Genomic DNA, 72089 nt, shown 5'->3' with positions numbered 1-72089 from the left:
TCTTAATTAGCCAAGAATGAGTGTTAAATCTATACCTACTTACTATAGGTAATTATATTAGTAATTTGTCTTCTTTAGAAAATATTAAAGGGCATGCAACTCATTAGTACCGGGACGCAAGGGACTAAAAGCAAACCTTTTATGTCTCAAACGTTTTGCTAAGTTACTTTGTTTTACTCAATTATGGCACCCAAATTTAAAACGAAGTGTCTGCGTTCAAAGAAGTATTTCTTCAAGAAAAATAAACGAATGTGATCAGGCGGCCAAATTTAATTCGTCTCTAACGCAAAATTGAATATTCTTACCGCTTACAGTTGAAATACTCAGACTTTAGTATTACAAATAAAAAATTATAATATATCCTTTTTGCTTCCATTAATGGTAGTAGGTATTACGATTAAATTAAAATTTCGATTGAAAACATTACACCTTACTTAAATGACATTTTACGATTCACATTATTTTTAGTAAATACCTAAGTAATTGCAGCTTTTGAAAGTACAGTCAAGAACTTGTTTATTATATACAAAGTTCGTTGGAAAATATAACAGTCAGTGCTAAAGGCCTTATTAAAATACAATTTATTAAACAAGTTCAAAAGAAGCCGAGATGGCCCTGTGGTAAGAACACGTGAATCTTAACCGATGATCGTGGGTTCAAACCCGGGCAAGCACCACTGAATTTTCATGTGCTTAATTTGTGATTATAATTCATCTCGTGCTTTACGGTGAAGGAAAACATCGTGAGGAAACCTGCATGTGTCTAATTTCACTGAAGTTCTGCCACATGTGAATTCTACCAACCCGCATTGGAGCAGCGTGGTGGAATAAGCTCCAAACCTTCTCCTCAAAAAGAGGAGAGGAGGCCTTTAGCCCAGCAGTGGGACATTCACAGGCTGTTACGGTACGGAAACAAGTTCATAAAACACAAAACAAAAAGCATGTCGGTTTGTGTGGAAACAAGCAATTGAGGTCATAGGGTTTTAAGGAACTAAGGCTTACAAGCAAACAACACGCGTGGGTAGAAATATACATGAGACACTATATTCAAGTTGTGTGTAGGTAGTCGTTTACTGAGGAGTATGTACGAGTGGGTGTAATAGGTATAGGCGATGCATAACTGCGTACCTTAATGAATGAAATTTAATTTAATTAATTACCTATTTGTATGTATAAATTGTATAGTAAAATCTCAAAATCTTTGCGATAACCACTTAGGCACTTTTACATTTATTAATTTTTCATAAAAGATGAGCTATTATGTATTAGAAATGTAGATAATTCTAGTTTATTGATAAAAAATAATTTACTTAGTACCAACAATTACAAACTAAAACTGATTAAAAATCAAACTCAATTTATGAAACGGTAAATTGACAAGGTTTTTACACAAAATCTACGTATGTATCCCCTTTTTTTCTTTACTAAACACAAATCACAACGTCTTGACTGTTCAGCGTGGACAAATATCTATTAAATCGATCATTGATATTACTTGTATAATTAAGTAGGTCTAGAACTCGCTTAATTTCTGTAATGCACAGATACCATGTAATTGCAATATTCATTCCGGGAATACTTAATGTTATTAATTATTTATTTGCTAAGAGAGAAGTACATTTATGTTCGTATTATGTACCTAACACATTTGACAATGAAAGTCCATTACATTCAACTAAATTTTTAATATGCAAATGTCATAAAAGTTAAAAGTTATTTAAAATATGTTATGTAGTAATGTCATATTGAGAATAAAAAAAAATTACAATCGATTCAAGTGCTTATGTGAAGCGATCAAATTCAATTATGTAATTGAATGAATTTTTTTTTCACAATTATAATTTTATAATATAATCTTTATTGAATGGATTAAAATTCATGAATTCTGAATTCGTATCGTCAATAGGATAATAACCACGAGTATCTCGTTAACTATATTAATAGTTAAACCTACCTAATTCTTAGCTCCATATAAAATTGATATAAATGGACCAATCTAATACAAAAAAGTTATTCCAATAGAATTGGTAATCAATAAAATAACTGTATAGACATTACAAAACAATATAACACATGTTAGTTCTGAATATCTTAGATTTATTTTGCATATCGTTCTGTAAACTTAATCATCTTACTAATGAGTGTTTATGTAACAAAGATATGATATATGCATATTAAGTACTGATTTAACTAAACTACAATATATCTTATAATTTTTAGTCTACTTAAACTATATACTTATATAATAAAGCATAAAATGTCTACCGGTGGTAGAGCTTTGTGCAAGCTCGTCTGGGTAGGTACCACCCACTCATCAGATATTCTGCCGCAAAACAGCAGTACTTGGTATTTTTATGTTACAATGCTAATGTCTATGGGCTTTGGTGACCACTTACCATCAGGTGGCCCATATGTTCGTCCGCCTTGCTATTCTATAAAAAAATTCACTATTAATGTCAACGTTTGAACAAATCATAGATAGGTAAAATTAACGTATAGAATATCTTAATTAAATTGTAACTGAACGATAAGTTTTTTGTGAATTTACCCTCGCTTGTACTCGCATAAAATAAAAGCTGTTTTTTTTATTTTTTGTTGAAAATTTAAATGATGTTCATTTAATTTCGAGAGATCATTAAGTGTATAATGCATGCATTAATGGGAATATTTTGAACTTCGAATCGATATCTTCTTTTTTTGTATTTACTTATCGATGCTTACAGATTATTTTAAATTTAAATGTAATCAAACTTTTTCTTAAATAATTCTGATCACTGATTGAGCCACCGCAAAGACTGGAACGGTGATGTAGGTAAAATTTTTAATTAGAATGCAGGTGTTCGCTTTTCTTTAAATGCTTGCTTAAATGTATGTAATAAAATAAATGTATACTAAATTAATATACATACTTATAATTAAATATATTATTATTGATAAGGTAATAAGTTCGCTCAAATTCTTTAGCCTTTTACTAATAGGTACCAATTCATAAAATACGCATACGCAGCTGTTTTTATTTTTGGCAATTAAGTAAACTTAATAGTCTAACGAAAAAGTATACCTACCTACATTTCAAAAGATTATTTTCATATGAAACTAAAATTTAATATGAAACCAATGACTTTTAAGTTTCATAGGTATGAAAAATTAGCCAAGCACACACCTTGCTTATTATTTTAATTAGCTCTTTTTATGAAAGCATTACAGCCATGATCCTATTGACTTTAGCTATAATGAACATTTTTATTACTTATTTATTTACAAAGAGCGAACTGTAATAAATTATATTACAGGACTATATATAAGTTAAGTTCTTCATAAAAATACAAACAAACTCACACGCTCTTAAACATATGCTTCTAAATAAGAGAGAATCAAACTATAATCAACGTCAGTGTGTTTAACATATTGTCATTATTTGGCCTTTATAAAACTCTGTTAATGTTAATAAACGTAGGCACCTATGTAGGTATTTTATTTATATTTCGCACCAACTTACTCTTGAAAAGATGGTTTTCATTATATTATATATCTTGAGTAATATCCGGATGCGTGTAGATGTTTATAGGTATAAAATAACTTACACACTCACACACTATTTTTCACAAGCATTTTTCAAATTCTGTGGAATTTTTAGCAGTCACGTTAATAAAAGTTTGTTAATTAATTGCTTAATAATATTTCTTCTAACGATCACAAGCCACTGGTGTTACAGCGAGAAACAAAATGAAATTGCTTAAGTTCAGAAGTGAAGGCATTGACAAAGCAAAGTTGATTTGCATGAAAATGATAACCCTCCCTCGTCGACAAACAAAAACAACTCGGGAACGACTTTCGAAAGACTTCTGGCTATTTAATTAACATATTCGTTAAGCAAACATTGTACCAAAATACGATTTAGGCTTGCGAGTAAGCACCTACTATCCATGTACCAGTAGGTACATGGTATTTTATCAATTTGTTACAAAAGTACCTAATAAACCGGGTCTATAGAATAGCAACTATAAAATATGATTCGCTTATAGCTTATAGACACTAATGTATCTTAGTATTGAAATAAAATATAATATTTCTCTTATTCTGATATGGATTTGGGTTGTATCGAAGGAATTCTTCCATCCTTTATTATGTAAATTGAGTATAGACCTGACGCGTTCGACGGAAATTCAATTGTTAATAATAATCCAATAAATATTGTGTGACAGACTAATATATGAAAATATATGTATCGATGTATCCTTTATTTATGGATATTTGTATGTATTTTGGTTGCATTTTTATTTGTAAGGATTAAGGAATGAGTTAAGTTTAAAAATATTTTAATGATAGAAAAGTTACATCTTGCATTTGTTGCCTAATAAAAATGATTTTGAATTTGCTTTTTAAATAATTAGATGGTATTTTTAAAACGTTAATGCAAATGATTTCATTAAATTGATCTGAAAATCATTTAATTAAATTGATTAAACAAACCAATTAAAACAAGTTTACTTATTTTATTAATATATGATAATATCTACGTTTATTTGTTTTAAATATTCGAAAGCGTGCGCTCTCTGCCGCCTTTAGATGAAAAATGCAAATTAGGCGATAAAGAAAGAGACTCCTACTATTGCGCCCTAAACAAAATTATCAATGACTCTTTCCGTCAACTGCTTTCAAACTTTATTGTTATGATAATTTTTAGAAAGTTTCGTCAACAAAAACTCCATAGTTATGTGTTCATGCAAATATAAATAAAATAAGATTAAAATACAAAAGTCATTGTTTGAAAATATTTTATGTATTTAAAAAAAGTTTATAATTATTCTCATCAACAATTAAAATGCATGCAAATTTCACATTACACGAACTTGTAGCTTATATAGACACCAAAATCAATGCATTATATGGGATAAATTTTGTATTTAGAATTGTAGCTCTATAAAGTACGGTTAGGTTAATGCATTGAAAATCAAATAGTTTAGGTCTGAAAACAAGCTTTACATTAGGTCGATAAAATAATATAAGTATTAATTTATCCATTTTTCATTCAAAAACATCTATAAAACAAATTAATGCAGCAAAACTAAAGCTCAATAAACATCGACGAAAATCAAGTAAGCCAAACAAGGTCTGTTCATTTGCTGCTAAAAACGATTAGTTGCATGTACATATATGTATCTACTACCACTATACTACGAAGAGATTATCACATAAGAACCGGTTATCATGCGTCCTTAGCAGTCGAGTTCAGTACAACGTAACCACGCATGGTGTTATGACGCATTTCTGCTAGACGCCGCAACACGAACACGAACACTAATTTTCATAAGCCACAAATGTTAATCTTAATGACAGGCTACTCACGTGATGAGCTCCGCAACATGTGGGCAAATATTATCACCGGCATTGTCAATGTCACTCGGCACGCCAACCACGCGAATCCTTCCGTCTTGCCACTATCACTCGCGTATCTACGCTCGCGAATGCGAACTGATTTTTTTCTCGCGTAACGGCCCATTAAACTTGTAGATTTCTGTCTCACTCCTCGACACGAAGATATGGCGGGGAGAGACAAAGAAAGTTGCGGTTTATAGGTTGTTGATAGAATTGGTATCCGCTCCGTATCGTACCGCCGCCGTGTTGCATATTTTTACGTGCTATATCCTTGTAATGACGTACGGATCTATCACGATGTTTTACGCTAATCGTGTTCGATCATTTATTTAAAAAAGGAATAAAATAAACAATAAATTATAATTACGTTATTATACAAGAGAATAAATAGCTAAACTTCCATTGTTTATAATTTTAATATTAAAAAGGATACGAAGCGAAAAAAAAAATAACATTAACTTATTTCCACGATATTATTTTTACAGTAAAAACAACGGAATAAAAATCGAAAAATACGTACTTACAAGAACATAGCACACGGTATTATAACGCCGAAAGATGTTTAGGGAATATAGGCGTCGCCCAGAGCGCAGCCGTACATCTTACTTTATATCGTCTCCACCAGCATTGGAGAGCAGAACATCAAACGGTGTTATGGCCCCCGGACGTGCTGGCCGCCGCCGTCTGAAGGGGACGGAGTTATATGAAAAAAAGGGAGGGATATTTTTGCACCAACTTTATTGTTCACTACACAAACAAATATTTGAATTGAATATTCGCAGAACATATACATTCACAAGTTAATACTTAAACTTTTTGGTCTTCAATAAATGGCAATATTATTGTTATTGAAAACGATTATCAAAAGCATTAGTCCAAGAAAACGAATATTAATGTTTTTTTAATGTTGGCTGTTTTCGAATTTGATCATAAAAACGTTGTTAGGTGCTAAAAGCACAATAATTATCTTAAACAATGTTTAAAAATAATATTTCGCATCGTTACCGATAAAAAGAATAAATATTTTGAAAATTTCAACTAAACGTTATAATTTTTTCCTACTTTCTATAAATATTTAAATACATACCTAACCTTATGCCAAACAGGTTAATCTGATCATCCGAAAATATAATTTCTAAATCTTACGTGATTGAACTCATCTTGACTTATCTGACGAGGCACTTTATTTACATTCAGGCAAATTGAATCCTTGGTTCGCAGCCAACACATCTAGGGTAGGGCGGGGTCGCGCCAGATTCGATTTGCCTAATAGCAGGAGTGAGCCGGGGAGGCACTCAATTACGTAGAGAGCTGAGAACCGAGGTGTCCCATAACACTCAGTACATAATTACATTATCTGATAAACGGTTGGAACGCCGCGCTTTACCACGCTTACATTTTTTATGTTTGTATTTACTTTACCAATAAACCGTATATTTTCTTTACCAATAAATGATTTTCGGGCAATGATTAGTTAGACAATGATCTGTCTTCTTCTTTTGAATGTCAAATCGATGATGTCAGAAAGAGAGGTCAGTATTTAACTAAACACCCGCTAAACAACGTTTATATAAGTAACCTCGTTTATTTTTACATTAATTAAGTACATATTAAACTAAAAACATTAACTTAACAAAAAAAAACTACAACATATAAATCTGATCAAATAAGATATGCAAATTACTTATGAATGTAATTTTAGAATATACTTTGGTCCATGGTAGTCTAATTTCACGAATGGAGTCAGGACAGGGAGCTAGTACATTTTAAGTAAATATATACATTCTGTCTTATATATGTATGTATCAACTTAATCGTTAAAAATCCAAGCAAGTAAAACACATTTGTATATATATGTATGTTTTGATTCTAGTTAATTATTTTTGTTTATAACGAAATGTTAGCAATTACCGTTTGAAGGAAATGACTTACATTCATATTTACCCTTCTAATTAACCGTAAAGCTTGTGTTAGGAGTGAAGATGACAGTCACCCCCCTTGGGTGTGATCAGGATCGAACCTGCGACTTTACATCGCTTGGCGGCTCATAAGCCATTGCGCTACTAACGCTTTTAGGTAATATGTACGGTATATTAAAATAGGTACCTAAAAGTCCCTTAAAACTCCAAACGTCCTCCTAAACAACTTATTTCATTACAGTTTATTAATAAAAGTTACAATGTTGCATTTAATATCACTGTTTATCATACGAATATGATGTAGAGGTAGAAGCTTAATTTGTTTTTTTTTTCTTGTATTTACTTATTTATATACGTATTCATATAATTTTGTTGTCTGTTTTTGAAATGTAAATAATTGTCGGTCTGCATAATGCACCCTGCATTTTAAGTGCAGTAAAATAAAAAATATATGAGAAATTTTTAGATCTCCAAAATCTTTATAGAAATTTCCAATAAACCTATAAAAATAATCCGATCAAATCCGAGATGGCCTAGTGGTTAGAACGCGTGAATCTTAACCGATGATCGTGGGTTCAAACCCGGGCAAGCACCACTGAATTTTCATGTGCTTAATTTGTGTTTATAATTCATCTCGTGCTTGACGGTGAAGGAAAACATCGTCAGGAAACCTGCATGTGTCTAATTTCATTGAAATTCTGCCACATGTGTATTCTACCAACCCGCATTGGAGCAGCGTGGTGGAATAAGCTCCAAATCTTCTGAAAAACGGAGAAGAGGCCTAAGCCCAGCAGTGGAACATTAGCAGGCTGTTACTATAAAAATAATAATAATAATATCTATAGACTAACCAACTTTTTACATCAAAAAATACAAAGTAGCATTTCTTATTAAAAGAAATGAAATATTTATGATAAGTGTTTTCTGCTTATACCGAAATAGATCCCTTATCGATTGTATTATATCTTGCTATTTGAATAATATCATGAGATAATTTTATTATTTAAGCCGTATGAAATCGGAACATTTTGCTAGAATAAACAAAAAGAGATACATATATTCGTATCTAAAATACCGTCAATATTTGTAACAAGCTCAGCTAGTGTTGTGCGTGTAGAGTTCAACCAATCGACGTCGGACGTTTTGACCGTAAATATGTCCAGTCGATTGTGATCCGAGGCATTTAAACGTTTCCTGTCTCAGTCACTCGTAAGTCCAAACAGTGCTGGATAACAGATAGGTCTTTTATTGATGGCCGGTGATATAAAGTTGTCTCGGTCGTTTCATTTAAATGCTAATTGGTGAGGAGGCGGCCTGCTCTACAATAACCGGTACGATACGAACGCATAGGTACATTTGTTATTTATTTGTTGAGAATAGTACCTTGTGTTCTCCAAAAGAAATAGGTATATCCAAAATTTAATATAAATATTTTAAATTCTATTATATTTTTTTAAATTCCGAGAAGGCTGGAGTATGTTTCCATTTTCTGAGCTTTTTGATTTTCGCTTCAAAGCTCGCAACCACTTACGTTATGTAATTATATATCCATGTATTACGTTTTTGTTGATTACAAATTTTGCTTAAATTCTCTAAATTCAGTCATAGTCGTAGACTTGACCTCACCGAGCATAAGAGTATTTTCAAATTACCAATTGGAATAGGTATCTTATGCAAATAAATAAGAACATAGTAAGACAGTAAGGCAGAGTTGAATACAAATCTTAAATTTTATTAAGTGTTTATTTAATTTCATTCGTTAGTGAGTCAAATTTTGAATATGAATTTTAACCATCAATCCAAACGATTGCGCTAAAATTTTCATATCTTCTAACACATACATATTTTATAGCAATTGAGAATACAATCAATATACACATAATATTATACAAACTTTTTCCTCGGCTTAGAATGAAAGCTTTTTAATTTATTTTAATTATTGTTAAGTTATTTTATTTTAATTTATGATATGAAGAATAATTCACCGGGAGCTGGTTCACTGCTGGCTATCTAATAATGGGCTCTAAAAATGCTATTAAAAAGTATTATATCGGTTTCTTTTTTTTCTCTCTCTTGCCTTTTCATTGCATTTAAATGTTTATTAAGAAACTTTCAACAAGTGCTTCCATAAATTCTTATATCAACATGATAACAGATTACTAATAGTAGCTCACACTCAACTCCCTAACTAAGATATTCTGTATCACGGGTCCAAAAGATATACGCCGTTTTATACATTTTATTTCACTTCACCTACCTATTCACTTACTGTGTGAGTCAAATCTTGCGACTGAATTTTAAGCCAGTTCTACCGAATAGATTAAATGGTTTGTTGAGTTAGTATACCTACTAAATATCTTTCGGCTTAAAACATGACTTCAATAAAAGTTTTAAAGCATTGGTTTTTAAGAATGATCGATTAATTGCTGTTCGTCATAAGCTAGAAATCTAGAATAAAATTTGCGTCTATTTGAACTAAATATCAGCCGATTGAGACATTCATTTTGCGTCAATCGATCGTCAAAATATTAATGTTTTTCATTAAAATATTTTATTCCTAGGTTCGAAGTTCGTTATTGCTAGTTCGTCTTTGAAATAAAAGTATAAATTTTAACTTTATGCCATTATAAACATGCCATTAAAACAATTTTTAAAATTTAATAATTAATATATTCAGTAATTAATTTTATACTTAATATTAAATTAAAAAAATTACTTAGGTATATATTATAAATTGTAGATAGTTACCTACTTCTACTATCTAAAAACAGCCTTTTCTGACGCATTCATTATTACATACTAAAATAATTTGAATAATAATTATACGAACAATAAAATTACTAAATAATAAATAGGTATGTTTGTTGACTCAGCAAAACTAGTTTTTTATTAAAGTTCACATAAAATTAAGTACAGTAAGTTACAACGATAAGTAGGTATTTTCAAAAAATGTTAAAAAACACTTCGCTAACCTATAGATAAATTAATTTATAATGTATAAATTACAATGTATAATTATAATAAATTAATATGTGCAACTGACTGTTAATAACTGATAAGAATAATGATAAAAATAAGAACTGAATGACTGAATATAATACTGACAGTATAGACATGTTTATTTTCCTTTTTAATCTATCCTATCCTATCGTATCGTATAAGTGAATTTGTTATAATAAATAAGCAACTTTTGTCATATTAGAGTCAATTTAGTCACCTAAGTCTTTTACAACAATTTAATTACAATTTATAAAATCAGTAAAAATCCATTTTCCCTACGAAACGTAAAGCTATGTATACCGATAGATGGCGTTCAACTACAAGTTTTAAGTAATATTCAGTCTTAAAATAAGTAAAAAAGATATTTTAATGCGTAATATAAAATATATAAAGTAATAATCCCGTACGTCAATAATTTGTGACTTTAGAAATTTTAAGTCCCTTCACACTTGATAATAATTTGGGCTGATAAATGTGCCTCACAGAGGGCGTTACATGCAATAAACATACATGGAAGGAAAACGTTTTGAAAAAGATATAGGTATGTAAGTATACATGAGAAAAATTATCAGCAATAAGACCAAATTAAATACAGCATAAAAATAATACTGTATCCTGATAGCTTTAATAAAATATTTGGGTAGGCAGGTACCTACTTGAACAAATAGTTGTTTTGGTAGATATTTTAATTAGATACCTTCATAATACATTGAATAGATATTTAATATTTCGAACAGATATTACTTTATTGTAAAACGGGTATTCCATTATATCAAAATAAGTGTTAATCTTGTTGCATATAGGTATGTATGTATTTTTATGTTACTGTATTTACCTAAAACTTACGTTCCATATAAAAGTCAAATAAATATATTAGAGTAGAATAAATAAAGTGTATAGGTTACGATTTACTGGATAATGTGCGCTTATTGTATTTTATTTTATAAATTCTTTAGGATATCTTTATTAAGTTAAAGCTTTATCCTACCTGAAATGTCTTGTATAGTTTAGTTCTAAAATGAAGGGTACCTACGAGGGCCATAGCTTAAGCTCCACAACTTTAAATCCACAGTAAATACTTACGTAGCGCTGGCCTAAGGTATCATTAAAAAGCATTTATCTGTTGCAAGGGTTTGTAGGTATACCTGACTTCTTATCATTATTATTTCAATCAGAAAAGTAAAAAAAGAGACCAGAGGCCAAGAGGCAATCGATAATAGCTTTCTCAGTCTGTGAGCTACGAATTGTTAGCTTAGCTTGCTTGTTAGGTTATGGAGGGGTAAAAATAAATGATTTTGAAATATAATATTTCATATAGTATAGTAGTGGGCAAAAACATAAGTGCTGAACTCCCTCGTCATGACTGAAGTGACATCAAACACCAACGCAGAATTCAGGCCCAGGATAAAAGGCTTTGTTTTTCGGTGCGCGAGGTGCTGAGACAGAAATATCTCAGAAAAATGATAATAACGGATGAGGATTTCATTGTTTCAATTTAATATTTTTAATGTATTTTGATATTTTATAAAAAAATAATTCACTATTTGGCTTAGTATTTTATAGTTACTATAACTTTTCTATATCGATATATTTAATGTCATACTTAATTATTCAATGCATATGCATTTCAGTGCATATGCACTGAAAACGTATATTTACATAATTTTAACTTTCTATGTTTTTCTGTTTTAATTGAAACATGTTGTAGAAATATTTATTCCATACTTATGTCTATAGAGACATAAGTATTAAATAAATATTAAAAAAATTGCTAATACTGAAACAGGTTTTACTTTGTAATAATCAGCTTAAAGGTAAGCAAATAAGATGGTAATGATAAAGGATGGTATTAAAAACAAGCGCAGTCATTATTTATATTGAAATACAAAAATTTTCAAATTGCAATCAAAAATTGATTAATGTGAGAAATTTAAGAAAAAGTATTAAAATTGATTTTATATAAAAAAATATATTTATTTATTTTCGTCAAACTATATTTCCTCTTAGTTATATTTCCTTTATTTATTAAGGTAACACAATTTTAAGGATATAAGCAGATATATTATAGGAATGAAAAAAAGGATTATACTGTTTGTTTCCAATAAAATTTATCTAGTAGTAAAATTTGTGGTTTAAAGAAAATAATCCGAGACACGACGAAATATTTAATTCTTTTCCCTTTCATACAATCTTTTCTAAATTCGTCATAAAACTGTCGAGAGCACATTCATTTAATTATACATTATTACTTAACAAAACCCCACACAGCGGTGAGACTTGAACTACATTAATTTATCTGTACAATGATAATTACGAGACCTTTAATTATTACAATATTATATAGTTTATAGGAGAACTCCTAGATGCGATCTACTGTAATTAAATAATTTTTACATAACAAATATCTGAAAAGCAACTTTATATATATATTAAGGACTTTCGACGTTTGAAAAATGAAGCGTATATTTTTATTAAAAAAGTATTTATTCTTTTTTATTTGTATTACCAGTTAATTAACAAACATATTTTTGTAAAGGTTGCTTTTCAGACAATTTTACAATGTATCTATGTAATAGTAGAAAATGGCATGACAAAAAAGAACATTTCAAACATTGATATTATGAAGGAATATTTTTGCATGATGATAATAATCCATTTGGATTATCGGTTAAGACATGGCCACATACTTTAACAATGTAAAAACGATTTGATAAAAAATTGCGTCATATATTTTGTATCAAAACAATTAATATTCAGCAATCATTCTTTAAGCTATCTCATAAACAATTAAAATAGGCACGCTTAAGGATAAGTTGTCATAAGCCTTTAATAGTGTATTGTCTCCTTGACAAGACCAGTGATAGAGCGATTCGATTAATACTCATGTGGCCACACCCTTATCATCGATCACGTATAGAGATATCTAAGATGCCTTGCACTTATGCAGAAATTCGGTTACCTAGACGAGGTCGCCATTTTGTACAAAACACTTACACACTTTAATAATGTTACGGATAATACAGATTTAATGAAATAGATTTAAGTAAATCACTAATTTTAAGATAGAACATTCATTATATAGATATAAGATAAAATAGGGAAGATGTAGCTAGTAACTTTAATAGTAATTCTATAGTTACATTCTAAGACTGAATGATGCTTCACGTTTCTACATCTTGTATAGTAAGGTATCTATTACACCATAATTTTACTATTTTATTTTCAACATCTGTACAGCGTACGTCTATTAACGATTTACTTCGATGTACTAGAGCGAGATACATGTTATATTTATTACATAGAATGTTATTTTCGTGTATATAAATAAATAATAAAATATTTAACTAAAACAAAAAAAAATATATAATATAAATAGATAGGCTTAAGCGAACAGCACAATGAGTCGATAGAGGACAATATTAATGCACTTGCCCATACGCGTAATTATATTGATTATAACATCAACTTCAATAGTTTCAAAAAAGATATAACAGTAACTTAATGCATAATTCTACTGGAACCGAGTTAAAGCTTTGTCAGAAATTCATAATTTATATAACGAATAATGTGAAAAGAAAATAAACAGTAATAAATATTTGATCATATTGCGAATAATGATAAAATTTTAATATGTAAGAATATATCGACGTCGATGCTACTTTAAGCATTCGTTAAGCAGGTTCGGCGATGTGTGGACTTCCACATCCATACGAGATTTATAAAACTGCCACCAAAGCAACCCGAGTAATTCAACAATTTGGTAACGAAAATAAAAGTTAACCATCCTCCGAACAGCGAATACAACAATAAAGCAGTCTCACAAAATATTTTACAAAATTATTTTTAATAAACTATCTAAATACATTAATTCATCGGTGACGATATCATTTCGAGCTTCGACACTTAAATGATTTCAAATACTATATGTATTCAACGCTATACTAGATATTATCAATATCAGGAATCGTTATCTACTTATGTACTTAGTCTCGTTAAAATTACAGAAAATAATTTCGTAATTAATACTATACACAAATCGACAACACAATTATCTTACTATGAGATTCTCTGGGACTCGCGGCGCACCGGGGCGGGTCCGGAAAGCGTCCACATTACGTACGAAACGGTACAGCGATACGTTCCTCGAGTCTATTGGATAACAACCTGGCGAACCTTACGGATTTTTAAGTACGTCCATAAGCACAACACACTGAGTCCTTTCGGAACTTTTCCTTCGTCTGATTTAGCTGGCTATACCGTGATGAAGGGGGTAAGTCCCAGAGAAGGGCGCGGGTCACTGATGATGCTTGGCTGGCGGGGCGTGGTGCAGCGCTACGTGGTGCGGGGCATGGTGGTGACCCGCGTGGTGATTGTGGTTGTTCGCATTTGAATTATTGTTGTTGTTTTGAGCTGCCTGCGCCGCTTGCCGCTGTGAATTTTTCTTATTCTTCATTCGCCTGTTTTGAAACCATATCTTAACCTGTCTTTCTGTGAGATTTAGATTTCGCGCGAGCTCCCATCTTTTCTGCTTTGAAACGTAAGCGTTGAACAGGAACTCTTTCTCAAGTTCGAGGGTTTGGAACTTCGAGTATGGTTTGCGTTTTTTACGCACAGTCACTTGACCGGTCCAATCTAAGGGGTTTGATGAGCCGCAACCGACGCCGACGCCCACAGACATCGAAAGAGATCCTGAACAAAAGAAATAATTATAAAACATCAAATAAAAAAAAACGATATTTATCTGCATATTGTATTGTATGTATTGCAAGTTAATATATTAAATTGAGATTATTATTTATTCGTATTGAAAGAGCGATGATTTATTAAACAGGAATAAAATAAAATACAAAAGTTGCGAATGCATCGTGGTAGGTTTTAATTACTCGAAAGCGTATGGAGCTCCGCGTATAGAGTTAGTTATTTCAAATGCTCGGTGCATTTGGAATAACTAGCTATTTCTATGCAGCGCGGAAACAATAGTAGCCACGGTGCGTTAGAAGTTGCATATAGCTCAATTTATGTGAGCGGTCCTTTTGATGAGATCACCGCCTATAAACTTTGTATGCGGCCCACGGCCTTCTCGATATTCGATGCTAGCAACTGACTGCACCATTTCCTATTATTTAGAACGGTACACTCAGTGTTGCGAAATAGATGCTGCATTGTCTATTGGATGAGCGCAAGTCGTTGTGTAATGCATGAAAATATCAACATCATGTTTATGCGCTTCGTACGGAACGCCAGTTATGTCCTATAGTTGTCACTCTTCATAAACTGAAATTGCTCGAATACATTACATTTATTTAAGACAATCGTTACTAGAGCAACGCAATTGTTCTTCTTTAACGATAACTGCTTCCTTATTTTGATTTGCGTTAGAAAGCGTTCTAATAATTTCTTTACAAGTTGTAATTAGTATTGGATGCTTAGAATTTATTTAACATTTTACTATCGCGTATGATTTATGAAGAGCAATAAATTTTATATAAAGAAATAATTTTCTAGTCCAAGACAGAAATATTACTCGTTTACCGTTAAGAAGTAGGTATCATGAAAACTATAATTACTTCGTGCAAAATTTTCACTTAATTAATCTCAAAAGATGTCTATTAAAAATCACATAATGATCGTATTCACTGAATTTCTAGATTTGTAGAAGTTGTACTATATTGGTTATTGAATACAATAAAATTGTAATCTGAATTGCACGAAATATTAATAACAATTTTCGATTATGTGTTTTTTTGCCATGTATTTTGACGAGCTGTTAGATTTATATGGAAATAATGTATAATAAAAAATACTTAGCTATAGAAATAAAATACAAGCACATTAATAAATAACGATTTGTGTAAAAGACAATGTTTTTACTCTTTAATAGAATTATAATGGTTTATACCGATTTAATAAAACTGTTTTTTTATACGGTACAAATTCAATTATTTTTCTTGCGTCGGGTGAAAGAAGCAATTGCTCAAATAAATAGAACATAATGACTAGTCGAGTTGTCAATTATATGAGGATAGGTAGCGATCAGAGGCAATAAAAGTGCGGGTTCCGTTCGACCATAAAAGCTACCTACCCGACCGCGGCTCGACTATCTCGTGTATTTTGCTTTGACATGAATCTTACCTAAAGCCCTAAACATATAGATATAAGGTTCAAATTTCTTTGATTCTGCATTTGACATTTGTATCTGTGTCATTCCTGTTATCGCTTTAAAATGACGTACCATTTTGCAACTTCATGTTGTATGAATTAATTTTTCCGTACCAATAAAACTTTGATATGGAGTGAAATGACCTTTAATTTATTGATTAATAATTTGAAGACGAGGACATAGTTTGTAACAATAATTTAAACATTCGAATATTGTATGGTTAGGTATTTAATGATCAACGGGTTGCGTCATCTGTACAACAGTTGATCATATGAAGAAAGCGTAACCTGGGTCGCGCTAAGTTTTGCTCACCAATATAACATAACTGTTCATGAGACCGTTCGTAGGCCATAAATGTACAAATCAAAGTCAATGTCAACCTCAGGTGGGCCGTAAACATACAATCATAAAGTGACGTGAACACTCGTATAACTTTTTCAACAATTGTTTCCTTTTAATGGCCCATTATATGCGCGTTTTACGCAAAATTATGTCAAGTTACACCTCTGCCGTAACACCGGTACGATAAACTCATCTTTATGGTTAGGCGGCGATCGAAAGCGAACTAGCGCCGAGTGTTTATGAATGGAGGCTTTTTATTGCTCTCATATTGACATGCTGCTCGGCGTTGCCTAATTACAACTTACTAGCGATTTAGGGAAGAAACCAGTATTATTATTGCATATGTGTGACGTCACAGTTTTACGATATCATAAAATTGATACACATCTGCGACAAGTGTACAACCGTCTCGTATGCGTTTCTCGCCTCGGGCTCTAGTTTTTTATCGCCTCATCAGCCTAAACAGTGTTTATTGTAGCAATATTTGGTTTATTGCCACTACTCAGAGATCGGTTTATTGTCTTAACACTCAGGTATCGTGTTTATTTATTAGTTATACATTTTTATTGGCGCTTTATTTTATGTAAACTTTAATTTATTGTCGGTAGTATAGCGCCGTTTAACATTGCCTATAAAACGATGCTTACTGTTCATTTTTAAACATTTGTAGCACGTGTTTCGTTCATTCATCAAATTTATGGTCTGCTGTGGGAAAATATTTTGATTTTGTCGTTTTTACCTCTAATCAAAACTGTTATTGCATATATATGCATCTCTTGCATTTGAGCAAGGTCTTAAAGCAAAATTTATAGTAAACATAGAATTTTTCTGACAAAAAGTTAAACAGATGCAAATATGACGAAAATATTTTTTGCTTGAAGCACTGATACTACCTTTACAAATCAACCAAACCTAACCTTCGTTGCAATTTCAATTTAAAAAATGCAGTCACGCAAAGTAACCAACCAACTGATAATGATAAACGTGTTGCTCACACAAGCAAAAATCGGTATGTGTGCGTGCCGCACACATAGAACACACGGTCTTAGCTGTGTGCGTAGCACAACTGCCATCTAGCGGCAAGCGGTGCCACCCACACTTGCAAGGGTCAAGGTTGATAAACCCATAATATATTATTTACAAATCTATTAATCTGTCTCAAAATTCAGGCAGATTTTATAAAAAGTATTAACTTGTATTTAACAAATTTTACTTAATTTTGAAACCTCAATCCTCGAACTTTGAGATTTAATAGTATATAATGTTTACAAATATAAGCAATGTTTTCAACACATGTTACTTCGATAAGTTTAGCTAAGGATTACAAACAGTATAATGTCGTGACCGGACGTAAAAAAACGTGAACTCAAAGTTCGAGTATTTGTAAATATATTGTTATGAGCAGATAAACAAAATTCTTACCAGGTAGAGCACTCGGAGGCGGGTACGGCGCGCTGGCAACTGATTCCGGCGCGTAGTTTCGCAAGCCATAGGCGTCATGAGAGAAACCAGATGCTTCGGAGACAGCTGTTCGACGTTCATCACCGCCAACGTATGACAACGGCTGGTCCCCACGCGGAGCGCCATAAGGGTAATTCCAACAGGGCTGTGAAAAACCTTGATGACAGCCATCAGCATAAGGTTTATATTCTCCTCCACCTGTCGGCCAGAAAGGTAATGCAGATTTGCGCTCTCTTTCGACCGGCAGGTTGTAGTAAGTCGGTGTGGTGGAGTATTGATGCTCGAAGGAACCAGGAGCATCAGGCGGGTAACCCCATCCTTGTTGCGCGTGCCGGATAACTCCCGGCTCGGGCTCATAGCGCTTGGCCGGGATGTGAAGTGGCTGTGGTGGGTTAGAACCCACGGAGGCAGGCGAAGCGCTGGAAGCTGAAGGTGGCGCGGCGGCGGGCGCGGCCGGTGGTGAGCCACCCGGAGGTGACGCGTGCGCCTCCTCGTAAAGCGCGCCGCCGACGCCGTTCATCATGCTCCACCAGGCCGGCCCGGCGGAGTGCCCGGAGGCGGGCGCTGGCGACGCGGCAGCCGCATCGCAGGGCGCGCCGAGGCCCCCGACATGGTTGTCAGGGTACAGGGTGGCGGCCGGGCAAGCCACGGGTGAGCAGGAACGGAGCCGGCAGTTCACGCGCGCCGCGGGCACATTGCACCACGCGCACACGCGACCACGCAGTAGCGGCACATGAAAGTTAAAACGCGGTTCCCAATTTAGCTTGCCAGTCGGACGAAATACGACTGCAGCGGCTCGACACAGTCACTCGAGGCTACTGGATAACTTTGGAAAACGATGCCCGTCAACGCATTGACGAGTCTAGTTCGTTTTGTTTAACTTCAAAAAAATAAGTCCAAATATCACGAAACGAAGTTTTTTACGATAAAATTAGTTTCTTTTATTTATAAAGTAACATTAAATTATCAAGCGATTGATTTCAACTCAAAAGTTCTGCAAGGCACCAGTTCTAAATAGTTTGTATAGCAGCGAGCACAAAGTCGCGAGTGTATCGTAATGCGTTCGTAACGCTAAGAGAAAACACGAGACGCGCAATCAGCGGCGCGGTCGAGCGCGGAGTGGCGGCGCGCGGTGGTGCGCGCCGCAAGGCACGAAGCACACAGGCGCGCGGCGGGGCTCCATCTAGCGGCGGGCGGATACATTAACCGCTGCACCCATGACCGCCCGCCCGCCCGGCCGGCACACGTCTCCACTTTTATAGATTTCAGCGTTTTGTATGTATTTCATTAAAATATCATATTTTTTATCCTTTTTTTTGTTTATATTTTTTCCTTTTTAATATTTGCTCGCATACATCATTTGCATCGTTTTAACACATTCTAATTTAAAGTTTCATGATAAAATGTTGTACACTATATATTTATTATACCAATGTCTATTAATAATATGGCTCGTATTTTTTTATTCAAATCTCGATCTCTACTATTAAATCGCGCAAGAGTTGTCAGAGTTGAGTAGCGCGGGTGCGGGTGCGTAGTTAAGCGATTAATGGAGGCAAAATAGCCATAAACTGCCGTTTAACCAAACTGCAAGTATCACTCGACCATCACCGTTGTTGCCACCAATAAAAAACGCGAGACTTTATGACGACTCACTCACATTTTATTGTGAGTATAAACTTAATTTTATCGTCTGTTAATTTTACCATAAATAAATAATCATAGGTAATAGGAGTCTTATAATACAATATTTTATGTTAATGTTAACGGCACAGTCTCAACATCTATTTATTAAAAAAATTCGTGTAAGTAGTTTTCGTTGTTTTTACGCTTTTTTATAGAACAAAGTGCGTTAGTAGTAGGTATGGAGGCTAATTATTCGTTACCCAAGAAGGTGAATAAATTGGGGGTAAGACCTCAGAGCGATCCAGTAAGGCGGAGCACCCTTCCTTTACACATAGTCGTAGGGAACAATGCTTACAACCAATAAATCTACTTACAATATTTCACACCTATAGAAGCAACATGTACTGTTTACACAAGACACGGCTATAAAATATGTCAAACGAACAAAAGCAAAAACATACATAACACGCTAAGTAATGTTATCACTCTTGTTAACATTTTTTTTTTCTCTGTTATTATGGTAATTGAAAACCAACTTGTCAAAATAATATATATGTGATTCAAGCACAGGACTAATTTCCCACACGGCCTTATTGTGCAACTAATTACGATTCGACAATAAAAGTTGCCGTTAATATGAAACCGATAAATTTTGCGAATTATGTACGTGTCTAAAGATTTTACAACAAAGATTAGGTACGTATTTGATTGCAGGTATTATAATAGTTGTACTTCAACAATACAAGTAAAAACATGAAATATATAATAAGTTTTTTTTGGTAAGAGCTATTAGTAAGCAAAACAAAGAATAACTACGAAATAATAATTAATTGATCCATTAATACTTATTACACCGTTGCACTGTTCGTCGTTATATACGGTAATTTATTTTGTTGACAATACGTCGAGAAAAAGTTATCTAGATTAAAACCAATGAACCCAACGCACATACAGATTTAACTGAGGCGTGTTGAATGACAGTAACAAACATAGGAACAAGTGTGCGCCTTAGCCCGGCCGTCTATAAATATTTACGTTAGGAAACTCTCCAGGCCAGTGTTCGGCCATGTTGTGCGTAAATAAAAGTGCGTTTTCTTATCTGAAACATGTGTTGCGCAAACGAAATGGGGCTAACGTAAGCATAAACAATTGTTTTAACCATGTAAATATTCAATATTAGCTTATATAAATCCCTTCCCATTTAAAAACTAAGAGAGAATATATATACAAGTATTTTATACATTTTATTATTATCTTTCGTCATTTATATTTTTTTAATTAGACAACTATATTATACTTATGTATAAACAATATTTTATAGGTAGCCATACACATTTTAATTAAGAAATGCAAAATTAAACGAAACAAAATCATTGGTAAGAAACAAAATTTTCTTTATCTTGAACTATAAATAACATTTAATGTATCTTAAATGTGATATTTACCGGATTTGAAATATATTATTGAATTTTAGCTTTAAAATCAGGTCGTAAGGGTTCGTTTTCAATGAAATCGTGGCAATATATATAATTACTCACAAAGTGAGATATTTCTCGACATCGTAAGGTAAATAGGAATTCCCATAAAATAATTTGCTAATTGCGTGTTTGTAGCTGTTTTCAATCGTACATAAAATCATAGTAATTTTCGTAAATTGTAACAACTTCTGTTGACAAATTAAGGAAATTACAGCAACTTTTCTCAGTGAAGACATAGCTTTACGTATCGCGGTATTATTTTATTTTTCAATTTTGTTTCAATGGCCTTTTATATATTCTACCTTATAAAGTCAATATATTTTCACGGAACCGTTTTTCGGTGATCATTATCTTTTTAATTTTATCGACATTATTTTTATAATTACGAAACCTCTCCAATAAAGTACATTTGAAAAGATTTTATTTAAAATATATATATATTAAAAGGTAATATTATATACATATTTAAAATATTAACAAAATTTAAGTATTAAGTCCGTTTATTTCAGTTACTAAATGGTTGATGACCTCCTGACCAAGTTGCTATTATATCCTTTCGGATAGAATTTTGAATTAAATTTATTTTGTCTGTTTAAATTACTGTTTAATTATTATTTTAATTTACTTGCCTAACTATTCCTAATAAAATAAAAAGCATTAATACCAATCCGCCTATAATGTTGTTGACATACAATGAAAAAGTAACAAATTCAGTAGATTATTTTTATTATTCTAATGTTAGATGCATAATTTTTATCAAATTAAACCTCACGATAGAAACGAAATTAAGAAGAATTATCGAAATCAGTTCACAATCACATTAACATTCATAAAAATAAAACCTTATACTTTTTGAAGGTTATGCTACTTATTTATTTATATTTGTTAACTCATATTAACGTACCAACCGGAGTGTAGGTTCTCATTACATTGAGATTTTTTTAAATTAAGAATTAGTGTACATCTTTATTGTTTTTTTTTGTTAGGTACGAACGAGTACGCTCCAATAGACGCTCGTTGTACTCATATAACACTTAGTTAAATTGTTAAGGAGTCCTGATGTATTATTAATACCAATACTGATATAAATGCGAAAGTAACACTGTCTCTCTGTTTCAGATTCACGACTAAGCGATTGAAACCATTTTGATGAAATATGCTATGAAGCAAGCTTGTAACCCAAGAAAGGACAAAGGCTATATGGTTATACTAAGCACCCATTCTAACACGCGGACGAAGCCGCAGTCGAAAACAAGCAATAAATTAATAAAGAGTTAATAATCACCTTGTCGCAAACTGGCTAGTGAAGTCTGTGTGAACGGGCACGGTAACCTGAAACATAATTGTGTAATCAATTATACGACGACGTTTTTATAAAAGATTAGTCACAACTCATCATATTATAAACAAAAATTTATAAAAATATGTTTCTTGAAACTTGTTTTTATGTAAATCTAGGCTAAAATATAAATTTTATTCTAATGAAGATATCAAACATATGACGTTAGAAACATTTCTACAAAAATATCAATTTCGTGACTAATAATCTACAAAGGCAAAGTATGCGGCTTAAATGATGGCGGCGTGTAGCGGCTAGGGGCACGTTACCTAGTTTATTTTCGAGTCTCCACGCCCCGCACGCCAGCCATCCCATTGACAGAGCCATACAATTCCACCATTTTATTCTCTAACTTCGTTCGATACGTATAAATAAATCCTTTCTAAGTCATTCGATACGGCGCAAAGTCACGAAGTTTACATAAAATAGGTGATTTGCGCCGATTGCCACGGTTTTTTCCAAGTTCCCCGAGGGTACAGGACGCACCTACTTTTATATGAACGCGAAAAAAACCGTGTTTACAGTTTTTTTTACTTTTAACGATCTCCAACTTTACTAGACATGTAAGCGATCGTAAATTCCGTTTTGTGTTTTGTAACAATTACATGTTTTCTTAATGATTGATTTAAAACAGTTTATAAAGTAACCATGCGCGTGTCGAGTCAGCAATGAATTATGTTCACACTCAAGTTTTAATAATTAGCAAAGCACTCGCTTATCTTAAATCATCTAAAAACTTAACTTTAGACATAGGAAGGGCGTTGGTAAGTGTAGATACAGTTAACTTGGAAAACTTTAGTCGTATTCCAACAAAACTTCGTCGACGTGTTCATTTAAGTTTGCTCCGAGCCCAAGGTCTGTTGGACTCCTATAAGGTATCGTAATATAGAAGGAAATATTTCTAACTATATTTTTCATGTGTAAATGACAGTAGAAAGATGGCGTAGTGCACTCTAGTTGACTTTTACGACTTTATTTCCAAAGCAAGCCGCAAGCGAGCCAACGGGTGCGTTTTAACCATTTTAATAAGGCCCTTCCCCTTCACGTACTGATTTCATTATACGGCAGGAATATGGAATGAAAAGAAATATTCAAGTTCAATTTATAGTGGTAGATTGTATGTTTCAATATATCTGGTGACAGGACGAGTTTTGGGTACATTACAACTGTCAGGTTGTGTTATCTCTAACACAAGTACCTATATTAAATAGCTCGTCTCCCACGACTATTCAAATATAAACTTCTTTACTGTTTAGTATTATTAAAAATCTATATATACGATACAATATTATACATAGGTATGTATAATATTACTTACTACTACTTACTACCTATTTACTTTTATTATTTTCAAAATATAAATGTATCATCATGAAATTTAATCGTAATTTTATTCAAAATATAAATCATAAAACAGAAATGTAATCAACGACTAGATGAATTTGCGTCAAATAAGACATATTTACAATAATAATATCGAGGGAGGAGGTCCGAAAATTTAATGGTGCGAAAACTGACTGGATCATATCACCGGGTTTACGACACGATGTAAACGGCCGATTCATTTGCAATTCCAACTGCGATTTAGCGACGCTTCGACGTTTCTCCGACTCAAAACAACAGATATATACCAACTGGTTTTGCGAAAGTACTTATCTTATAAATTCAACTCGATTTAATTAATATAATTCATTTATACTTTATTCCACGAACAAACAGAAAGATAGATAGAAGGTATAAGGAATACTCCACTTAAAATGCGAATATCATAATACATTTACAAATAAAAAGTTTCAGCGTTATCGAGAATAGTTATAAATATTGTAAATAGAGCATTCAATTCTAAAAATAATCCATTCTAAATATTATAATATATAAACAAACTAACTAAACTTAAAAACTACAAAATATCCAAAATATACTTTATAAAGTAAATTGAATGACTCATTCGCAATTATTGAACAGCCTACAATATAAATTACTATAATGTAAATTTATTAGGATTTTTTTAATTTACTACAGATAGATTAGAACATAATAAATTTTCAATTGTTCGATGTTATTATATTATTATTATTATTTTTCGAAGTGAGTTGACCTTATTGGCCTCTACAGCGTCACCGGGCGGGATGGGCGAGTTTAACTCAGCCGGATGTTGGGAGCCACACAGGGCTCAAGAGAGACGGGCGTCCTAAGGGTGCCTCCTGTGAGGCCGGACCTCGGCTTAGGACTCCGTTGAAATCGGGAAGGGAATTATATTATATGTATATGATTAGATATATATAATTAGTGTTTACTAATTTTCAAAATGTTTTTATAGATAACACTAAAGTTTGTCAATAGCTACAAAAAACAAAAAGTAAAATAAAATCGGTGTAAAAAAAGTAGATAATATTTATCAAAGAATAAGTATAATTTATAACAACATTATTTTAAAACAAAAGTGGTAAGTGGTTAAGGTTACGGAATAAGTAACTAAATAATACATATGATTATTTAGTATTAAAATGTACGATGCAAATGTGAAAATATTCCCATCGAAAGCTCAGCTTACCTACCGGTTAAGGGCATACTCACACATTCTACATACTAAATATCGATCGGCCGGTGGTCCTTGTTATTCAGTATTCGATTCATTCCTATGTGTCCGATGTTATCAACAAGGACACATACATATTGTGATTCGTCGGATGCTTCGAAATAGATTTAGTGATATCAGGTTTGATAGGTACATTTAAATTTCCACAGTATGTTTTAAAATTACACTGATCTCATTTGAACTTATACTATACAAGATGTGTAACGTTTTTTTTCGTTCTTTTTATAAGGAAATCTTACATAAAAAATATAATACAGTAGGTACCTATTCATGTATAGAATTCCGCTGAATCGATAATAATAAAATTGTTTTATTTTAATTAAATATTACAATGATTACACCTCCTTCGTGATTTATCTTTTAGATACGGTTTAGTGAATTGATCATAAACTCGTGTCTATAAAGCTATTATTATTTATTTGAAAATACATATATACATGTTGCTTACTTATATGTAACTATGGATTTCCATGAATTACAATTTTGTTAAATGGATAACGATTTTGTATCATAAGCTTTTTATTAGTACGAATTATTTATTTAATATTTTAACATTATACAACTAATTAACACATAAACATTTCATTTTTAATATTTTATTCATTAAAGAAGATGAGATTGAAATGTCAACGTGAATATAATAATCGCAACATTGTTGTATCGTTTAAGCAAAGCGATAAATTAGCGATTTAAATAACTTTAGCGAATTGATGGAGAAAAAAAACGTATTTAAATATGCATTTATTTCATTTTTAATGTATATAAATGTTAATATATGTTATTAGAGAATATCAATCATGCATTTAAAGTAGTAGCTTAATGATGTTTTAAATAGTTGATAAGAAAAAGGCGAAGCAAATAATATAAAAAAACAAAACAAAAACTAATATATTGGCTCGATAGTAATTAAAATGTTCGTAAGCATAATATTTTTTCAATTGGAAAATAATAAATGAAGAGCTATAAAGCTTAAAATATACTACATACAAGGCACCATACATTTAAACGTTACACGATATTCTCTGCCTTTATACCTATGTAAGCTATAGTTAAGCTCACGATCAGACGGTCCGAGGGTTCATGCAATAAAAATGCAAATGCGTTCGCATGAATTTCGACCGAAGCATGTCTGGATGCATCTACACATAATTATATACAGCTATACATGGTCGTTTAAAATTCCTTATATTCAGGTAAGTCGAACGTGAGTATAATAAATGTACTACTTAAGTAGGTATAAGAAAAATCCGTTTCCTTGCGCTATAAAAAGCGTAAAGTTTTGGCAACAGCTTCAGACGAACGAAATGGTTTTACCACAAGTTGATTTATAAACATGAACAGGCGTATGTAAATATTTTAATACTATAGTTTTATATTTGATCATATTCGTTGCAAGACTAATAGGAAAATATTTAATGCGGCGTCATACTTTAATGTTGCAGTTACATACTCATTTTTACACCAGTCTCGATACTTTTGTCTTATTAATCAACTGGTTATTAGGACAAGGTGAGGTGTAAAAGTGTTGCTAAGTGTAATAACATGACGATTTATCTTGAATATTATTCAAGATTTTATTTAACAGATTAATAGAACTAAATCGGCTCAAGTATGCCTATGTATAAATAGGTACTAACTTAAATCAATACATTTGAATTATTGTTGTTTTTGATGTCTATTGTGCGAGATAAGGTCAAACAGTAATCGCATTTGAGTGCATGCTGTTAATCAAAATATGTTTTAAGATGATAAAAATAAAGTTCAAATTCAAACCTTAGTATCATGTTCTGTGTGGCGTCGTCGCCTCACCTGTTAGTAAGGTCGACCGCGAGGGACGCCGCGCCCGAACCTTACTCGCAACACGCCTGAAAATAAGGAAACATTTTAGTTTCAACATAAAATTATAAAATGTTTTTATTCTTGAACAAAATACATAACAATACAATACAAAAACAATTTTGTCATTTTTAAATCAAAATTATCCTTCTTTATTAAATATCTTTATTGTGAAATATGTATTATTTTAATTAATTTTCTTAGATAAAAAATCATTAATCATTTAAATGTAGAATGTCTTAATTTTTTTCCAATTTACATAAGAATTTTTCTGCTCAATAATAATAATAATTAAAAAAGAGCAATACTAATAATTTTAATAAACTAGTCTCTCTTCATTTGCAATCAGTTTTATCTGCAATAAGATCAAATGAATGAAGTATAGATTAGCATGTTCGTATTCGTAGTTACAACTTCTTAACGATAACGCAATATTATATACTTGTTATGTAGAACCTTGTACAGTAGGTACGTGCATAACAAGTCTCATTTTCACGCCCACACACTAACATTGTAGTTGTTTCATACTCTGTCGCAGTAAATTAAATAGGCAACGCGTATCCAGCGTATTGTACTTCGACAAACACAATCATTTCTTTCATATTAGTTTTTGTTGTCTTTCTACTCATTGGACTTTCGGTAATAAAATTACATATGGAATAGGAGGAAGGAATAAATAATTTTAAGCGCTCGTTTTTAATAAAACTGTTACGCGCCATAGTATATTCATTGTTTATACTTTGTAAGCAATATTAAAAATTGTAATTTATTTTAAATTATATGTATAATAAAATATTTATATTGAGATTATCTGTGTATTATCCTGTACGGTAAATTTATTGTGATCTAGATTTAACGTTTAAAAGAGTATTTGAATAATAATTATGTTTATAATTTAACTTGATAATTTCTTTTTACACATTTTATTGCATTTACTTATAATTAGAATACATTAATTGCATAAAAAATATAAAAGTATACAAGTTTAAAATGAAGTTATTAACTTTTTTTAATCGTATGAAACATATTAACATACTGTCACAAATTATAGAGTATAAAATCAAAGCTGAACCCGACTCTGGGATTTCTTTGACGGTGTAACTAATTTTATTTTTTAGTGTATAAATTTTATGAACTGTCAAGCGGCTGTGGTTCATCTGATAATTTTGTCGACACCTCGGTTATTTAGAGATCTAAAACAATTTAATTTTCTACTGATTGGTGACGGCGGCGAGCGGCGACTTGACTTTACTTAGATACGGAATATTTTAGACGTGTTTGTTTTGTTCACTTCACGAGTGTTAACACAAGTAATACGGAATTTCAATATTCTGTACAATAAAAGCAATAAAAGGTTTTTTCCTGTTCTAACTGAGAACGCTCCATTAGCAAGAAGGGAAATGGTGTACCCCCCTCCAAGAAAGCTCTAGAAATCTCAGCAATAAATGCCCACAAGCGCTAAATTTATTTTATCGTTTGTTCCACTTAAGGAATAAGATTGAAAAATGTTCCCAATATTTTTCCGTAATTTGTTCGTGTATTTTTCTTTGGGGCCATAAAATATTTACGGGGCTCGAATGAATGAAGGAGAGGATCCTTATTTGGCGAATTAATTCACTTCCTCAAACAAACAGAATTATTATTCATTACTATTCCTATGAAGATGTTTTTGTCACACGAATATAATTTATTTAATGATCCTTGGGAACTGTTGTATTTAAGCAAATTTAACCTACATAATTTGATTTTGTAAGTTATGTTTTTTATGTTAGTAAGTGTTTTACGGGACACGTAAATACTGTCATAATTAAAATTTCTACAACTAACAATCGCCTATTATTATTAGGTACCTATTAGGTAGGCTATTAGGTAGGCTATTATTTATTTATTTATTTATTTTTAAGGACCACTAGTAGCTACTACATGTTTTAATGACAAATGTAAAACAATTTAGTGAAAATAGCTAACATGTGAAGCTTTTTAAAGTAGCCACAACAATTACAATATTTGTTTTAAAAATACATTAACACATAATTATAGCAACATGAGTAGAAAGATTAAAAAAAAAAAAAAAGTCCAAATTGGTACAAATTAAAGATCATAAAAAAATAAACATGCACTTAATAAAATTAAAATTAATAACACAAATGGTTTGAAATTGATATAGGTACAAATTAAAATTAAATAATTCATTAAATTCATGCAAAGTTTACGTTACAAAAAAATTACTAAAAATATACTAATTAATACAAAATAAAATTAAGATAACATTATTTATTATTTATTTATTTATTTATTATTTATTTGCATCTCTCAACAATTCTAGCGCCCGTTTACGATAAATCATGGCAGAGTCATTAAAAATATCTAGATCTTGACAAAAACCATTGTACAACCGTGATGATCTAGGCATTGGTGCATTACATCCTAATTTCGTTTTTGATATTCTGACATCAAAAGTGCCCAGAAAACTACGAACATTGCGCCTTGGAATACGATAGTATATCTTTTCAAGTAAGTAAGTACAGTCGATCTCGTTACGAATTATCTTAAATAGGAAAGAGAGATCTAATAATTGTCTGCGTACAGAGAGACTATCCATATTAAAGTCTTTCAAGAGATTGCTGTAATTTTTATTAGATTTATTGTATGAGGTTTTTTTGTTTCTGGATAGATGATATACAAATCGCTTCTGTATTCTCTCTATACGCAGACGATGTACATTGTAACAAGGATTCCACACAACACTACCGTACTCCAGTACACTACGCACGTAAGCGTTATAGATTATTTTTTTCGTGTTATTCGTGAAGTGTTTACCATTTCTAATTAAAAATCCTAACGTTTTGGAACTTTTCGTAATTATTTTATTGAAGTGCGGGACAAAAGTAAGCTTGTCATCAAAAATGACACCCAAATCACTTATTTCAAAAACTTCCTCCAACTTGATGTTATCAATGCTATATATTGTTTTGATTATATTGAGCTTCCGCGTAAATTTTATATGCTTGCATTTACTGACGTTTAATTCCATTTTATTATTTTTACACCAATTATATATAGCATTAATATCCACATGTAAGAGCTCTGAGTCAGCTAAGTTGTTTATTACTTTTGTTAATTTTAAATCGTCCGCAAATAAAAATACTCTACTATAATGTACCGTATCGCAAATATCATTAATGAAGATATTAAAGAGCCAAGGTCCTAAGTGTGACCCTTGAGGAACCCCGGAGCAGGCTTTATATAGACTCGAGCTAAAACCTTTTAAGACAACAAATTGTTGTCTATTGTATAAATATGATTTGAACCACTCAAGCATATTACCATTGAATCCGTACTTGCTTAGTTTTAAGAGTAAAATATCGTGCGAAACTTTGTCGAAAGCCTTGGTTAAATCGGTATAAATTGCGTCAACTTGCTTGTGGTTATCAATAGCTGGCACAATGAATTCACTGTACGAAACAAGATTTGATGTTGTAGATCGACCCTTTATAAAGCCATGCTGGTTATTATTATTCATTTGCTTTACATGACATTCTAGATATGGGTAAACTATTGCTTCAAATACTTTGGCAAAAGTGGAAAGTATGGAAATCGGTCTATAATTCTCAATGCACTCACTACTCTTGGACTTATATACTGGTACGATCCTAGCTATTTTCCACTTATCGGGAAAAACACCTGAGCGAAGTGATTCGTTGTATAATAAATATAAAGGGAAACTTAGTACCCATGCACATTTAGAAATAAATATAGGAGGGATATTATCATAACCTGTCCCTTTAGTTGTATCAAGTCTTTTTAAGTATTGATAAATCTGTCTTCGCGATATTACAAAATTAGTGAACGCTTCAAAGTCATGTTTACATTGATTACTATAAGATGGTAATGTATATAAACTTTGAGATTGTGTGTAAACAGAAGCAAAATACAAGGCAAATTCGTTACAAATTAGGTACTAGAGGTACTTAATTAAATGATAATAATAATTGCTCTTATTTAAAACAAATGATAAACCAACTAAGTGAATTTTTATATTTAAATAGATTTAAGTTTTAGATTTTTCAATAATTTAAATTATTTATTTTATATAAACTTATTTGATAGTAAACATAGGTATGTAGCTATGTATGTTATACTACGAACAGCACTTATATGTAAGCTCAGCTAAATAACATGTTATTAAGTAAATTATTGAATTTGAGTTAAAAAAACCTTTCAAGTATCATGGAATATTATGTATAGGTACAAGAATATTATACAGTACTTGCCGTCGCATAAACTTGACTTTAGAACGTGCCCAAGGTATATGTGTCACAGAGCTGTTTTACTATTTTACATATAACTTATTAAATACATAGTAGTAGTAACAGCCTGTTAATGTCCCACTGCTGGGCTAAGGCCTCCTCTCCCTTTTGAGGAGAAGGTTTGGAGCTTATTCTACCACGCTGCTCCAATGCGGGTTGGTAGAATACACATGTGGCATAATTTCAATGAAATTAGACACATGCAGGTTTCCTCACGATGTTTTCCTTCACCGTCAAGCACGAGATGAATTATAAACACAAATTAAGCACATGATAATTCAGTGGTGCTTGCCCGGGTTTGAACCCACGATCATCGGTTAAGATGCACGCGTTCTAACCACTAGGCCATCTCGGCTTTTTTTTTTTTAAATACATACCCATTATATTTTAATGTAACATTTTTTTTCTCAAATAGATGTGATTTTTCACATTATGTTCTACTCCTTTATATATCTCATGACAAATAAATAATACATTTAATATAAATTGACCGTTCTGTCTTTAATGTTCGCATTACATTTGAAAATTGACTTTGATATAATATCTATATTTTTATGTAAAGTCGTTTGCCGTGTTTCGCTTCGAGACGATGCGTTTCCATAGTAGATAAGTAAATACTCCAATGAGATTTTTTAAGAATTACTGGCATTTAAAATTTGATTCATGAGGGGATATGCCATAATCGCCACGCTTGGCAGACGGGTTGGCGATCGCAGTAAGTTAGTCATAGTACTCAGAGAGACGCTGCTGCCCGTTCTCTGGTGTATATTCCCTCGGGTCGACTTCTACGCCCCCCACGGGATGAGATGGGGTGGTGATATTCGTCGCCGTCACCACACGGAAAATCCTTGGGGGAGGCCTTTGTCCAGCAGTGGACGTCTTTCGGCTGGTGATGTAAAATTTGATTTTGTTGTTTTGAAATTCAAACTCTCATAAGATTATATAGTTATATAACCACATGTATATACAGTTGAGTATGTAAAATTAAAATTATGCAAAATAATCTTTACACTGGACTTATTTCTCTGAAGTGCAGTATCAACGATCTCTTAGTTCTTTACGACGGATGCAACGATGCACTTTCAGATAGCATTCGACAAACCACGAACAATAATGAAGTCATTTGATTAAGATAAAAACTCACACATTTTATACTTATAAGCTGGTATTTAGACTTGACGCGAACATTTTGACGTTATATAAATAATATGTATACTGAATAAAATCTTTCGTTGTAGTTTAGTGCAATATATGAACAAATTATATTATGCGGAAATTAAACTAAGTAAAATTTACACGAAATTCATGTTTCCAGATGTTTTAAAACGATCAATAGGAAATGTAATGAGTATATACCTTATATGCACTCATACTTAGGCCTTGTAAATGACATTAAATATAAGCAAAGCCTTGCAAGCCATAACATCGTATCTTTTATGTCCTTTGTTCCTTAGTGATAAAGAGCATTATTGTTTACCGATAGATTAATTTATCAGAGAGTCAGCTTTGCACAGAACTCTCAGGCAGCAAAAAAACATGATAACTATGTCATTTGAAATAATTAATTAATATTATTTTCCATTACAATATATAAATTTATACCTACTGCTACTGCTACTTAGATACCTACTGCCAGGGGTGCAAGTCTAATATGCACCTGCATGCAAAAGTGCATCACGTCAACGTTTATGATGCTGAATATCATATTTAGGAGGGCGGAGATAAATGCATCTCTTTGTTTCGCGACTTTATGTACGTTTTAATGTGAGGTCGAGAGGTAACATCGTTGGTAGTTTACCGTCTTCGCGTGTTATATAATGATGATATTATATGGCAGAATTTATTTTGCGTTGCATTATATTTTCCGAGATTATATTTCTGAATTCCCACATAAATATATTTACATACATAGAAAAGTATCTCGTTTTTTATTTACAAAATCAAATAAATGTTAAAAAAAATCAATGTTAGTTATAATAGTAAATGTGGAATTATGTTCTCAACTATACTAAAACAACTATTTAAGTTATTAAACTAGAAAAATAACATTAATCAAATTATAGCTCATTGGTATACTGTATATTTGTTCCTAAAAATATTTGAAAACAAAAGTTCTAAAATAATTGTAAGAGCATAGAAAGGTGACAATAATGTGACTCTATCGACAAAAAATGAGCCATCACAGATCGGGGCACTGGAATTTTTCTACCTCGATTAATCCTATTAAATGCAATAAAAAGTTTTTTTTATTTCAAACGTCGATACCAAAATACGTTCAAACATTTTTCTCAATAAAATTGGATTGCATTATGAAACAAGTTTATCTGAATCGGTTATTGCAAATATTGCAATATGAGATAAGCTGGGGAGCGAGCAATGATTCAATATACGGACATATGTCGACCCGACTTGCGGACTTTTATTAAGCGGACTTATTTGGGAAACAATATACGTAGCGGGATTAAATACGAACACAAGGCTTTATTAACTTTTGTGAGAGTTGACAAAGGAACTACAAGTACAAAGAATTACCTACCATTTTGTCTCTGATTATCTCATGAACATCTTGTCTGAATGTCGCATTAATGTATACACTAATTAAACAAGTAAGAGTATGGCATCTATTATCATAAATAGAGAAATTATTTTTATAATTAGTTACTTTTGTCTCTGGCTATTAAAATGTGAAATCGGCCAATTCGGTTTAAAGAAGTCATATTGCCTAAGCAAAAATTGCGTATATTCTAATCCTGTTAAACTGTACAATATTCTCTAATTAGGCTACCAAGTGTAGCCATAGTAATACACATTCATTTCCTTACAATTAAGAACATGAGTAGTAGTACAATCGTAGTTGGAAGCAATCCGATACCATGCTCATTTAGACGGGTTACGGATTCTATTGTTTTGGCGAGAGACGTGTTTCTCATAGCAAATACCTCTTCTGAGAAAGGAGACCGTCTCCGTAGTTATGTATCCGGGCGTTCTTCGAAATAATTCTGTTATGTCATCGTGTTTTTCCAATTTATTGTCTAACTCAGTGTAGATAAAACTTTTTAATAATATTTAAATTAATTAAAAGTAAATATTGAATTTTGATGGTTCAAGTTATACCATAATTAATATAAGCTATTTATATTGTTTATATTTTACCACAAAATATAAATATAATCCACCTACATAATTTATTAAATGAGTGGTATAACCATTTTGTTTCCATAACAAACGTCTTTGATAAATAGCCAATGAATTAAATCTGTATATAAGAATCTTATTACATTCGTTACATCTGGGCTTGAAATTATTTTAGCTCCGCTCCTAATTCTGGTACATTTGCGATGAGCTTAACAAGAACGAGCGAGCGGCGCGCTTTTCATCTTTGAAGCGCAACATTTACATTTTCGTCTCATTTATTTGCTATTTCGGGCCAAGTCTCCCCCTCCATCCCGTTCCCCTCATTTCTCCCTCCAATGAATAAGTCTTGGCGTGCGTCAGACGCGAGAGTAAAACGGAATTGGGAAGGAACGCTCTATAAAGTCTAATTAACTTTGAAGTGAATGCACAAATGTAAGGAAATATAAAAAGACCCGCCAGGAAGAATTAACAACTCGACGCTCAGGCTACTGTATTTTTTATTTTATAAAATTCGACGCTGAATTCTATTAACACAAATTAGTTATTTCAAGTAACAATGAACATCCTTTAAAATAAATATAAATCTTTAAATCCAAATAAACATAAATCAAAACGGCTGAAATCATTTAGTCGATGCTTAGCGACAGAGGAAGCAAGATGGCGCATGATCAGAATGTAATCGTACGATTTGGACTTTTTATTAAGATATTTACGAAGAAAACCCTTCGTATTGTTATTCAGCGGTCGTCTCGTATAAAAATAACGCGTCCCTTAACGCGAGCCTTTTGTCTCGGGGCGGTGGTTTCTTATTAGAAATGATTTCGTGCCCACCCCCTTGTTTGTCATTCGCGGCTTGCTTTTAGCAGGATGCAACTGTTTTTTCGTGATTAAAATTCAAATGCATTGAAATATGCCGTGACAGTTGATATGAATACTAATAATCTTATTAATTGAAATGAAAGAACATGTGTATGCTCAACCTTAAAATATATAATTTCAAGTTATGTCTAGATGCCAAATAAACTATTTTATGAATTTATTTATCTTAACACGATAAAGTACCTACTTTCTTTAACAACAATAAATAATATAACATACGATTTAAATTTAAACCGTGAATTCAATCGAATTGAATTATACAAATCACTCCACATGTGAACTGTACCTTGATGTATTTTATGTGGCACGCATCGAGCCAGATTTCTGATAGAAAAACGCGCGAGCCCCGAACCACCCCCGAATATAAATCGCCTTGTTATATTTTCCGGAACATTGGGATTCATGAAGTTTGTGAGGCTTGAAGACACACATCCTATATGACTTTTTACGTTTATCTTTATCTATATATTTGCTGTTTACATAACGTATAGTAGGTACTTTAGTTTCTTTCCCAAATATAAACTTTCATCTGCTACTCGAATTTTATATATGTGTTAATGCAGTTGTGTGCAGATTATTCCTATATATGTCATATGTATACCCTTAAAAGGTACCTACGGTAATATGTGCAATTTATAACTTTAATAAATAAATATAGGTTAATGTTGTATTATTCGAATGTATGAAAAATTAAATTGTAATAAAAAAAAGGAACTATATGAATTTTATTATAATTATTTTATAACAGATTGTGATTACCCTAATAGAGCTTTGTTCTTAGAGCTTTAGGGAAAATGTTCCCCCAGAGATTATTACTCATTCAAGAAAATGTAAAATTATTTAATAGAAGATGATGCTCTTAAAATAAAAAAAAGTATTCTAAAATAAATTAATTAAAAAATTTTTCCCCTTAGTTTATTAATTATGAAATAAATATATGATAAGAATAATGTTCCATACAGCTTTTTTCTTTTTTTTATATAGAATAGGAAGGTGGACGAGCATATGGGCCACCTGATGGTAAGTGGTGACCAAATGCCCTTAGACATTGGCATTGTAAGAAATGTCAACCATCGCTTATAGCCAATGCGCCACCAACCTTGGGAACTAAGATTTTATTACACTAATTAATTACACTGGCTCACTCACCCTTCAAACCGGAACACAAGAATATCAAGTATTGCTGTTTTGCGGTAGAATATCTGATGAGTGGGTGGTACCTACCCAAAGGAGCTTGCACAAAGCCCTACCACCAGTAGTTTGGAATGTGCTTATATTTGCATCTACCGTAACCGTAACAGCCTGTGAATATCCCACTGCTGGGCTAAAGGCCTCCTCTCCTCTTTTTGAGGAGAAGGTTTGGAGCTTATTCCACCACGCTGCTCCAATGCGGGTTGGTAGAATTCACATGTGGCAGAACTTCAGTGAAATTAGACACATGCAGGTTTCCTCACGATGTTTTCCTTCACCGTAAAGCACGAGATGAATTATAATCACAAATTAAGCACATGAAAATTCAGTGGTGCTTGCCCGGGTTTGAACCCACGATCATCGGTTAAGATTCACGCGTTCTTACCACAGGGCCATCTCGGCTTATATATATTTGCATCTACTGTTTATTTATTTTTACACATTATTTGAAGTCAAATGAACGAGTGATTTTATTGCGAGTGATTTACTTGTATATTACTTTAAAAGCAATTGCATATACGTAAGATAACTTCATTTTATATTACCACATCAAATTTAAATTAAATCCAGAGTCCCCTTATCTTATAAATGCTAGTGAAAACGAGTTATTTGGCGACTCGGGTCCGAGTTATTATCGTTCAAATGTAAATTAGCTATTTTCTGCAGATATCTCTCAGAATATTATTTCTTTATAAGTGTAGGAGATGAAACCAACATCATATCTCGCAGTATTATTTTTTTTCAAAGCCTTCTAATTTACATATTATTCACATTTTGGTGCGAACTAAGCAAAGACGTTTTCTTGTCGCTTTATAAGGATTTTTATAAGACAAATATGATAGCTTCATGTCGTATAAATATTGGATAAAATGTCCTGCTTATGGGGTATATTATATACCACATTCCTTATTAAAGTATATATTAATTAAATACATTTTTAATCCGTTCGTAATATGTTAAATAAGAATAGCGACAAATGTTAACATATTTAAATAACAAACAAAAAGTAGTACAATTAGTATCCATAAAGATAAATTTCTTCAAAAATTAATTCAAATAACAATGGTTTGAGTGATAACAGAATAAAAATTAACAAAAGGAAAAGGATACAATAGAGCGGTTGCGTAACATAGAACAAAGGGTGAAAGGCGGTATGAATATGAATGAATTACTTCGCGAAATTGGGCCACGCTGAGCAAAGCATTTGTCCTTTCATATCTTTTGTACAATTTTTTATTTTTCAAATTTCTCAATGCTGTATAAAAGCCTCTTAGCATATATTAAAATAACAGAAGTTCGAAAGAGTTATTTTTATACTGTAAATTTTGACATACAGATTTCTAAAATTGAGCACTAAAATGTTAACACTCATAAGTGACATAGGTCGGTGTGCCTAGTGCGATTTATGGCATAAAAATAGTGCTTTCTAGAGACAATAATCGGAATTCCATAAAAATCGCAGTTAACGTTGACGCTACGGAATAAACAAAAAAAACTCGCACGTAACCTCGCTCTAAGCACACAGTTCACTCTAGTCAAATAATGTTAATAATATGAGATAGGTGTATTCGCTTTCAGATAAAATTATTTCACCACAAGTTTTACTACTCATGTGATACGTAAAGACGTAATTCCGTTGGGTTCAGACGAGTTGCTCAACTGTTTTGGGCGGGTATTTATTAAATTGCAAGGTTCGGACGTAACTTGAGGACAGCGTAAGCCCGTACCTTCTATTAAGGCCCGGATTATATTAGATTGTGCCTATAAAGCTTGCCACCGTTCTAAATAAGGAAGTTTAAAACTAGATAGGTACTTTAAGTTATATAATTATTAACATTTATTTAAACCTACAAAAATTATGTTTATTTTTTGTGTCTATTTTTGTGTGTGTGTTTATTTTTAATAGATATGATATTAAAAATGTATGTTCTTCTTATTTTTGTAAATTTCTGAAAACTTTAAGTAAATGTCGTAACAATCTTTTTTAAGTAAATACGATGCAAAAAAATCATAGATATAAATGTATCTTTAATCTATCGTTAATAAAAGTAAAAGCAATATTGCAAATAGGAACCTTATTTTTATAATGACATGTATACGACGCAAAAACAGCAAAAATCTATACCGCTTGAACGAACTTCGTCCTTGTTCAATAAATAAATGTAGGCGCAGTTAGCAAATAAAATACTCAGATTCAGTTTCTCTAGACATTGCGAATGGCGGTTTGCATACCAACCATCTCAGAACCTATTCATTTGTAGTATCTTAATGCGCTTAACATAACTAAACCTCGAATAATAATAAAATAAACAATTATACAAGTACCTAAGGCGGTAAATGAAATATTTTATATACCTACTTTTTATTTTGTTTTTATTAATTTTCATCTAAAAAATAAAGATATTCGATTTAAGTAAAATAAGATAATTTTAAATACAAAACGTTATTCAAGGAGATTTCATTTGAGAAACAATCGATTAAATTCAGTAAAATTACGAGACAGAAGATTGTCAGTTATGTTTGTGGAGACTGAATGTGCCGAATCGGTGAACGTCTAAGTGCTCGTAAATCTTGTAAGCTCTCCGCTGGATGAAAATAAGCGACATGACGCGATTGTTTTGAAAAAACCTATAGTAACATGTTATTACATGTCAACAATTTTATGCTTAGAATAAAAAATCCAAAACTGTTTTTAATTTTCATATCCATATTACAAAGAAAACACTTTAAAAAATACATTTTTAGATATTACCAATATTTAAGACTAGCTAAAAAATTTCAGCTATTATTTATATAGGTATATTACAAAAGCTGGACGCTCAACAATTATTAACTTGCAACACATTTTTTTAAATAATAATATGAAATAAAATATTGTGAAACCAACTTTAATTGTATCACCATAAAGCATAAATTCGTTCAACCGAGTGCTTCATTATAAACGAGCTTTCGGAAAGAAGAAACGGGTCCGTACAAACGGGCACCTTTTATAAATACATGGCGCGGCAACCATGTTGCTTTGAACGCCAATCAGAGCATTCCGCCGAGAGAAAATAATATGGCGGATAGCTATGGGCATTATCACTCCCTATTATTATATCAGATTAAGGACCGGCCGTAACGAAACTTATGGATCTTGGACTGTATTCAAAAATTTTAAAACCAGCGATACAGGTGACTGAACCGTTAAAAAATAAACTTTTATTAGGATTTCTTATAAAATATCTTGTGTTATACAGACGACAATTTTATTAAGCAATATCTCATTAAATTAATACGTGTACACAGATTTTTCAGTAGGTTATAATTGAAGTTACTCTAATTACGTATTACTCGTAAATGATGAAAATTAATCGCACTCACATGACAATAATAAACTAGGTTTATAGCAGTCATGTATTCCAATAACGAGATAACAGGCCAAGTGCAAGTGAATACTGACTAGTATATGCTTGATAAGTCAGAAATATAGGAACAGATGTTTGGGGTGAACGACCCTCACGACGATGCGCTCTTGCGGCGCTCTCTGTTGACTTATTTATGCGCCTACGCATGTAATCAATGTAAAAAGAGGAATATTTTACTAGGTAAAATTATGGAATGTAATGGACATTTTGACAAGAAAGTAATTAATTTATGGCCTTGTTGACACATTTGATTCATTAAGATACTCATATTGAATTGTTTGGTATTTCTATTATCAATACGATTAATAAGACATTCAAGAATATTGACATATATAATTACACATATTACTTAAATAATGAATAAATATAATCTATATTAACGAAATCTATATGCCTTCATAACTAAGTAAAATTACCCTCGCAGGAAAATAACCTTCGTTTCAAATGCAGTATAAAAACAACTTTAATAGACAGGTAGGAGGGCTGAAGAGTACCGGAGGTGATTTAAGAAAATTACATTATAAAAAAAGTAAAAGAAATAAGGAATAGGGTGCGGCTTCTTTCAAAGACATTATTATAAAATGTAAATTTAAATTCAAACATAAAGACCGCCCCACACTTGGATTATAATATAATAGGCAAAACGAATTCGAATAGAAATATAAACTAAAATTATAGGGACTCAATAGGATCAGGTGGAAGCGAATTACAGACGAGGCGGCAATAAAATAATCCTCTCACCTGCATAGAAAAATAACCTATAAGACAACAAACATTTTATAAATTTTATATTTTTATTTTTATAAATTATACTTAAGATTTAAAGAAAAAAACTTTTTTTCATACATTTTATGTATTATTTCATATATCTAAGTATCCTTAAAAAAGCTTCGGAATCAGTAAAGTCTTAGCTAACTTAAACATTTTACTGCCACCTTTTCTTAAATTGGAATAGCAGTCGGGTTGACTGTGAGCTAGAAGTTAAACAGTAAAAACTTTCTTTGTTATCCGATACTATCGGCAATGGTAGGTACTATTTCATTTGGTTCTATAGTTGAAGCGTTATATTTCGAAAGGTAAATTGCAAACTCGGGGTAAATAACTCTCTAAACTAGAAAATTTAAAATATATAGATAGCTGCTTTACACGTGTTTCATCAACTTATTTAGTTTAATTGCGCACTTAGCGAAGCTCATTCATAAACGCCTTAAGTTGCCTTGGACTCGATGATAATAGCCTTAAGATCGCCCTTGCACAGACCTTATTTAAATATTGTGTAAATAAACGAGTTTAAATAAACGAATAAGAAAAATAAAGATAAAAATATACCTCAATTTTCAAAGCGTATTAAAAGTGGCCTTAATTGTTAGTTATATCTAAATGGTTCGCTTAATTAAAAATGTTTTTGATGTGGTTTTGATAAAGGTTGCGTTTTACATAAGATTCCATATTTCATATGCATATATAAGATACGTTTTTATTATTTCTTAGTAAATAAATACGTTCCAATATTTATCAACATATAGCTAATATATGATTCTGATATGAGGAAATATATATTAACATTTTACTATTTAGTGATTCCTTATCTTAAAACAGTATTAACTATTCATTTATTATTAAATATATATTAACTGCGTATTTTTTTATATTCCGACATTTAAAATAAATAGTAATAAAAAATATATGCCATTTATTTAGTAAGAAAAATCGTACAATCTGGTTTTAATAACCCTCCATAATATAATTGTTAGGTAGGCTACACCCCAGATTCCACAGCCTCGGGCTGCAATTACAAAATATTCTGGAACGTTCCAATTAAAACGCTTATCCACAAAATTCCAAGCGAGCAAACTTTACAGATTCTCAGCAGTAATGGCTTCGCGAATTCTTTGGATATCTCATTCGCAAATGTTCTTTATTCTAATTTTAACAGAAAAGTTATTATCCTGGTAGGACGGGATTAAATTTCCAACCTATAAATTCAAACGGAATGATTTTTTGTTAGATTTTCATTTGCTACATATACAAAAAACCGTCGGCAGACGTTATCCTTTTTGGTGGCGCTGGTTTTATGTATTGGTGTAATATATACTAAAAAAATATCCGAAACGCGTTGTATTTTCTGGTACAAAGAGACCAAATGTTTCTTTACCAAATATTAAATAATTTAATTGATTCTCCATATCTGCTCAGTGAGATTTTATTTAAGTGTCCTCGTTTTAACGCTCGCTCTCAGGATACTTTTTCAATACCCATTTATAAAACTAATTATTTCAAAAATTCTTTTATTCTAAGATCTTGTAATAGTCATAATAGAAAATACAACCACATTGATCTGTTTAAAAATAGTTTAAGTAAATTTTATAATCTTGTGAAAAATACTTATTAGTAATTAACCATAACCATATTTACGTTAAAATTTTACTTTGTCATAAATAGTTATATTTTATGTAACATCAAAATTAGTCCACTTCCCTGTTAAAACAGTAGTGGAAACTTAACTGGCATAAGTGTTAAAAAATGATTATTATATTAAGTTGTAATATACGATATGCTGTATGTTTCCCTAATAAATAAAAAAAAAAAAAATAAGTGTTATGTACATTAGTCTAGTAGTTTTTCAGTTAGGTATTACAATTAAAACATTTATTAGTATAGATTTGCTTATAATTATACTGGTTATAAATTTAATGGTGGTAGGGCTTTGTGCAAGCTCATCTAGGTAGGTACCACCCACTCATCAGATATTCTACCGCAAAACAGCAGTACTTGATATTTTTGTGTTCCGGTGTGAAGGGTGATTGAGCCAGTGTAATTACAGGCACAAGGGACATAACATCTTAGTTCCTAAGGTTGACGCCGCATTGGCGATGTAAACGATGGTTGATATTTCTTACAATGCCAATGTCTATGGGTGTTGGTGACTACTTACCACCAGGTGGCCCATATGCTCGTCTATATAAAACGTAAACGTATAGTATAAAAAAAATAATTTTTTTTAAGGTTATCCCGTTGTACAATTTATGTTAAAATAAACCCTAATTAAATATTTATCGAGGAAATGTTTTTTAAACATAGATTAGTGAACGTGAAACTTTCTTCATAAGATCGCTACATGAGAGGCAAAAGAAATTACTTAATAATCCCAGAGGCGTCTGTCTCAGCACGAACCGACAATATTTAACTAAGAGTAATAATATAAAACAATATACCCATAAGAGTTCGCTACATAAAGTTCGCCCCGAGAATAAATGGATTACTTATGTCCGCGGCGCGCCATCTAGTGGGGGGTACGTGAAACTGTATGAGTTATTGTTATTGCAGGATTTTCCCGCTTCCGATATGTTTTCACTTACACCCCTCTTGTACGGAAACTCATAAAAATCTAAACGAAATATTCTATTGAATCGTTCGTGTTTTAAGGTACAAATGGTTTAAATGCGGTAAAGGACATGAAAAAGATTTCGATCTATATTCAAATTAAGAATTTTTAGATTGGGGTACATGTATTAAAATATTTTTATAGAACCGTATCTCTGATGTGTTATTTTAGTCGACGTTATAAAATATAAGCACGTAACATGCTAGATACTGGATTAGACAAAACAAATACCCATTTTGTGATTTATCGTTCAGTGTAAAGTTTAAAGATTTTATTGTTTCTTCTTTAAGGCTCTGAATTCATAATATTGAATTAGAAAGCACGGAAATTCATATTGTTTAAGAATTCTACAGATTTAGATATTTTCAGATTATTTTTCAGATCGATCTAACAGAATAACACAGACAAGCGGTATGTTTTGTTCTTTACAAGAAACTATATTTCGGTATGTAGCGGAATTTAGATTAAGAATTTATAGAGGTATTACGGCTGGTTTAGGCCAACCTAATTGAATTATTCTTACGTTATATTTTTAACCCTTCGCTTATTTTTAGGTACATGAAACGATTTCGATTAGAGGAAATATACATTAAAACCGTTTCATTGGTATTTATAAAACAAAACTTAGTATAATTTTATTTGCAATATGATTATAATTTCTTTCGCCATTACAAAGAGAAGCCGATACAGATGTTTTTAAACTCTTTTTTTATTAAAAACATTATTTATAACGACGGTGGTTTGCATGTTCTATATTTTTTTATCGTAATGCGATAAGCTAAATACATACAATCAACTGGTACAATCAGCTAGAAAACCACTTCTCGTTAATTGTACCGGTTTCATGAAAGCACGAACAGAAGGCCTGGGGCTTATTAGGGGGGCCGTAAAGATGCTACAGCGGACGTATATTTCATCGGCGCGGAACACCCGCGTCGTATGCTACCAATTACACCAATCATTGCTTCATCGACTAATTGCTGAAAGGCTGTGATTGTTACTAATGAATAAGACAGTATTTGTGTAGATTTTATTAATTATTCTCCCAGGGCACATTAGGTACTTAAACTAGGTAGGAAAATGCATTTATGCTATTGTTAATTCAAATTATAAACAAAAAACTAAAAGTAAATCCCGAAAATGATGATATACTTATCTAATATTCCTTACAAAATAATTGTTTTATCAAATAATAAAACACATTAATTGTACAATTATATATACTTACATGGTACGTGCATTTGGCGTTATGTTTTTTTAAATACTTATGAAATCGCCGAATAATTTATAAGCTCCACTCAAAATCGCTGTAATAAATTAAGTTGCCATAAAGTAGGTACTTAAGACGCAAGAACCGATTTTAGGTAACATTGAATTTTAAATAAAACTATGTACCGGACCACACACAGAGAATCCGGATTGAGTAGTTAACATTTTTAATTTAATGCAACATCCATTAAGTAGCAATAAAATTATTTTGAATTAGTTGAGATTATTTTTTAGTGCCTTGAATTTTAGTTATTTTACCGAATAACACGTATAACGATGCAGATCGTTAAACACGAGCTAAAATAATGAGGTAAGTCAATCACAAAGTAACTAAGTTACCATTATTGTGGTCTAACTATTTATTTTCTTGTATGTATTTAAATTTTGACATATTTTAAATGGATTAATGAGTAAATTAGAAACACGTGATGAGTAGTAATGTTGTGATTTTTTTTTATAGAATAGGAAGGCGGACGAGCATATGGGCCATCTGATAGTAAGTCACCAACGCCCATAGACATTGGCATTGTAAGAAATGTTAACCATCGCTTACATCACCAATATGCCACCAACCTTAGGAACTAAGATGCTATGTCCCTTGTGTCTGTCATTACACTGGCTGACTCACTCTTCAAACCGGAACACAACAATACCAAGTACTGCTGTTTTGCGGTAGAATATCTGATGAGTAGGTGGTACCTACCCATACGAGCTTGCACAAAGCTCTACCACCAGTAAATATATAGTGATATATCTAAAATGTTAACACCACTGGTAAGACAAAGCTATGTACATTTTTTTATAGTATAAGTAGGCGGACAAGCATATGGGCCACCTGACGGTAAGTGGTCACCATTACCCACATATATTTTCATTGTAAGAAATGTTAACCATCACCTACATCGCCAATGCGCTACTAACCTTGGGAACTAAGATGTTACGTCCGTTGTGCTTGTAGTCACTCACCCTTCAAACCGGAACACAAATTTCTGCGGTAGAATATCTGATGAGTGGGTGGTACCTACACAGACGAGCTTGCGAAAAGCCCTACCACCAGTATAAATGTTAAGACATTAAAACCCCGTTATTTAAAATACATAATATGTTCATAGCGAACTGTGTAAAGTAAAATCATGTAAACGTAACACTCCTAAGACTAAGACGTCTTTCGTTCTTTTTAATAAGAAGGTTTGGAGCTTATTGCACCACGCTTCAGTTGGTGTCTAAATAAGTGCAAGATTTATTTAAAACAAATGTTTCCTCAAAAGGTTTTCAACCAAACACAAGATGAATTATAAACCGAAATTAAGCACATGAAAATTCGGTTGTACTTGCCCCGGCTTAAAAAAACAACCTTCGGTTATGATTGCCATAACTTCCTACCACTGAGCAATCTCGGCTCGATATGTATTTCAGATTGTGTACTAAATGAAATAAGCTTATGTATCTATATAAATAATTAAAACTAGAATTGATTTTTTTTTTATAGAATAGGAAGGTGGAAGAGCATATTGGCCACCTGATGGTAAGTGGTCACCAAACGCCCTTAGACATTGGCATTGTAAGAAATGTCAACCATCGCTTATAGCCAATGCGCCACCAACCTTGGGAACTAAGATTTTATGTCCCTTGTGCCTGTAATTACACTGGCTCACTCACCCTTCAAACCGGAACACAACAATATCAAGTACTGCTGTTTTACGGTAGAATATCTGATGAGTGGGTGGTACCTACCCAGGCGAGCTTGCACAAAGCCCTACCACCAGTAAAAATTGATTAAATAAATGCATTAATCTAAAATGAAAACGATAAATTTTTTAAATTATACAATTTTATGTTTTATATGTAAAGAGATTAGATAAATAAAACATAAATATCTACCAATGCAAATTTCCATAGCTATCCGGTTTTTAAACTTGCTGAAAAATTGGCGCGACGCCAGCCGTCGCTTGCGCATTCACGCGTTATATTTTCTTTTACATAACTATAACATAACATTAAAATATAAAGTACAAATAATTTATACATTATAACAGAAAACACTACTTTCACGTTTAAAATCTTCGACTGTACTGACTTCGCGATGAACGGCTTTCTCTTTACTAGCAAAAAACTAATTTGAATTTTTGTACAAAATTGCAGGACGAGCTCGCCTTTCTAGGAAGCGCTTTTAAAATCATAGTGCTGTGTTGTAATATTGTTTTAATATTTAAGTCTAGAACACCTACTTAATAAATAAAGGTATAATTATATATATATATATATTTATCAATTTAATATAAGATTTATTGCAAAAAAATATAATGAATAAATATATGTGACTTATTTTATTAATTATTAAAAATGTTCTTGACAATACAATATTTAAAGGTAATAATAATATAATAATATCCAAGGACATTTTTCACACTCGGCCATCTGATCCCGAATTAAGCTTGTACAGAGCTTGCGCTATGGAAACCAGACAACTGATATACTATTTTTCTTTTGTAAATACATACTTATATAGATAATTACACCCAGACTCAGGACAAACAGATATGTTCATGCACACAAATATCTGTCCTGGGTGGGAATCGAACCCACAAACTTCGGCGTGAAAGGCAAGCATCCACCGACTACGCCAACCGGCTCGTCAAAAACTAGTCAAAGGTATACTTATTCTAAAAATATATATACTTATCAGGAACTTTAATAACTATTAGGTATATTATTTAAACAAGGACGCATCAAAACAGCATATTATATATATCCAATAAGTCAGCTTACGCGATATTATAATAATACGATGATTTTTCTTTTATGTTCTTTTACTAGTAACGAAAAAAACCCGTTTTAGGGTACAACACTAAAAATACAATAAATGTATGCATCAAATAAATAAAAACTTTATTTATATTTTATTTCGAGTACTTATTTTGTGTTGTTCTTGGATAAATGACCTGTACTGATCCTACGTAGAGCGTATGTAAGTATTTCGACGACTTTATTAATTAATAAAAAGGTAAATAATAAAATATAATATAAATAATAAAATTACTTTTATAAAGACAAGAATTATTGGAAAACTTATTGAATTTAAATATTTTTAAACTAAAAAAATTGTTCGTAATTTTAATAATTAGAATAAAACAGACTTATTTTTGAAAGCTTTATGCAAGTATTCGTGCGTAATACCGACTAATCATTAACTCTACAGCCAAACATCGATACAAGAGTATCGCTGTGTTTTGATTTGAATGGAGAGTGTAACGAGCCAAGCAGTATAGAATACAAGTGACATAAAATCTTAGATACCGTGATTGGGGACACATTAACGGTGTAAGAATTGCTTCTTTACTGTGCTAGTGTTTGAATTCAGTGATTTTATTTTAAACGCCATCTATCGGTGTTGTCTCGAACTTCTAAAAGGTTAGATTAACTTTAGAGCTTTTTGTATAGTATAATACAAACACATGTAGAGCATAAATTTAAAATTGTTATTTATGTTTAATTCTACTAAAGTATAATATTTAAATTTTTTTTAAGTTAAGGTCAATCAAAAAGTATTTAAGTATTAATTATACTAATATTTATTAGTTACTTCAATTTTTTATGCATAATTTCCAAATTAAGATTTTTAAATTTTTAAATTTTAGAAATCATAAATAATATTTTATTCCATAGCAAGCTAATGGGAAAGCTGTTTTAAATTTTTTTACCTCTGTATTTTTATATATAGATTAAACATTTTCGTTTTATTTAGTGTTATTTAGATACAGTACAGATTAGATAAATTAAACTTAAAAGCGCCATCTTTGTAGCGTTAGTGAAACTACCACGTATAACCAAACGATAGCAGGTCTGGTCAACACTTTGATGCTAATTTAGTTTTTCTTTAACTCAAAAACATAATACTAAGTCAATTTTTTGAATGATGTTATCTTTTAAGATCATGTAGAATACATGAAATATAACAATAACATGTAATTTATTTATTGATAATTGTTTAGTTATAATATTAAAAATGCTAACTTTTATAAAATATATTTCATAAAACAATTAACTGCACGTACTTAATTATTAGGTACCACAGAAAATATTTAAACTGAAAATAAGTACTTTATATATGTATCGTAATATAATATTTTAAGCTGCATCTTATGAGTACTGTAAACTATATTGGATACCATTATTATGATTTATTTTTTACCCTTTTAAAAATGAATATTCCTTATAAAAATTAATAATCAAATTGCTTACAGTGCCCGACATCTGATCTGATATACCCTCCCTCACGCAAGTAAGATTAAGCTCACACAGTCACAAAAGCTTTACATGTGTGCTCGAAAATTCAGGTGCCATACCCGTTCTCCTCGCCGCCATGTTTGTTTATCTGCCTTCTCATTCTAACTCGAAGAAAACTATACGTGCGATGTGAATTGAAAAATGTAGTGTTATCTCATTCGTTCAGAGTAGTGGCATCGATAGCAGATTGGGTTCTTTTGATTTGAGTAGGGGAATGAAAAATTTAAAAGTTCCGCATGGCGGAATGTTCGGCGCATGTGAAAGATATTGGAATATTTTTCGTTATGGCTTCAAATAAATTTGATACCTAATTACGGCAATCAACTGAATTTTAAATTTTATTTTGGAATTCTATTGAACTTATTAGATTAGGTGCATGCATAAATTATAATAGCATACCTTATAGGCAGCGTTTTGCAGAATTCTAACAAGCCTTCTTCTTTAAACCATTTTGATGAAATCTGAAAAAAAAACAAATATTTTGTAAAACCATCTAATAAATAATCTTATGTAAATAGTTATTATAATTTAATTATTAAAACATAATGGAATAATGTAGTTCTAAAGTGAATATGGTTAAAATAATTTTAATCAGAATATTTCTAATCAAAAAAATATTTCGTGTCAGTTAATTTTGCACACTTACAAAGATTTTACTCTGCACTTCCTAAGAGTAACTTGTAAATAATACTTTAAGGCATGAATACTTTCTACAATTATAAGAAGGGGCCTTATAATTGTAGAAAGTATTCATTATAGATATGGGATGTATTTACAAATAAATAAATAATTGTAATATAAGTTATGAATATAACTCTATAATGTGTAAATATCTACCTACCTTAGCAAACTAAATGATTTATTAGAAATAAAAAACGCAGCAAGGAAAATTGCACACGAAGCCCATGAATTAAATTAAGAACGTGACAGAACATATGAAATATAAAATTAATTCAAGTTCGTCCTTTAAAAGTTTAAATTTAAATGACCTCAACTCACGGTAACCTTAAGACGCAGCTGTTCTTTAGAACAAGCAACTCGGCTCATAAATTAAACGTGTAGGTACAGTGCACTAACGTAGACTATTTACAGCCATATGCGATAATCTCTACTAAGTGCACATTTTACAGTATCCAAGACCTTACCACTTCACTTTATGGTAAGCTAAGCAAATATTAATGGTGAATTTATGACTGCTCTAAAATAACTATGGCCTTTCTTTAAACGTGTCCGTGTTTGTGTACATTACGTACGTAATGTACGAAAGTAACTAAAAATGGTAAGTCGAGTGGTATTTACTCTATAACATTAATTACTATATTCTTATCAAAATAGAACCGCCGTAAAGTATTTTTGGAGGGAATTTCCAGAACTGGTGACTCAGTTAGTATGGATATTGAGTCCCGTTATCTTTAATTAGTGAAAATATTTTAGCGAGCATTATATAAATTGTAAGTTTAATTATTTTGATAATAATTATATGAATTGTTTAATTTTGAGTGGTTCATATACACACCTACTTAATTTATAATTCAGTATAAAGATACCACCTACACGAGAGGTTAGTTAAGCTTTTTAAGCAGTGTCTTTCGAATCAAAAATAAATTTTGAATATAAAGAAAACATCACGTTTCGGAATAACCATTAGGTACACCTCTAAAAGGTTTTTTTGTGAACAGAATTCCACGTGCTTACACAACAAAACTTTGCAGCAAGACTGCAAAGTTGCAAGAATTTATATTGCTTACGATAAAAAGTAATTTACTAGGCAGCCTCACGGAGGTCACGACGCAGCGAGGGCCCGGGCCTCTTCAGTCACACACCCATGATTGATATGCAATAAACTAAATTTATTACGAGACCGCCATAAACGCGACCATGAATCGCTAATCATCTATTAATCGCGAAATAACGCATCGACACTGTCGAATAGAACTTAAAAGAACAAGCGATAAAGATTAATTACGCTTTATTTCTCGTGCCTTAATTATTTACTCCATGATATAAATCCATTAAAGCATACGGAAGAAGTCACAATAGTCCATAACCTACCGCAAAACTTTGACATTACAACGACTCGATTGTTTCAATGTTTATCAAATAAAATTTATAGTACCAAAGGTTACGAGTGCAGTGTGTATGGTCGTCGACCTTTAAATTGCCTGATTACGCATTTTTAATGGCTGAGCGGGATTTTGTTGATATTTTATATGTGCCGATAAGAATCTACTCATTGTTTCAAATGCCGCTTATAATTGGATTTTAATTCTTTATTTGACATCTACGTTATATATATTTATTAATTTTTATTAAAAGAATACATTAAATATATCGTACAAAAACAGATTGACGTTTCTTAAATTAAAGCCATTACTATTTTATTTTTAAGTTGTACTAACCTGGGGTTTGAAATAGGACCTCTAAACTAAGAAGGCTGTCAATGATATTAATATAACACAGTGCCAAAAATACGACCACAAATAGGGCTAGCAAAGCATATAGTAAATATTGTTGTTATGATCTTATTCGGATCTGGAAACGAATCGACATATTATAATATATAATATCCACGAGGACTAGAATAGACACAAGACTAGATAGCGTATTGTAAGAAAAGCGTGTAATCCGCTCCATTCAAAGGCGCAACCGTATCGATCGCCCAAACACCGGTTGTTTAGTGATGTTGTAAATCAAATCATCAATTATCGACAAGCGTTTACACTCGTGACGCCGCCGTGTAAACAATCTGGACGTTAAAACTGCTACCTACGTTTTACGACTATTCAATTTGGGGGAAAATCGATTTTATTCGCTTGATTTCTAATCGATTCACGTATAAAGTTGCTCGTAGATTACGTTAGCGCGCGTATTCTAATTTTTTTTACACAAGGAAGTGGTTGGCGGATACGCATGGTTGGATGCAGGGGCTGGATAAACAAAATCGAAGCTAGTTTGTTTAGTTATTCCTTAAACCTATTCTCAAGCGAGAAATGTTAAAAGTAGCTATAATTAATTTAAGCGCGTAATGGTATTTGATTCTTATATCAAATATCTTTTGATTCAATAATTATAAAAAGACACCTATAAATTAACCGTCATCAAACCCTGACTAACATTGAATCAATTTTAATATATGTGTAGGTAGACAACATGACTACTTCACTATATTTTACCATTCGATACATAAGCAAAGTTACACCTTACAAACTTTTGAAAGCAAAGGCAATATAATATAAGTATATATAGTAATTACGGTTCAGAGATACAAATTAAGCACTTAAGAAAATAATTCAATTACGATTATTTCTTTAACAATTGTTATTTTAAGACAAATTAAAAATATATAATAGGTGTTTTCTAATAAGTTATAAAGATAAAACCAACTTACCGGTACAATGCATTTCGTATCACTATGTGTAATTACAACAATCTTCAGCCAGTGTTTGTAAAATTACATTTTATGAAGACCAATTAAAATTATAACACTTAAATAAAGTTAATTCACGAGCATGCGTTCAGTGAAGAGCTTTTAACTAAACTGAGACCACGCTCATCCACAATAATTGTATTCTACATTTATGCCGCTAACAAAACACTAACAAATTGATATGTTTATCTACAAAGGACAATAAATTCATTCAGCGACGGCCCACCCTTTAGTGTAGGGATCCACCCTTCATATTTAAAAAAATTACAAAATATTACATAAATAATAAAAAAGTCCGTTCCCCCGACCAGACCCTATCTATCTTTGTGATAGATAATTTTGGTCGAGTCATAGTTCCGGTGAAATGGTCTGTAAAGCACGGATGATAAAAAGTCATACATTATTCATTATACATATTTAAAGTATATACATACAAATAAATAATGTAAGAATTTTAAGAAATATTTGTTTGACAATTCAATATAGAGATACGTTTTTTTTTTTTAATTTTTATTTTATTCTAAATTAAATGCATCTACTCGTAGGTAGGCAAGTAATTGATTAAGCGAGTAATTAAGAAATATTATTATTTTTATACTTTAATTAATTAAAAATTATTTTATCTACTCTATTTATTTAAATAAACGAGATCATGTTATTTATAATCATCATATTTACTTTTATCTTTATTTTTATATTTATACGTAATTTTTTTTTAATATATATAATTTAGGTATTGCTCCTTTTTTAGTTAGGTGAGCCTTTTTGTTTAAAAAATCAGTTCTAAATAGAGGAATATAGAAATTGTTAATATTCCGCAATTACGTTATTTTACATCTCAAACAAAAAGATGATCAATAATTTAAAACAACTAGGCACTGTTTTGAAAAGAAATAAAGTAAAAGTTTAGTAAGAATTTTGTAATTACGACAGCCCGCATTATTTTTTACAAACATCCACCCTTTCACAGCATTTAATATGGACGTCAATTAAATTAAATCAGGTTTTTATATTTAAAAAATAGGGGTATCTATTCTATGTTTTAATTTCGATTGTGATAGTTTGATGGGAAAAGTTTTAATAGCTTGGTGCCCGTGTGATTGTAGGCGACAGCTAATTGGTCATGAGAGACCCGCGAAAGGGTGGAAAGTATGGGGGAAGCTTTTAGACACTTAATGATAATGGAAGATGGTATTTACGAAAATAGTGCTTGTATAATATGAAACATTTTCTATTTAATAAATTTAACATAGAGATTAAGATTAGTCATTAAGAATACGCCGTAGGCATAAATTATTTTGTTTAAAAGAATTTCTAGTTCTAAATAAAATTTGTATTTTCTATATTATATTGCTTTTAACCTCATTTTACTTAGATAGTAAAAAACGTTCAATAAATATTTAAGTGGGTAGGTATTTTGAAGTTTTGTACCTAAATGTAAATAACATATTTTCTGAGACTTGTTTTATACATGTACCAATTTGATTTAGGTTTATAACATATTATTAAATTTCAGTATAATTTAATGCAGCCCTCCAGTCCTTAAAAGTACGTACCAACGAGAATCCGAAGAGGTATGCAGCCGATTCAGATTACCCGGCGTCTAAAATTAAACAGAGTTTTTTGTTACCGGTTAGTTTAGAGCACTAATTTTGAATGTTTACGACTCGTCCGCCAGATCAACCCGTTCCAGAATCCCACGCCACCGAAATGTCCCTTCACACGAGTTTCGAGTGCGTCGAACTTCAGTGAATTGTACAATAAATGATATCATACCTCTAACATACTAAAATTGGTTGTGACATGTAAAATAATTGCAAATAAACTCCCATGTAAGTTGATTTTATTATCCGTTACAAAAGTCACATAAATAATAAATAAATGTATATTTTAGCCAAGTCATAAAATAGAGAATTTATTATATTTACTGAACATGATTTGATAAATTTGACACCGTGTTTGAATTCAAATTTATAATTAAAAAATTATCAATTGAGTAGAGATGGTTACTAGGTAATATAATAAAATGTATATAAGTAAACAAGGTCACGTGCGTGTGAAAGGGTCTAATTCATTTCCATTTACCTCCTACACGTTGTGTTATGTTTGGAGCATTATCGAAATAACGTTGAATAAATTTTATCGACAATGCTCGCCACGAACCCGTCTCAAGAGTTCTCTGATTGGACAAGAGCATACTCGAACGGAATATGTAAGTGCATAATCGTGTAGTACATAAAGATATATCGGACATTTTATCCAAAAACTTCATCGTATATTCAATATATAGATACTTTATTATTTTCTAACAAGCTTTAAACTTTTTATATATACCTATCGTTCAACCAATTCAAGATTATCTAACGAACTAGATACTTTTACAGTTACAACGACTTCGCGCCTCGGAACTGGGTATAATAAATTTAAATATTCATGTGTTATTAAAGCAAATTGTTATTTAAACGGTTATTAAATAAGACACATAATTAGGAAGTAATAATCGCGAAACAACTATGAAAGTCAATGAAACTCGAGCCGTAGTACGAATGCCTAGATTTTAATCGCATTGTAAAGCGGGCACGCGTTGGGCAATCATAAGTTATTCGTTATAAATCCCAACTTTTTATGTACCACTAAACTGTTTTATTGGTTATTAACACGTGTTTGAACGACTAAAAGACTAAAACATTTGTAGAAAAGTACGATCATTAACATATGAGTGTGATGGATTACCATTCTGATATTTCGGTTTATATTATGGCTCACCAGGTGATTATGGCTATATTTTATTTTATTAGTAAAGTAATTTAGTACATTGTTGATTAGTACGTTTATGTTGTATCACGAACATTTAGTTCAGGCGGTTTTGAGATCTTTATTATTATGATTATTTCATTGACATTAATTAACGGTAGGTATAAAATAGTATTCACGTTAACAAAACGTAACGAAAAAAATATGTATGGGTTCGTAAAATTTATGAATAGGTCATTTTTATTTAGATCAATAAACAATCAATGGTGAAATTAATACTTAACACAGCATCAAATTAACATTAATAACCGGCATAAATCAATTATTCGTTTCAAACACTCATCGACTTTTAAATCGTAATAAAATGTACAAACGGCAGTCAATTTATTTATTGCCTTAAAGTTGTAAAACGATATTACACGCCATAATGACGTGCGTTATTGGCATTTATTTTAACCATTTTACCATCATTGACCACTTTATCGTTTATGGTAATAGTCAAATTAATGTCAATTAATATAGTTAAACTTGTGATCCACAGGTTTGTGTTATAATCGAACTGCTAACATATAAAACAAATACATAAATATTTTATTCTATATACTTCCCTTTTGGCTAAAAGTAGGATAAAGTAGGTTCAAGTGATAAAGTACGCCAGTTCTGTGTATGTATTTTCTAAAGCAAAATTAGCTTCAACATTCTCACAGAACCCGTCAGCCAAGAAGGTATATAAGGCAAGGAAGTATATAAGGCAACATTGTTGTACAATATACCGCATGCGTTGAACCATATAAATTTGCGTCTGATTTATTTATTACTCGTACGAAATGTCAACAATGAAACCATTTTAAAAGTGAAACGAAAAGGATTATTCAAAGGGTGTCCGAGCATTGTACCTTTGCCCGGTTATGCAAATCAGTACGCTGAAACCGAAAGTGTGGCTTGACAAAAGCACAATACTTGCGTAACCTTTTCATAAATTATCTAAACGCATTAGATAAATTACGACCCTTTGTTAAAAAAAAAAACTAGTTCGAATGAAACAATACACTGAAATCATTGCTCATATTGTCCGTCTTGTCCTTTTCGATTTGAAAGGGTAAGATTAGCATAAGGTACACTTCGTATATAAATATTTCTGTATTTTGCGGGAAACGAAAGTAATTTCGGTTACGAAAGCTTTTAAATATGTACATGTTAATAGTACAAAGTCGACTCCGATGCGGAGTAGTCATTGCGTGATTTTTGCATATTTCGAGAATGTTTGAGTTATCGTGGAACGTGAGCACGAATAGAATCCATAAACGCGATCGTGTCATACACATTTTGATAAGTGCGTTACCAGTGTAGTGATTTATATTCAGGTGTATTCGTGTTACCGGATAGTTAAGTTTTTACGGTCACGATAGTGGGGCTGAGTGGAGTCGACGATTTGTTTATCGGTTATGGCGAGGCGACGACAGGCGATGACGCGGTATCAGAGTCATGTAAAGTAGATCTCTTTATGTGTGTCACCTTTAGTGCCCTGTTTATTGCCTTTAGGTAACGCTTGTATCAAACATGGGAACGCGGTTCGATTGAATATTTCATTTTGAAATGTGCGTTTTACCTATATTATATGACAGTTTTTATTTCTAACTAAACCTAAGTCAAACTATTTATGTTTACTTAAATATAATGTGAAAATATTTTAAAATGTATAATCTCTACAGTATGAAAAAATGACACATATATAGTTTATAATAAAGAATGAAAACATTTTTTAAGTTATAATAAACTATTATCAACGTTTTCTGAATGTGACCGCAATTTGTGGTATTAATACAAGATGGCATCGAAGCCGTACAACGTCATCCGTCACTATTGTCATAAAACAGAGACGCTGGCTAGCATGATTTCTTTCTCAGTGTATAGCATAATAGAAATGACGTCGATTCGTACAGAAAATATTAAACAAAAATATATCTTTATATTTTTAGCAATTAGAAGTTACTTTAGGGTTTTTACTTTGTTATACATGTCAATGTTACGAATTATCTGATACTACCTATCAGTCGTTAATCATAATAATCGTAAAAAATAGTTTTATATGTATGTGTTTTAGATAGTCCCTTCATTGAAGTTATACGCTATATAAATATATGGTACATGAGGTCGTAGCGGTAGGAGCGATTCCGATCGTCCATTAACTAATATGTCAACCTGAATTGTTTTTTGGTCGATAAGGTTCATGAGCTGTGTACGTAACCTAATCCAAATTTATTACAAGTTATATATATATAATTATCCAAGCTAAAACAAACCAAACAATAAACATTTTTAAATACCTTAATGATCTATATTATATAATCTACCTATACATTTATTCAAAAGTCAACGCAATAACATTTAATAAGATAAAATCATTCATTTGATTACTTTTGTGTTACAAGATAACTCAATCAGAAATATTTACGTACTGACTATTTGTAAATACATAAGATCGTGATCGAGAAACAGTCCACAGTTGCTGGTCAGTATTAGCTACCAACACAGTACCTATATAATAATTTTATATATTAAATTAATTATTCCTATTTTTTATTCATACACAGAATAACGTAATTAGTTATGTCGTTATTTATGGGGGAGGTAGCAATTCGTTATTATTATAATTTCATTTTAGGTGCTATGAAGTCCTACCTATGTAAGATATTAAGTACGCCATTTCTAATTTAGCTTGTTATCCGAGATTACTATGAATCATAATAAATCAAACCCGCAGAGGCCCGCAGTGCCTCTAATTGAGCTAGATCTCTCTCGTCTACTATAAATCAAATAATTCAGCTGCGGGCACAAGTTTCCATTTTGTATAACGGCTTCGTCGTAAATTACGTCTGAAACTTCGGTTAATGGCGCAATGTAATTTGATGTGAAAGAAAATTGCAGTTTATTTTTTCAGAGGAAAATGTAAACGGTATAAATTATACCTGACGACAAATATAGTTAGTACCTAACTATCAATATATGAAAACTATAGAAAATATTTAATTATAATTCTATAAGATATGATATCAGACCATGCATACCTTGAATAAGAACGTTTATAGGTTAAATTTGATTGAATTGATAATTCAAAAGAGAATAAAAAATATAAATACACAGACAAATTTGTAAACGGAGGTCAAGAGGCATTTATTTAAATGATACAAGCAGTAGGTCATTGATGTCTTACAATGAAAAATGATAAATACTGTTTTGATGATTTTTCATCGAAAGCAATGAAAAGATAAAGTGATATATTTACTTAAATATTAACTAATATTCATATTTTGAGTTAATAAAGGAATACCTACTCTATGTTTAAATAATATTTTTAAAAGATGTTTTTAAAAGAGAATCTTAAAATGTTAAATGCTGCATTCTAGGCACATTATAAAGCGGCTTTATTATTTGTACATTAATTATTTTTGATTTTAATCTGTATATTTTTAATTAACATTTATCATTGCTCAATCTTTTTTTATGCTCCATCTTCTAGTAATTTTCTAGATCACTTAACAAATACCTATATAATCGCATTATGCATATCGTCCATTTTCGCAAACGTTACTCACGTAGAAACGCATCGGGAAAGTTATTCTAACGTAATTGACTCTCACTGAGAAACCAATAAATTGTTATTGGCCGTGCTAATAAACCGTTTGATGATTAATCTTCAGCTTATAACAAATATGTACTTACGATTGTATAAATAATATGACTTACGTGCAAAATAAAAGAAAAAAAATATGTTTCTTTTTCATAATCAATATTGAGAAAAAAATTAAAGAAATTTCATGTATTTATACAAATATTTTTTATTAAATTGAATTTCTATCTCAATTTTACTTCTGCAATAAAACGGTTTATGTATAATGTAGTTAAATAAAAAAATAGTAGGTAGTTAACTTGGGTTTTATAAAGACCAGCGATCAGATCCTTTCGTTCTCCTTCTATTGCTATCTTATATTTTTATAACAAATTTAAAGCTATTAAATACCTAACGTCAAAACCGTTATCTATATTTTTTGTAAGATACGGCGTTACCGGGAAAATTTTGCACTTTGCAGTGACCTTACAAATATGTATATTTTAGATAAAAAAATACTAATTGACACTGAATGTGTTTTGTAATTTTATTTTTGCATTTAAATAAAAATAATCTCGACAATAACTTCCAAGTAGATGATAAATAAAACTCCATATAAATAATATACGTTACTTCAATTAATTTCATAATTTTTTTATGAAAATAAACATTGTTTTACGGAATTGTGTTTTTACAGACAGGTATATAAATATGAAGTGATTTCATTTATATCCCGGAACCCGGGTTGTAAGAGGAGGGGAACACGTGAGCTGGTATTTAGATGCTTCCTATCTACAAGTCACTCTTCTCACTGGTTTCTACTCCTATTTATGTACAGCGTTTATATGAAAAAGATTACGTTCTGTTCTGTGAATTGAAGTCATAATAATCTACAATTGGTTCTCACATTCAACTTATCAACAAAATCTATATAAGTATAATTTAAATATTATAATATATATTTCCGCGTCATTTATCGAGAAAATACAAGTTAAAAATGGCAGTATCGATTTTTTTTAAGTATCGCAGGGAATTTCAGGAGCTAATAGAGGGAGTAGTTAGTTTGTGGTAGGGCTTTGTGCAAGCTCGTCTAGGTAGGTACCACCCACTCATCAGATATTCTACCGCAAAACAGCAATACTTGATATTGTTGTGTTCCGGTTTGAAGGGTGAGTGAGCCAGTGTAATTACAGGCACAAGGGACATAAAATCTTAGTTCCCAAGGTTGGTGGCGCATTGGATATGTAAGCGATGGTTGACATTTCTTACAATGCCAATGTCTAAGAGCGTTGGTGACCACTTACCATCAGGTGGCCCATATGCTCGTCCGCCTTCCTATTATATAAAAAAAAAAGTAAATGCCATAATTTAATTAACCGAATATCGTATTGTAGCTTAAAGTGCAGAAAAATCAACATAAATGTTATGATTTCAACACAACCCTAATTGAAGGCATTAGCGGATTTTGCCAAGAAAGATATAAGATAAGATAACAGATTTCCTGGGATAACAAAAGTTAAGAATTTTGCTCAATCATAAATTCGATTTTCTGGAACAACCAGATCTGGTTAACCAGCACACTAGAACGCAGTGTTATATGTTTTAAAAATGTGTTTACATTATTACTTCATTTTATTTTTCAAGATTTATCAAGTATTTCAACCGCAAACGGAATAAAGATATCATTTGGAATTAGAAAAAAATATGGTTGCCGTTTGTTCGCTTCAGTATTTTCCTCTGCCTCGTTGGTCTAGTGGCTTGATGTAAGGCCGCAGACCTGGAGGTCCTGGACTCAATGGGAGGTCCCAGGTCAGGCCGATAAAAAGTTATTGGGTTTTTCTGTCAGAAAATTCTCAGTTGCAGCCCGGAGTCTGGAAGTTGGAAGTGTGTACATTCCCATGCCTCGGAAAGCACGTAAACGTACGTACGTTGGTCCTGCGCTTGAACTCTTTCCGGTCGTGTCGGATTGCCGTCCCATCTGATTATGAGAGTTAGGGAATACAGAGTGCTCCTGGGTTTGCGCACACACTTGTGCATTATAATATCTCCTGCGTAGTTGGCTAATCTCTCTTGAGATTGGCCGCCGTGGCTGAAATCGGTGTGGAGGACATTATTATTATTATTATTTTCCTCTGCAGCTCTAGGCCCTTAACGTTGTTTCCCCGACATAGAACAGGGCCAACGCATATAGAGTCCTACAAAATAGTCCGTCCCCATTCCCAGAAAACTAGCGTCAGATCATCGGGTCTTTTGCTGTCAACAAGACAAATTTCAGAATACTCAATAAGAGCAGTAACGTGACAACGTGGCACAAACCATTTTAATTATATAATCAAAATATTCATGAAAGATCATGTAAGCCGAAAGAGCCACCTGCATTCCACACGGACATCTGTACTCAAAGTATATTGGTGTTCCCAGATGGATCAGAAGATGAAATAAGTTCCAAGCCTACTCCTTAAGTTTTGAGGAAGCGTTTGCCAAGCAGTATAATATTATATATTTATCTTATATACCGTAACCGTAACCGTAACAGCCTGTGAATGTCCCACTGCTGGGCTAAAGGCCTCCTCTCCTCTTTTTTTGATGAGAAGGTTTGGAGCTTATTCCACCACGCTGCTCCAATGCGGGTTGGTAGAATTCACATGTGGCAGAATTTCAGTGAAATTAGACACATGCAGGTTTCCTCACGATGTTTTCCTTCACCGTAAAGCACGAGATGAATTATAATCACAAATTAAGCACATGAAAATTCAGTGGTGCTTGCCCGGGTTTGAACCCACGATCATCGGTTAAGATTCACGCGTTCTTACCACTGGGCCATCTCGGCTTTTTATCTTATATAGTTACTACCTAATCGTAAAACACAACAAATAGCAAGTAAAAATAAACGGCACGTTAATAATATAAATCTAACGCAGGTGAAACCAAGGGACCAAGCTAGTGTTAAATATATATATATTAAATGAGCAGCCTTTATCTTTTCGAAGCCCGGCACAAATCCGTATAGAACATCTTGGGCCGTAAATAAGTCAGGCATTTTAAGAACCTCGCCTAGTATTTTACGTGCATTGGCAAATACTTCGTACAATGCGCCAATAAACCCTCTTAATTCCCTAACATAACAAAAGAATACAAGACGCTATCGTAAATTAAACTTTATGGTCACTGATGAATGGTTCAATTTCAATTGTAGGAAAATTTCTACATGAGCTTGCATTGCCACTATACCAGAAATGGCGACTCACGATTTGAAAACAGATTTATGATCGGCCACGATAGCGGGCTTGCGATAAAAATTTTGCTATTCCATAGAGCACGTATGTGATAAACCTAGAAATCTACACTGAAAGGACAAGTTTTCATGTAAACGTGCTACACGTTTGTTTCAGTATCATACTCACGAATTTCTGTCGTGAAGATGTAACATGTAATCGGTCTCAACAGTACCTAGTTAATGTCACGATTACAATAGTCAGTCAGTAATCATAAAGGAAAATGTTTTAGGTAGCTAAAAAATTAAATAATTATAGTAATAACTTAATCATATTTACAATTACTTATTTAATCTGACAATTATATTTATTTATATTATACTAATTTTGAATCAATTATAAGTAGTATACTTTATTCAAGTAGAATTTTACAAGAACTTTTGCATCCTTAATTTACAAGAATATGTTAAATGCAAGCTACCACCAGTTCGGAATGTAGATTCGACCAAGAATCGGCCAGAAACTTATTAGTTTTTTTTCAATATTTCGATTAGAAAGTATATTTTTTGCTATAAATTTGTAATGTGTATTTTTTTTTATTTTGTATATTAAAAAATGTCTGTACATAGTTTTAACAAATAAAAATTTTAGATCAAAAATAAAAAAAAATGAGAAAGTTATATCAATTCAATATAATTGAATTTATGTATTTATGTTTGGAAATTTTATTTTTATTTCTATTTTAAGTAATTAGGAAATGTGGGTGTAATGTTTTTTTTTTATTGAAGTAGTACTTTTTTATACACAGCTTCATTTCAAAATATAAAAAAAAATACTAAATTTGATCCATTTCATTCGTATTTGAGTACTTTCATTATATTTGTCATCATTGTTTCATCGATATAAGCGCTACTATTTGTAATAAATGTAAAACCTTTTTTTAAACTCTAGTTTTAAGTTAAAGTGCATATAGCAGTTTGGCATCTCAAAGAAAATCTTAAATATTAGGTATCCGGTCTGAATAAAATACAAAGTAGATAGGTAGTAAGTAAGCAAATTTTAATACCCTAGTGTTCTCAGACTTGAGATTATCTACCTATCTTAAATATAAAATTATTTGCACATGACATTATACGACAGTTTTATGTATTATGACAATAATATACATCGAATATTAAACCTTAAAACATTTATTGTTATGTATTTGTACTGCTTCTTGAGTTAGTAAGAAATGTATTGTTAATTCCTGTATGTTTTTTATCTTGACCTCAAATACATAAAAGTTAAAATAACCTAGTTTTCAACCATATATATCTAGTAATAAATAATAACATGAGATATAATCCCATCACATGAACGAAAAATATCATACCTAGGTCTGCACTGAGAATTCTAATCTAACGACGGAAAAGATCGTCACGGTGTGTAATAGTAGATAACAATGTACAGATAATAATACACGAGATGAATAAGTAAACATTAATGATACTCACTTTCAAGATGAAAATTCAAGCCTATGCTTTAAAAATGTTAAAATGGCTTTGTAAAGTGATTAACATGTTCCTGAACACTGGCTTAGTCTTTTTTTCACAAAACGTTGATCGATTGTTGTGTAAAAATATTTCTTAGAAGAAATATTTTACATGATCGATTTAAAAATCAGTGAATCACTTAAAATTATATTCGTTTTTTAGCAATCGACGGCCATCTTTATCTGGCTTGCGTACGCGCCTGCGCGCCGCGAGCAGCGCGAAATTACAGGCCGCGCGCGCACCACCGCTGTTGAGTATAAAAATAAAATAAACTTAAAACAACGTCATATTGTGCACGTGTGCGTGAGCCGGTATTTATTTATAGGCTAGTAGCTATGTAAATGTAACGAACGACCAACTCCAGAACAGTATTTCTTGTGGCTTGCAAAATGTCTTAATTCGATCCAACGAATAATTCTAAGTCGCTTAACGGATAGCTCGATTGTATTGGGAATTTTCATAATTTATAAATTATCAAAATACATCATTTTTAGTTAAAATATTAGATTAATTAATAATACAGAAAAGATTTAAGTGTTGCTAGATAATATGCCTACCCACTTTATTTTATTTATTGCACATTTCAGTAAAAAGACATTCACAAGAAAAAAACATGTGTAAAATTTTAGTAGGTGGTAGTACGTTGTTTTGAATAAAATATGGTTAAATACATATTTATGAAATGCGTATGTAGATACTATAATAAGAATAGCGAATAGTATCGTGGTTACCTCATCACGTAGTTTTAACTGTTGTTGAATATGATTTCCACGTTGTTTTTACTTTCGCATTTAACGTTACTATTTTTTTAGACTTTTAAAACTATAAAGCAAATTAGCATTTAATTATTACACATACCTACTTAAGTGGTACCAATGTTTATAGTAACAAAAAATACTTCAATGAAACCAAATAATTATACAGTAGGTACCTGCCTCAGGCCGATAAAATATGTAAAATATTGCAAGTAAATTGAAGTTAAGCTAGGGGCAGACAGGCTCGAGGTATTAAGCTCACCGAGATATTGCAAGCGATATTCGAACACAGGCGGCCGGTCGACGACCCGTTGCCCCACGCCTTGCTTTTTTCAGGGCTGGTAGTAATGATATAAAATTTGGCTAAAGACATACTCAAAGAAATTCGAATGAGATCATTTAGCCTTTATCAGTGAATAAAAAGACTTCAACAGAATTGTATTTCGAAATTCGGTATCATTATAAATTTTTAGGTATGATAATAGCTGAATTGAGCTATATCATTCATAAAATTAATATTAAATTCAACTAATATTTAGACATTATATAGGTATTATCTTAATATTTATAAATATTGTACCTATCTAAAAGGCAATTGGTAAAAGGCGATATGACACTCAAAATATTTTTTATATCAATTTTTTTTAGCTTCTTGGTTTATTTAACCAAATCTTTTTCAAAGGTAGCCCTAAACATAAAACCTTACGTCCGCTTTTTAATTTTACATCACAGCTGACACACGCCTGTATAAACACACCCTAAACCACACAGTAGGTAAAGTTAATAAGGTAAGCATAAGCATTTCGATTGGCTGTTATTGTCCTTATAATTGCTGAAACGTCTTAATCATGAAAATTATTGCCTCATAAAAATCCCCGTTGACCCGATTTTTTTTATCGCTACATTGGAATTTTTTAATTAATTTTTAAGTGAATAACAACAAATGCCATAAAAATTTTCAAAATATTTTTTGATCCAAAATTGTTTTTGTCTTTTATGCGAATTTAAAAAATATCGTAAATAATCAAACATTGAAAATAATTCGAGAATAGGCCTAATATATTAATATGTGAAGTTTTATAGAAATTTATTTATTTATTACGTATCAATACCAGTTATTAAATAATAAGCTTAATTGATTCAGCGTAGGTACCTACTTATACATACCTACGTAGCCACCTACGTAAAATAAAACAAATTGCTTACTCTAGCAAGAAATAAATAAAACAAAATATACTCAGTCATATTTTAAATAAGTAAAAAATGACAGAGTAATTAATGAAGAAACATAAATAACATTCAATGTCTGTATAAAATTAATCTCCTAAAACATACAGATTAAAAATAACGATAAGAACATCGGTTTTTATAAGCAGTATTCAAAAAATGTCTCAGTAAAACTTTATTTTAGTGTCATCCCGATGTTTTGTAAGCATCTCTTGTTTAATAAAATATATCTATGTATCTTCCCCTTCAAGGAAGCGTCATCCCCCGCCCTCGAAAACAATAAATATGTCAGTGGAAGATATTACAAGACGTTAAGACTCGGGCTACGTCTTTACAAGTAAATTATTACTCTGCAACTTTCCCGATGAGTTCTGTTTTGTACTAAATAACTTTTTACTTTTATGGCTATGTAGGATTAGACGCAATTCCTATAAGTACTTATGTGTTCGTAACTTAATCCTGGCGCGAAACATAAAAGTTATAGCTATGTGTATCTACTTTAAATGTTCTTTTGTAGTTCCTATTTTATATATTTATTCACGATTAAAGACAAACATAGTGCTTATGCAGCCAACCAAAAGAAAAAAAAACGATTTGTTTAAAATAAAGTAATCGTTTTTTATTGTATATTAGATGTAAGAAATTATTCAAGTAAACGATAGAGTCGAGAATTTTTCTATTTTTTTGTTATACGATAGCGATAGGTAATGATAGCGTGTTAACTTCACCAACAGTTATCTGTCAAGCGAACATTAAAGAGAAAGCTCTATATTCAAACGAACTGAAGAAAAACACTAAAATCACATTGTAGTCGCCTTACAAAGCAAACAAAACACTTTTCCACAAAAAAAATCGGGAAAAAGCGCGTCGAAGAAAAACAACGTCTATAAAAGAAATAGCAGAGTTGGCGGGAGAATGCGGCTTGCTCGCTCAGCGAGACGCCATTGGTCATGCCCCCCTTCCTCCTCCCGCTCCATCCGACCCCCTCCTCGTGCCCCCGACCCACACGCTCGACACTAACTCACTCTTCACTTGTTTTTACGGCCGCCATTTTGTGACGTTCACTTCGTCGAAACCGGTATGTGCATTAGTGTGCGTGACAGCGCTTTGTTTTTTTACGCGATATCATGTCATAAGGTTGGCAGCATTTCGTTAGCTGAAAATTTCAGAATTTATATTTGTTGTTACTGAATGAAATATCTAATAATTAAAGTAATTTAATTTAGTTTGTCAATTATAACACGATATGGATTCTCTATTATTTTTAAAAGATAGCTACATATTTTGTTATAACTTAACTTTTAAAATATGTACTTACCAAAGATATTTTTAATTAGTTATTCAATATGTACTTGGGAATTGTCTCTTTATGGCTATGATAAATTTTGTAGATAGTATAATATATTACAGCTAAGTATTAAAAAAAATAATAGAAAATAATACTTACATGCATATACTTATATACATACTTAAATGTATTTACTCTCCATGAGTTTCCTGCATATTTTGGTAGATACTTCTGTCCCAACCTTACAAATACTACTAGTGCTATATGTACAAACCATTTCATCCACATTTAACCACCATTAATGGATCCATGTCCCTTGTAATGAACCTTTACAGATGCATGAGGGTCGGTATAATGGATACTCAGCGAACGGCCTATCTTAATGTCTCAATACCAATATCAGCCTCCTCATTAAAGAAGACAATTACTTTTGTTCCGTTAGGAGTATTATATTTTTTTTGTTTTGTTTATATGATTGACTTCTAATGATGGTATCTATGCTATTGAACAGGGAAATGATTGTATAATATTAATGCCCATCTAATATTCCTCGAAATAGAAGTAGCTATTTAACTTAAATATATTTACCAAAATATATAGGGCAATATATGGTATAGAAATTAACAATAAGATAATCCAAACGAACTTCCAATAATTCATTAGCTGCTACTTATAATAATTATAACGACAACGAGTACTAAACATGTAATAAAATTTGTCCGTTTGCCAATAAATGACATGATAATTTAGAACATTTGAAACATCTGATCGGTGATATTTCAAGAATATTTTCACATATAAAATTGATTAATTATTACTTTGAACACTAAAACTATTTCAACCAACTTGCTTGTATATTTTCCCAATATTTGTATCTAATTATTTTATTAAGTCAATAATATTTCAGTCTTAATGCAGAGACTCATAGAAAAATCATGATGATTGATTATTTGATAAATGAACAAATTTTTATAAGCATGATATGAATACTAATATGATAAAAATTAAGTGAAGTTATAGCACGTTAATGTACCACTGCTTGTTAAGGCTATCTCATCTCTAAAATAGAAAGTTTAAAGCCTATTTCATCACGTTGCTCCAATGCAATCCTCACGATGCTTTCCATCACCGATATGAATTTTTAACAAACATACCTTTAGGTAAGATTCACATGTTTTAGCCACTGATCATCTCGGATACATATATAAAGGCAATATAAAATAGTTTAAACTTGTGATGATACAGTAGAACGGTCAAGTTTATAGTAAAACTTTATAGCGGTAAAAGTGAAATGGTTGTAAAGCGGCAATTGTCGCTACACTTAACCCTTGTTTACTTCGGAGTTTCATTTTTATATGTTCATTTAATTCTACGAAAAAAACGCTAATAGCAACCTAAAATTGGTTGATTTGACGTTTGGATAACGAGATTTTTCTTTATACAAGTATAGTTTAGACATTACCGTTTTAGGGATACCACTAATGACAAACGATAGTTAGGTACCTATAATAGGTGTGTTATTTAAGACTTCAATACTCGAATATCAACATCAAATTGATATTAAAGTGCGAACAAATATCTACCTATAGATAATTATTACAAATTGAAATAAAAAACATAGACAAAGTTATGAATTATTTTGACGTATCCAAAAAGGTTAAAAATAACATAACTTACAAAGCTATTATTCACTTTTCGCTGCACTGTAAAGAAAGTTAGTTGACATAATTATAGCACTTACATTTTAAAACTGCTTCGCTTAATGATTACCGTACTAAGGCTTGACTTATTTTCATACATCGGACAAAAGATCCGAATAGTGTACTTTACATGACAATGTTAGTACATTGTTATTAACACAAACTGTTATGACAAACACTGGTTGAACAAATACAAACAAAATGCAAATTTAAATAACCAAGGACCTTCCTCCTCTGCCTTTCTACCTTGCAGTGAAAATAATAGGAATTGTATTTAAATACGACTTAACAAGGGTGACTGTCAGTAACGTTGCGTATGTTTAAATTTTAAGCCTTCCAAAAATAGTTAAGTTCGTTCATTCTTACATCATCGTGCCATCAAATCAGTCTATGAAATCCTCTGAAAGATTGATGAGTTCTCGAACACCTTCCCAAAATATCGGTTCAGGGGCCGCGGAGTTAGAGGGAAATAGCGCCATATGTTACCACTGAAACCATTTTAATTTTATAAAGGAAATCTTTGTATTATTCAATTTTGAGCCTTACTTGTAGGAGAGTATGACAGTCGAGAGATGGCTTGGACGTTTACAGTAAATCGATATAAGTCCACCTTGGAGGTGACATCCAAACTGTCGATACATTTCACAATTGTCGTAAACTCCTGGAGACGGAAGGGGAGCGCAATAAAATTATCATTTTATGCCGTTCGACGACTGAAATGACACGAGAATGCTGTAAAACTGATTTATTGGACACATCCCGGGAGTCACATGCTGAATTTTTGATGAGATCTTTGTTTTCAGATGAAGAGAAAATGCACAGATCGTTGAATTAAATTTGAAATATTACCATAATCAAAGATTAAAATGGGTACCACAAAACTAAATTTACATATAGTTTAATAGTACTATAAATAAAGAAAACTTTTATCTCCTTTTTACCAAGAATTGTTTACAGAAACTACAAAAAAATGTTTAATATTTTTAATACCTAACTGCCTACCTACCTTAGGTACGTAGATTACCTATAGCCGTTATTTTAGCAGAATATATCAATAAAGTTAAGATAATACTATCCTATTATCCAAACATAAAGCGGAAAAACCGAAAGGGTGAATTGATGAATTAACCAAATACCCCATCACAAAGAGGTTACCTCCATTGGTCATTTGGACAATTTGATTAAGCCGGCTCACCACCGTTTTATTGCTCTATATTTCCTGATTAAGCTCGCCCGACCTACGTTGTCATGGCTCTCTAATAAACGGGGATTGGGCACGGTGTCTTATATCGTAGGTGTGTGATGTATGAGGCACAAAATAAAAATATCGTTATATAATACTTCCCATATTTACTTGAGTGTTTCTTTAATCTAATAGTGATACTATAATATTTAATAATAATACTATGATATTTATTTCTTTTTTAAATTGTTTGATTCAACTAAGTGTGCATAATATACCTATTATGTTATTACAGTAATCTCTATGTGAATAATGTCGCTTATATTTATTATTTCATTAATGTCTTATGCTTATACGACCACTTCACATAATTTTCAAATGCCGTCATGAGTACATTTTTTTTTGTTATAATAATATTAATATCACCCGCCACTTTACTTTTGAATAGGTACATAAGTTGATTCGAAAGACGCTTTACGATTCATATATTTAAAATATAACATTAAATACAATGAATCACCTAATATAAATAAAAAAATATAACTAAATAAAATTAACGTGTAAAAAATAAACGGTATAAATGAATGAGAAAGCAATTGTCGCGACCTCTCAACTTGCGAAAAACGCATTAAAACAAACACTGCAATAAAAATAAATCTAACTGCCTATAAAAACTGCCATAACTATCACTTAAACGCTATTGTATTTTAGCGTATTTTATCTCGTCTGCCGACAAAACGCAAAGACAACATTGTGTTCTCCGCTTAAGCGTATGTGAAAAATCGTTATGCTAAATAGATTTTCAATGTCTCATCGAACAACCATAAATGTAGACAATTTATTGACCAGTTGACACCAACCAGGCGCGACCGAGGACTTTGCAATTTTAATAAATTATCCTCTACCGGTTTATATGCTTATATACAAGATCTGCTTACAATGAACCAACTACCTAAGTTACTGCTTAAGTGCATACAGAGTTGAGCCAGCGAGTTAATGTCTTGATAAAAAAAGACAAAACTTAAATATCTTGGACGAATGCGAGTATCCTATATGAAGAACATTTTCTGATGTTGTTTAATAATGCTTATCTCGCAGCACGACGACCTTACACAATAATAATAAAGACAGTTTATTAGGCATCCCGACATGACGCGTTATCGACTTCAATTAAATATCATTTTTATTGAGAATCGTTGGAAACGCCCTGTGGTCACTATTTTATTTTTATCTTTAATGTTTGAGTGTATTATGCACCTTATTAATATTTAATGTGCATTAAGAACTGGACAATGTTTTACTATTTTTATATTAAAATGTCTATAACATTAAATCGTGCGTCAGGCGTCATTTATTGTTTTATAAATAAAATAAAAATAAATAATTGTAACCTTTATTTTCCGTCATCCATTGTAGTACAGCCGCAGTAAAAGGATGGTTGAACCTAAAACAAAAAGATATATACTTTATATAAGATATCGTATAACTTAAAATAATTCCTAACAAAAGCTTTAATATTGTGCTATAAATCATCCCCATGAAATGTCAAACATACAAACTCCGCGCTTTCTCAAATAAATCACCGAGAAAAAAACTGTTGATACCATTATTTATTTATTCGAGAGCATCATGGACTATAAAACTGCATGAACCCACGGCTTTCGTAACAATGAATACGAAAAAAAGCGCGGAATCGAACCAAGATCGCTTTCCTTCAATGGTTACTTTATATGCAAATTCTTTGCAATAAAAGGGGGAACCCTTCTTCTAGCTTTATACAGAGAGCACAAAACTTGAATCCAACGTTTTATGTATTCGAGAATCGAGGTTGTTTTATTGGTATCGAATATCGATTGAATGCCCGCTTCTAATGGTAGTAGGTACCGACTCACAGCTACACACGACTGCAGCTCATAAAATAGACAAAAAAAAACTACTTCTAGAACGTATAGTTGATCCAAACATTGCACGTATCTTCTTATGTGCTACGAATAAATGCACATATTATAGAAATTTATTTAAGTATAATAATTAGCTCTTAAATATACCACGTACCGTTTTACGACTACGAGCTAAATAATAAAAATCTCTAATGACATTCCAAGATCATGTTACTTTCATCATATCATAGCGGCGTTCCACTTACGATATCATAAACGTAAAATATATTACTATCCAATTACTCTTCATATCTGTGTTCATTCATAATTTTGGTAATATTATTATTCTGGGGCAGAGCGATACAATCCTTAAATTATTACTCATAATACCTGAGATTATCGGCGTATATTTTTTCTCCCAATAAGCTTGTAACTAGAACTGACTCCACTATAAATTTCATAACAAACTGCCACATGAAGCCATATCTTGTGTACATTATGAGCTTTTTCGTTTAAG

At 31.6% G+C, this 72089-nt stretch overlaps 1 protein-coding gene across 2 annotated transcripts; it reads right to left on the bottom strand.

The window, feature by feature from the left end:
- Positions 1-12447: 12447 nt before the first annotated feature.
- Positions 12448-63744, bottom strand: LOC126772644 (homeobox protein abdominal-B). 2 transcript variants are annotated; one of them, XM_050493041.1, is made up of 6 exons: positions 63501-63744; positions 49401-49462; positions 27076-27167; positions 22650-22696; positions 18222-18824; positions 12448-14986 (listed from the first exon to the last, which is right to left on the bottom strand). In XM_050493041.1, exons 3-6 carry the CDS (start codon positions 27084-27086, stop codon positions 14592-14594), a joined length of 1056 nt encoding a protein of 351 aa, XP_050348998.1. In that variant the 5' UTR covers positions 27087-27167; positions 49401-49462; positions 63501-63744; the 3' UTR covers positions 12448-14591. The 2 variants fall into 2 exon arrangements, with proteins under 2 accessions (XP_050348998.1, XP_050348999.1); XM_050493042.1 differs by having other exon boundaries at positions 27112-27167.
- Between the last annotated feature and the right edge of the window lie 8345 nt (positions 63745-72089).

This window comes from Nymphalis io, chromosome 13 (genome assembly GCF_905147045.1).
Source record: "Nymphalis io chromosome 13, ilAglIoxx1.1, whole genome shotgun sequence".
NCBI lineage: Eukaryota > Metazoa > Arthropoda > Insecta > Lepidoptera > Nymphalidae > Nymphalis > Nymphalis io.
Note: the sequence above shows the minus strand (reverse complement) of the source record. Positions and strands in the feature narration are given on the sequence as shown.

Bases quoted from the DNA above. Each gene is read 5' to 3' on its own strand.
- LOC126772644 (XM_050493041.1), bottom strand. The intron at 18,825-22,649 runs GTGATTATTAAC...CCGCGTCGCCAG, and splicing joins ACTAGCCAGTTTGCGACAAG to CGCCCGCCTCCGGGCACTCC. The intron at 14,987-18,221 runs GTAAGAATTTTG...TCTTTTGTTCAG, and splicing joins GCCTCCGAGTGCTCTACCTG to GATCTCTTTCGATGTCTGTG.